General features: G+C 43.4%; 1 protein-coding gene across 3 annotated transcripts; it reads left to right on the forward strand.

The window, feature by feature from the left end:
* The first annotated feature begins 5,851 nt into the window (after nt 1–5,851).
* On the forward strand, nt 5,852–38,250 carry TGOLN2 (trans-golgi network protein 2). 3 transcript variants are annotated; one of them, XM_030201773.1, is made up of 6 exons: nt 5,852–5,976; nt 27,644–28,573; nt 29,688–29,741; nt 31,132–31,298; nt 32,566–32,649; nt 36,251–38,250. In XM_030201773.1, the coding sequence occupies exons 1-6, from the start codon at nt 5,892–5,894 to the stop codon at nt 36,254–36,256; spliced, it is 1,326 nt and encodes a 441-aa protein (XP_030057633.1). In that variant the 5' UTR covers nt 5,852–5,891; the 3' UTR covers nt 36,257–38,250. The 3 variants fall into 3 exon arrangements, with proteins under 3 accessions (XP_030057633.1, XP_030057634.1, XP_030057635.1); XM_030201774.1 differs by having other exon boundaries at nt 31,135–31,298; XM_030201775.1 differs by having other exon boundaries at nt 29,691–29,741.
* The last annotated feature ends 33,839 nt before the right edge of the window (nt 38,251–72,089 follow it).

A 72,089-nucleotide genomic window follows, 5' to 3' on the forward strand; every position in this document is an offset into this window, starting at 1 on the left:
CAATTCTTCTCATTGTATCTTAAAAAAGATATAGTAGAATTAGAAAAGGTTCATGAACAGCTACCAAATGGATTAAGGGGTTTGGAACTCATCTCATATGAGGAAAGGCTTAAGAGATTAGGACTCTTCAGCTTAGAAAAGAGACAGCTGAGAGGGGATATGCTAGGGGTCTACAAAATATTGAGTGGTGTAGAACAGGTAAATGTAAATCCAAGTTTCCAAGTTTTCCAAGTTTTATTTTTATTTCCTACCCGCCCATTGGGAGCCTTCAGGGCAGTTTACAATCTAAGTAACATAAATAGAAAACAGAGATTTTTCTTATAGACAATGACAGAACTAAACCATAGACGGAAAGAGTGAGAGAAATCCATTTGGGATAGTGCAGCGGGGGGGCGGGGATAGAATAAAATGGAGGGGCAAGTCATACAATGGGGAGGAAGCAAGAGATGCCAGGATGGGGGGGGGGGGGGTGGAAGAAAAAAGAGGGAGATATGCTGAACCTCCAGAGGGGACATGGAACAGGAGCAAGGGAAGCAAGTGGAACACTTGCACCCCTGGGAAGGGGGAACAGAAGGAAGAAAGAGAGGAAGAGATGGTGGCCTGGCAGTGGACAGGAGGAAGAGATGCTGGCATGTTGGGGGGGGGGGAGGCATAGGGATACATAAGAGTTACATTGGACAGGACAAAGAATAAGAACATAGAGGGGGGACATGCTCAACATGGTGACAAGAGAAGGTCAAGTGGTAATGCTGAGTACAGTGGATAGGGATACAGATAGTAGATGGATGGTGGACATGGAGAGAAAAGAAGTGCCAAATGGACAAGGAGACCCTGGCAAGACAGTTAAAAGAAGACAGAGGAAACCAGAAACCAGAGACTGGGACTAACATGATTAGAAAAGTAAAAATACCAAACAACAAAGGTAGAGAAAATTTTATTTTCTATTTATTGATTAGACTATCCAGCTTATTTTCGAAAGAGATCGCCGGCCATCTTCTGACACAAATCGGGAGATGGCTGGCCATCTCCTGAAGCTGGCCAAATCGGTATAATCGAAAGCCGATTTTAGCCGGCTCCAACTGCTTTCCATCGCCGGGACGGCCAAAGTTCCCGGGGGTGTGTCGGAGGGTAGCGAAGGTGGGGCAGGGGTGTGCCGTGGCGTGCTTAAGAGATGGGTACCCTCGGCCGATAATGGAAAAAAGAAGGGCGTCCCTGGTGAGAATTTGGTCCACTTTATTTGGTCCCTTTTTTTCAGGTCCAAGTCCCAAAACAGTGCCCGGACTGACCAGATGACCACTGGAGGGAATCGGGGATCAACTCCCCTGAGTCCCCCAGTGGTCACTAACCCCCTCCCACCCTCAAAAAAACAACTTTAAAAACTTTTTTTGCCAGCCTCAAATGTCATACTCAGGTCCATCACAGCAATATACAGGTCCCTGGAGCAGTTTTAGTGGGTGCATTTGACTTCAAGTAGGTGGACCCAGGCCCATACCCCCCCCCCCCCACCTGATACACTTATGGTGGAATATGGGAGCCCTTCAAAACCCATCCGAAACCCACTTTACCCACATGTAGGTGCCCCCCTTCACCCCTTAGGGCTATGGTAGTGGTGTATAGTTGTGGGGAGTGGGGTTTGGGGGGCTCAGCACCCAAGGCAAGGGAGCTATGCACCTGGCAGCTTTTTAAAAAAATATATTTAGAAGTGCCCCCTAGGGTGCCCGGTTGGTGTCCTGGCATGTCAGGGGACCAGTGCACTAGAAATGCTGGCTCCTCCCATGACCAAATCCCTTGGATTTGGCCGGGTTTAAGATCGCTGGCCTCGGTTTCCATCATCGGCGAAAACCGAGGCCGCCCATCTCAAACCAGGCCATCACTGACATTTGGCCTGCCCCAACCATATTATCGAAACGAAAGATGGACGCCCATCTCGTTCTAAAATATGGTCGGCCCCACCCCTTCGCGGCGCTGTCCTCGGAGATGGGCGCCCTTAGAGATGGGCGTCCTTGGTCGAAAATGCCCCTCCACGTCAGTTTTTGGAATTTACATATGCTAGAGCTGGTTTTAATCAACAAGAAACAGAACTCAAGTCCCTCACAAAGCACACGAGTAACAAAACACAATGAAGGCGACACCAAAAAAGGAATAGACTAGATAATGTATAAATCATGCAAAATTTTAATTTTCAGCATACAAAGACATGACACGAATCGTATTTCAGCCACAGCAGCCTGCCACAGGACTCTTTTACATGGATGTCCTCTAGTACTGTATTCCTCAACTATAACACGAGAAATTAATGCTCCTTCAAACAGCCAATCAAAACTACACAGGTAGCCGTCTTTACTTGTTCACCTGAAAGTTGAAAATTAAAATTTTGCATGATTTATACATCATCTAGTCTATTCCTTTTTTAGAGCTGGTTTTAAAACATGGCAGGGGCTCATTAAAATGTCATCTGCATGAAATGTTACTTTGTTAAACAGCACAGATAAAATAGAGTTGCCACATCATCCCAGGTCTAGCAAACAGACTGATCTAGGCAATATTGTTTTTCTAAATCTGATTGTCCCATTGACTGCTTTAAGAAAACCGTACCTACAAATTCATGCATGTAATAAGACAAAACCATAATTGGATCATCCTTTCTAGTTGGCATAGCTCAGATGGCAACCCTGGCTACAAGCTATATTTGTAGGGGGAGGTCAAGAATGAATGAATCAATCAAAAAATTATATATGTGTCAGAGCTCTCAGTAAGAAACTACAGCTTTCACCTTCAGGTAGTAAGAAGATGAGCACTAATACCCTGGCACTGCATAATGAACAAGTGCTCAGGACAGTCATTCATTCATTCAAGATTAAAAGACACCATTCTCCCACAATGAAAAGCTCTAACAACGTTTCTACTGTAAGCTGAAACGACAACCACTAAACATTGAGAGAAGATACTTTTAACCCAAGAGGTTAGATTGAAAACAGGAGACAGGACAAGGCTATCTAGCCCATTATCCCCCGAATTCTATATAGCACGCCTAGAGATCAGCACCGAAATCGGTGAACATTCTATAACAATGCGTGTAATTTAACAAGCTAATGAGTGCTGATAATAGCACTTAACAAGCAATAATGAGCACTAATTGGCACTGATTAGAATTTAGGTGCACAACTCGCTAAGCGTATTCTGTAATCTTGTGCGCCAAAATTCTAACATGCACAGGCAAAAAGGGGCGTGGTTATAGGCGAGGAAATAGACATTTCATGGATGTTCCAAAATTTACATGCCTAGTTATAGAATATGGTCCAGTGCACCTAAATCTACATCCTGGAATTATGCCACATTTTCGCTGGTGTAAATGGATGCGCATACATTTAAGCACTGAAATATCAACTAAGTGTATTCTATCATTGGCACCGATTATAGAATATGTTTAGTTTTTTTAGGCGCCATATATATAATCTCACCCTATATGAGTTGAAGTCAGTAGGGAAACTGAAATTATCCTAATTGGTTTCAACCTTTTGACGTTATGCCATCGCCTGTTTTTATTTTAATCTAGCCTCCTTGAGTACCAAGGAGGTTTGATTGAGAACAGGAGATGGCATGATGTCAAAAAGTTGAACAAACACAAAGGAGGTCCAAGTCTCCCGCAAAGCACACGTAAAACAACAAAAAGAGCAGAAGAAAAACCAAAACAGACTAGAAAAAAACATACAGAGTAAGAGCACCAAAGAAGTTTATTAGGACCCTACACGGTCTGTGTTTCGGCCAACCGGCCTTCTTCAGGGGTCTTCAAATTGACGTATACAGAGCGCCTCCTGGATTCACAAGGAGTGAAAAGCATAAACGCCGGTGCTGTCTGGAATCGAACATGAGCGCTCATAATTTTGCTAGCATACACGCTCATGTTCGATTCCAGACAGCACCGGCCTACTGCCAGCAAGCTATGCCTACTAGCTTCAACCCATATAATGTGCTAGATAGCCTCGTACTGTCTCCTGTTCTCAATCTAACCTCCTTGTTGGGTACAGTCAGGTATATGAGGCTTAACCTCCAAGGAAGTTTAATGACGGCCTCCTTGGGATGCTCCTGTCCAAGGAGGTTTGATTGAGAATAGGAGACAGCATGGCGACAAAATGTTGAAGCCACTTAGGTTAGTCTATGTTTCCCCTTCCCTGCGCAGCCGTTGCTCTGCATATACGCAAAACAAAGCAAACAAACCTATGAGCTGCTGCATCCATGTTGTCGTTCTTTATTGTTGGTAGCTTTTTTATTTAATCTCACTTATATTTTCAAACATGCCAGCTTGTGCAGCATACAGATGTACTCAGAGGAAGTTTAATAATGAAATAACTTTTCATAGGTAGAATAGTAATTTGTTATAAATTGTAATCAGTGTATCATTTGGAGGGGCTGATTATAGGGACATCGTAGCATGTGTTAAAATCATGCAGAGATTTTGTTTCTCCTGGTAAAGGAGAATCAGGTGCTCAACATTCAGAGTTTCTATCTATCTTTACTTATTTATTTATTTATGGCAGTTATGTCCCACATTAAACATGAATTAGGTTGAAACCTGGGAGCATTTAAAATCTTTTTTTTTCCCTGTGCCTAGATCAGAAAGAGAAAGATGGCCTGTGGGAGCTTGCTCCTTTTATCTTGTGGAATGCAGTGGTATATTATAAAAATGCACTTAATATTGTTTAAAAGAAAGATATTAAATAATGAGGGCTGAGCTACTTTCATACTGAAGTCCAGAGTCTAAATGTGCCACCATTTTCCAGTTCTGTGATATATATTTATTTCTTCTTCAAGTCAGTTTTCAACAGCATTTTCTGTTATTACCCAAATGCAAACATAATTATAATGTTAATTAATAAGTTTTGGATGTTATTGAATTCTATTATTCTGTCTCACTGTATTTTAAGTTTTGGCACAGTATAAATAATCACAAGGACAAAATGTAAAAAAAAAAATGGACAGCATTAGGGGCTTCTAGTCTATTTAGTTATGTTTCAACAAATGAGAGATCTGCATGAAAGAAAATATTTATTTTTATTATTTTGACTTATGAAAACCCCTGAAGCATGCTCAAAGACAGAGTAATCCATTTGTACAAAAGAGATTACGTGAACATGTGGTTCCATGTGCCCCAATGAAAGGCGAGTTTAATTTTACTTCCAATCTTTGCAACACCAGGCTTCCCAAGGCAAATTACAACAGTTAAGATGAACTCCTTAATAAACAGGAAATCCTTGCTGAAATTTGGCCATGCATTACTGTATTCTACTACATAGTAAAAGATTATTAGAAATAATAGACTTCTTAAATGTGGTCCATCTGTAAAAAGTCAAAAGCTGTTCCAATTGGAGATCGATTTTTCTAGAAAAATGAGCACAAAATACAGCCTTTATTAGTGTTGTTTCCACCAGCTACAATAATTTTTGAAGCTGTTTTTTAAATGATATTCAGTTTTGATTTCATGATATTTATATCTACATATGGGACGCTTTCAAATAAATTAAAAAGCTGTCAAATAAGTAAAAATAAAAAAATATTTTCGTCTCCATTTTTTAGGGCACTACCTATCCAATTGGAACAGCTTTTGACTTTTTACAGCTGGACCACGCATAAGCATTCCATTATTTCTAATAATCTTTTACTATTGCTTTCAGTAGCGTTTGCAATTGTTTTGGGTGTACTTGTGACTCCGCCTACTGCCAGCAAGCTACGCCTACTGACTTCAATTCATATAATGGGCTAGATAGCCTCGTACCGTCTCCTATTCTCAGTCTAACCTCCTAGATCCTGTCCCGCCCCCTTGGTAGCTATCGCCGAAGGCGGAAGCGGAAGTTGGTGGCACGTCAGTCTCCACGCTACTGGTGGCCGGAGAGATGGAGCTTCGAGTTATTATAGTAGTGTTGGCGATTTTTGCCACTGTGCTTCACACCAATAATGCAGAGTCGGGCTTGGTCAGTGGTAGGTGTCGCTCTTTTCCACACTTACCCCCTGATTATACAGGACCCTAACTATCCTTCTTTATGTTGCCTGTGTCGGTTCCACGTTTTACCGATCGCTGCCGCTTATCCGTTTCTGAGGAGGACCTTGCAGGCCGGGATAGCTCTGGTGCTCTCGCATAAATCGCAGAGCTGCCCCTAACTAGTGTCCGATATGGTCCCAATGTAGTCCGTCCTGCTCCCCTGGACATTAACTTATTTCAATGCAAGCTTCTGATGATTTTCGGTCTCGGACGAACCACTTCCTTCCTTATGCTTTCAGCAGCAATCAAAATCAGCAGAAACCGGCAGATTTTGAATAAGGCATCGTAAGAAATCCTCTCTTCCAACACCTTAATGCCTGCTGTGACCTGGTGTTATTTTTTGCAGCAATAAGGCAGTTTTGTTTTGGGTGCTCTTTTCTGAGCATTGGGGAGGAATACAAAATTATCTAATTTTCATGAGCTTGATTACATTAGCATGCCACTTGCTCTGTTTACATGCATGTTTGTTTCTGCACTTTGGCCCAAATGTGGGCACTAGTCCAGCGCTAATTACCAATAGCACTCTTGTTTACCTTTGAACTTCAGGGCTATAGAGAGGGAGAGGAATGGCTATTTGTATTCACTAGAGATTGGGTGGCAGAGCGGGTGGTGGGAGGCAGGGCTGGTGGTTGGGAGGTGGGGCTAGTGCTGGGCAGATTTCTACGGTCTGTGCCCTGAAGATGGCAGATGCAAATCAAGGTAAGGTATACACAAAAAGTAGCACATATGAGTTTATCTTGTTGGGCAGACTGGATGGACCATGCAGGTCTTTTTCTGCCGTCATCTACTATGTTACTATGTTCCTATTCCAAAAACAAAAAGTGCTTATTGATTACATAAGAAAAACATCACGTTCTGTAGTAGGCTTACGCTTCCCCTTTATCTGCTTTGGATCCTTTACTTTTTTTTTTTTTTGTGTGTGTGTGTCAGTGGCATAGCCAAACATGACATTTTGGGTGGGCCCAGAGCTAATATGGGTGGGCACCATGGGGTTAATGTTCAACTGCTGGCAGGCTGTGCAGTTAAAGCCTGCTGCCAGTGCAGAACCAGGAAATTCAATGTTGCGCCCTATCTGGCAATCGGCATTGAATTTCTGGTTTTATTTTTGGCTGCTGGAACTTAAAACGGTTAACAGATATTCAGCACTAAATGGTTAAGGTCCTATCTTTAGATGCAGTACTATTTAACTGCTTAACTCAGCACTGATCATCGGCACTAATTGGCTATAACGGGCGACATAGCTGGTTAGCCGCTATGTGCTAACCGCAGATATTAATTTTTTTTATTTTTGTTACATTTGTACCCCGCGCTTTCCCACTTATGGCAGGCTCAATGCGGCAGGCAATGGGAGGGTTAAGTGACTTGCCCAGAGTCACAAGGAGCTGCCTGTGCCGGGAATCGAACTCAGTTCCTCAGTTCCCCAGGACCAAAGTCCACCACCCTAACCACTAGGCCACTCCTCCACTCCACAGCGGAGATTACTGGCTATCTTCTGCTGAATATTTGCGGTTAGCCAGTTAAATGATATTTAAGTGGTCAGTGGATGTTTGCTGACTGGTGACTGAATATTGGGGGGGGGGGGGTATGTATATATAAATTGGGGGGGGGGTGGTATGTATATATAAATAATGCCTTAGAATGCTCTTGATGATGGATATCTAAGTAAATAGTCTGCCCAACAGCTGTCCTGCATCAACATAAATAGAGAACAACAACCAAGAAAGTGCCAACCAAGGGATATTTATCAAAAATATCAAAAACAGAGGTCAACTAAAATGATATACAGTTCATAGGATCTATTTTTTAAAAACAAGGTATCAAGACTCGATGCAGTCCTATGTTTTGGTGCATGGGGCATCTGCCTCAGGAGTCTCAACTTCAGTGGGACGTGTAAGTCCTTTGTACTGTTAAAGGACAGATATGAGCACAACACAATCAAACAGCCACCCACACTATTAGGCTGTGATGGCAAAATGACAACAGCTACAGCTGAGGACCTGACCTCTTGATACCATTTTTTAGATCCTTATAAACTGTATGTCGTTTTAGTTAACCTTTGTTTTTGATATTTTTAATAAAAATCCCTTGGGCTTATTATGTATTCTTTGACCCAGAAAAGTTGAAACAGTTTATAATAGCAAAGGAAACAGAAAGCAGTGGCGAATCTGCCTCGAGAGTAACCAAAGTTAGCTAAAACCGCTGGCAGAGATCCAGGTCTTATCCTCTCATTGTATTTTATTTTGAGTTTTTTCTCTTACTTTTACACAATCAATTTCCTTGTATCTTGATCAAACTTGTGGTCTAAGTAACAATGACATTACTATGTATCCTTGACTATGTACAGGATAGTGAAGGAATATGGTTGTTCCCCTTTTCGTTTTGTTGTTCTTCTCTATTTGGTTTTGCAAAGGGGTTATTGTTTTGTTTTTTCTGAATCAGCATAAACCACATACTGTTGTGAAGCACTGTGTACGACTGGTAGCGCTATAGAAATGATTTATAGTAGTAATAGTACTGTCACAATGTCAACAGCAAGATTTTTTTCCCACCTACTGTGGAATCTGTAGGATACAGAACATAGTACAGCTTTCCATAGAAAAAATTTATTCAAATCTGGTAGCACCTCAATAATTGCAGCACAAAATCCCTTCATTGCCAGATACTTTGGAGGTCTTTTACTAACAATTAGCTCGTGTTATTTGCCATAGAACTAATTTTATTCCTATGAGCCCTGCAGCAGAAAACATGAGCTATTAGTAAAAAATCTGCTTTGTGAAGTTACGCTAAATCCTGTGAAGAAGCTTCTCAGAGCCTATGCTGCAAACCTTAACACCATCCATTCTGAACACTCAATACCCAAAGCTTTATAAAGGAAGTAATGAATATATACATAACAGCAATATGCATTCCATTGGAAAAGCCAGATCATTCAGACTGATATAGATCCCCACACAAACCACATGCCAGAAGAATCTATGACCTTGGTAGCATGAAGAACACTGACAGTACTCGCCAGTTACAGAATAAATGACCAAAAATTAGAAATTGACCTGTAGCCTGGCATAAACAGTGGCCTTCCCTTTCCTACCTCACACCACTCCCTGTAGTCCAGCATCAGCCCTGCCCTTTCCAATCTCCCACCCCCAACCGGAAACACATCAGCATGAAATATAAAACTTTTTTTAACCTGGGGATTGCAGAGCCCAAGCCCACCAAAATGAAATTATAAAACTTTTTTTTTTTTAATCACCATTATACATACAACTGTTTTGTTTAACCTGACCAGTGCAGAGCCCTCCCCAACTAACCCCCCCCCCCCCCCCCCCCCCACCAGCAATCCAACTTTACACAGAAACTTTTTCTTTTTTAACCTGGGTAGCACTTTGCTGCAGAGTCTACTGCAGTACCCCCTGATAAGGCCCTGAAGCAGTGTGCTGAAGAGGAGGCCACGGGGGAGAGTAGGCTTGACTGGGGGGGGGGGGGCAATGCTGCACTTCTAGCGTCTGCTCCTGCCCCCACGCACCAGGTACGGCACTGCTGCTTCCACTGTGCAGTAAAATCGGCCCAGGAAGTTGTTTATTTGGAGCTCTGGCGCTGCTTGTTTTTAACTTAGCTTCTGCCCTCCTCCCCCCCCCCCAGTGCTGTGCCATGCTGCTGGAGAAATATGGACTCTCATCAGCCCCAGACACTGAACCCGGCGTCTGGGGCTGAGTGTCCAAATTTGTTCAGCAGCATAGCACAGCATGAGGAGAGGGGGGCGGCGGCTAAGTTTAAAAAAGCAGTGCCGGAGCTCCAAACAGATAACTTCCCCGGCCAATTTTGCTGCATTTCTTTTCTCCAGCGGCACAGCAGAGGAGTGAGCAGCAACTAAGTTTTAAAAAAAGCAGCGCCGGAGCTCCAAAACTTCCCACCCCGGGCTAATTTTGCTGTAGAGCAGGAGCAGTGCCTTACCCTTTACGGGGGTGTCTGGGGCTGATGAGTGCCCATATTTCTTCAGCGGCATGGCACAGCACAGGGAGGTGGGGGGGGGGGGGAGCTAAGTTTTAAAAAGCAGCACCAGAGCTCTGTTGCACAGGGGCAGGAGCAGAGGCTAGAAGTGCTGCGTGCAATAGAGCAGCAGCCTCCATGGGGAACTTTAAGCAGAGCAGATTTGGCATAGGTAAGTTTGTAGTGAAGGGTCCTCCCCTCCCGAATCCCAACTCGACTTCAGGGCAGCCCAAACAGCAACAAAAAAGTAGTTCTACAGCTGTGCGTGTGTGCAGGGTAACCAGTTTATAAAGCACCTGATTGGTGCAGAGGCTGAGACAGGGTGGGCCTGAGCTGAGATTGGGTGGGTCCAGGCCCACCCATAGCTACGCCCCTGGTGTGTGTGCCTTTTTCATTCTGGCGATGCCCCAGCAGTGCAGTTACTTGTATTTTGTTTGACCGGAAGAGGTACCCAACTGATTTGTTTTTCCTCCAAGGGCCTGTAGTTAATTTATAAATTTCAAATCTGAGTATTTATTTTCTAACACCTAAAACTTAAAATCCTAATGATATTCTATGTTCCTTTTGCCTATATGGGAGAATTTTTGGTTAAGCCCTACAGAAAACAATGGATGATGTATTTTTTTTTTCATTTAATCTAATTTCTACAAGGTAATATTTACACATTGGAAATCTGTGAGTGTTTTTCATTCTTGTGATCATTTGTTGAAGCTCCCTAGCCTTGCATTGTAATGCAAATATCATTTGTTATAACGAACGTGTGTAATGCACCCCATAACTTTAGAAATTCAGAGCCAATTATTCAAAGGGGTTTATGCTCTTAACTTGATTATTGTGTTAATCAAGTTACACGTTACACGTTCTTAACTTGATTATTGTGCTCCTAAACTGCCCTCTTTGAAAGTTTACTAGATCTGAGTGTCTTCATTTATAATTGCAATTCCATAAAACTCCGAAGTTTAGGAACATAGAGTCGGTGGCAACAGGGGCGGATTTAGGGTGGAAAAAAAATAACTGTGTTGATTTTCAGCACTAGGCTCATAAATCTGGGCAAACGAATTAGAGGCCAATTGAATTTCAGTTTCAGGTATGTTGCCGAAACTGGCCCCAAATCTTTTTTTCTGCCTGGTTTTGGCAGAAAATGATCGTGTGTTTTCGATGGAAGCTGGAAATTTGTGCTTTGTCCTCTTTGTCTCCTTCCTCTCCAAACAAGTTGCCTTTCCCCCTGCCTATCTTACAATCCCTGGCATTCTAAGGGTATAGTTAGAGCAGGAGTTATGCCCAGCCACTCCTGCCGGTGCTGGCTCTGCTCTCAGAATGGCTAGCTTGGCTTCTAGTGGCAATCTGGTGAAGCCAAAGAGGTTGGATGAAAACAGGAGAGAGGATGATGTCAAAAATTTGAACTCGGTTAGGTTAGCCTCTGTTTCCCATCCCTGTGCAGCCATAATCCTAGTACACTGAAAACAAAGCAAACAGACCTACGAGTTTCTGCATCCACATTGTTGTTTATTGTTGGTAGCATTTTTATTTAATCTCACTTATATTTTCATACATGCCAGCTTGTGCAGCATATGGATGTACACAGAAGAAGTACAATAATGGAATAACTTTTCATAGCTAGATTAGTAATTTGTTATAAATCGTAATCAGTGTGTCATTTGGAAGGGCTGGTTATAGGGACATCCTAGCACATGTTATATTTGTGCAGAGATTTTTTTCTCCTGGTAAAGGGCCAATAAAACGGGCATCGTGTTATGAGAATCAAATACTCAACATTTAGAATTTCTATTTATTTATTTATGAAATTTATATCCCACATCAAACATTAATTAGGTTAAAATCTGGGAGCATTTAAAATCTTTTTTTTCCTGTGCCTACATCAAAAGAAAATATGGCATGTAGTTACTTGTTCCTTTTGTTTTGTAGATTGCAGTGGTATATTATAAAAATGTACTTGATATTTTTTATTACTACTGTTTAAAAGAGATATTGAATAATCAGGGCAGAGCTACCTTTATGCAGAAGTCCAGAGTGTGTCTAAATGTGCCATCATTGTCCAGATCAGCACACTATTAGCTGCCAAGTTCATACAAAGTTAATTATGTTCAGAGGAAAATAAATCTGTTGGCTCAGGCAGCTTGCTGTGTGAATATTCCATCATGTTTCATTATTGCTACCAAGTATTACTTATTCAGAACATTTGCTTTACACTATGTTTTAATTCGTTTTTCCATATCATCAAGCTGATCAATCCATAGACTGGTGGGTTGTGTCCATCTACCAGCAGGTGGAGATAGAGAGCAAACTTTTGCCTCCCTATATGTGGTCATGTGCTGCCGGAAACTCCCCAGTATGTTCTCTATCTCAGCAGGTGGTGGTCACACACAGCAGCAGCTCTGGCTAGGCCTCCAAGCCTAATCCTTAGGTTTTGTTGAGGCCTGGGGTTGAGGGCTCTTTTGAGCAAGTGCAAACCTGGTGGTGCCAGGTCCCTCCTTTTCTCCCCCCTCCCGCTGGCTCCGTTAAAAAAAAAAAAAAAAAAATTTTAAACGTCCTTAAAGGCGTTTATTTCGACGTTTATTTAAACGTTCATTGCAGCTACTCACTGGGACACCAGTTCGTTACAGCTCGGAGCGGCAAGCAGGTAATTTTACCTTTTTATAGCGGGCAGGGGGTTCCCCGATTCTTCTCCTCGTGGCATATGGCGTCGGAGGGCGAGGGCGCAAAGGGTCGCTCCCCGGATCGCTTGAGCGCTTCTAGAGGGGATGCGGGGGTCTTACAGCCTGATTCGCCCTTGTTGGGTGACAGTTTCATGACCGAGGAATGTCCCGGTCCTTTCTCCGGCGTGGCGGTTTTTCCCGCCATAAACGCCCATCCCCCGCTCCTCGCCTCCGCCATCTTGGCCGGCCACGCGGCTCGGACGGCTTCTTCGTGGGCCGCCTTTGAGGTTGGAGACATTAATGCCATGAACGCCCTTAATTTGGGTGACGGCACAAAGCGGCTAAAGTTAAGCGCCGTTCTTCCCGCGCGGCTCCTTCGCGGAGTGTCGCGCCGGACGCCATTTTGGATGCGCAGCATGTCTCTCCCCCGCTCTTGCGAGCGCCGGTTGAGGGTGCGTCTAGGGCTGTTGCCCAGGCTGCGGAAGTGCACAGTCTGGGGGGTTTCTCCCCCGAGTTTGTTTTGCTGCTGCATCAGGCTTTCCTCATGCAAAACGCTGCCCCTGCTCCCTCTTCTGGTAAAGAGGTTGAGGTTCCCAGAGGTAAACGCCCTCTGGTTGATTTCCAGGCCTTGGAGGACTTTGTCTCCTCCGATGTAGATGAGGGCAGCGTGTCTGAGGTCTCCCAACGGTCCTTTGCGGATTCCTTGGAGGAGATGGATTCCCGCTCGGATGGAGCGGATGACCCCTCTGCAGCGCGGCTTTTTAGCTCAGAGGATTTGCCCAACCTGTTAGTGCAGGCCATGGGCATTTTGAAGATTTCCTCTCCGGAGGACGTCTCTCCCTCAGCCCCTGTTGGCTCTGCCATTATGCTGGGGACGAAGCGCCCGCCTAGAACCTTCCACGTGCATGATGCCATGCACACCTTAATTTCGGCTCAATGGGATGTCCCGGAAGCGAGCCTCAAAGTGGCTAGGGCTATGTCCCGCCTCTCTCCTTTACCTGAAAGTGAATGTGAGGCCTATCTGTGGCCTACCGTGGATTCTTTAATCACTGCGGTGACTAAGAAAACGGCTTTGCCGGTGGAAGGTGGCACAGCCCTAAAGGACGCCCAAGACAGAAGATTGGAGGCGGCCTTAAGGTCGTCCTTTGAGGCGACTGCTTTAAGTTTGCAGGCCTCGGTTTGCGGTGCCTATGTGGCCAGGGCGTGCCTGACTATGGTGCAGCGGGCTTCCCCCTCGGATCATTCCTTGAGGGCTGATTGGCCGGCCCTGGAATCGGGCTTAGCCTATTTGGCAGACTTGCTGTATGTTGTCTTGAGAGCCTCAGCTAAAGGCATGGCTCAGACAGTCTCTGCGCGGCGGTGGCTTTGGCTGCAACATTGGTCTGCTGACCACGCCTCTAAATCCCGCCTGGCTTGATTGCCTTTTAAAGGCAAGCTGCTCTTTGGGGTCGAGCTGGACAAAATCGTGACCGATCTCGGCACGTCTAAGGGCAAGAGGTTACCAGAGGTCAGGGCTCGGGCTAGTACCCGTCCCGGTCCCTCCAGAGGACGGTTTCAGGAAGCCCGTCGGTACCGCCCAGGCAGGCCGGGCTCCTCTGCTCCCTCTTCCTTCAAGAGGAATTTCTCCCCCAAGCAGCATTCCTTTCGCAGAGACCGCCGTCCCGGAGCTGCTCCCTCCGGTCCTCCCCCAGGGTCTCGTACCCAGTGACGGGGCCTTGGTCCACGCCCCAGTGCAGATTGGAGGACGGCTGTCCTCGTTTCGGGGTGAGCGGACCACAGTAACTTCACACGCTTGGGTGCTGGAAGTCATCAGAGACGGCTACAAGCTAGAGTTCTGCCGACCCTTAAGAGACGGGTTTGTACTCTCTCCCTGCAAGTCTCCGGTCAAAGCTGTGGCAGTGCAGCAGACCTTGGACAACCTGATCCGCCTGGGTGCGGTCGTTCCGGTGCCAAAAGATCAGATTGGCAAGGGACGTTACTCCATTTACTTTGTGGTACCAAAGAAAGGAGATTCTGTCCGGCCTATCCTCGACCTCAAAGGGGTCAATCGGGCCTTGAAAGTGCGGCACTTTCGCATGGAGACTCTCCGCTCTGTTATAGCGGCAGTGAAGGCAGGAGAGTTCTTGGCTTCCTTGGGCATCAAGGAAGCGTACCTGCATATTCCCATCTGGCCTCCTCTCCAACGCTTTCTGCGTTTTACAGTCCTGAGACGACACTTCCAGTTCAGAGCCCTCCCTTTCGGGTTGGCTACTGCTCCGCGGACCTTTTCCAAAGTAATGGGGGTCATAGCGGCCTTCCTGCTAAAGGAAGAAGTACAAGTCCATCCTTATCTGGACGACTGGTTGATCCGAGCCCCCTCTTATGCAGAGTGCGGCAAAGCTATGGACCGGGTAGTTGCTCTTTTGAGCTCCCTGGGATGGATCATTAACTGGAAGAAGAGCCAGCTGCGCCCGACTCAGTCCCGGGAGTATCTGGGAGTTCGATTCGACACCCAAGTGGGCAGAGTGTTCCTGCCAGACAATCGGATTGCCAAGCTTCAGGCTCAGGTGGACTAGTTCCTAGTAGCCTCTCCTATTCGGGCTTCGGACTACGTGCAGCTGTTGGGCTCTATGACGGCCACGATGGAAGTAGTGCCCTGGGCCAGGGCTCATATGAGACCACTACAGCTATCTCTGCTGTTGCGCTGGACTCCGATGTCGGAGGATTATGCTGTGCGCCTTCCCTTGGACCCAGCAGTGCGCAAGCCGCTGAGCTGGTGGACGCAGACAGACAAGTTGTCTGCAGGAATGCCTCTGGTGACCCCGGAGTGGATTGTCGTCACGACAGACGCCTCTTTGATGGGCTGGGGAGCCCAATGCTTGGGAAGGACAGCGCAGGGGCTCTGGTCTCCTGCAGAGGCAAGTGGTCTATCAACCTCCTGGAACTCAGAGCCATTCGGTTGGTGTTATTGGAGTTCATCCCGGTACTGGTGTTGAAGCCTGTACGGGTCCTGTCGGACAATGCCACGGCTGTGGCCTATATCAACCGCCAGGGAGGTACCAAGAGCGCCCCTCTAGCCAAGGAGGCTATGAATCTATGCCAGTGGGCGGCAGCGAACCTGGAGCAGCTTTCAGCGGCCCACATTGCCGGAGTCATGAATGTCAAGGCGGACTTTCTCAGTCGCCATACTTTGGAGCCCGGAGAGCGGCAGCTATCTGCTCAGGCGTTCTTGGACATCACGAAGCGCTGGGGCCAGCCGAGCCTAGATCTGATGGCGTCATCGGCCAATTGCCAAGTGCCGCGCTTTTTCAGCAGAGGACGGGACCCTCGATCCCTGGGAGTAGATGCTCTTCTCCAACAGTGGCCGACACAAGAGCTCCTCTATGTGTTCCCGCCCTGGCCCATGTTGGGCAGGGTGCTAGACCGGGTGGCAAAGCATCCCGGCAGGGTAATCCTGGTGGGCCCGGATTGGCCCAGACGTCCCTGGTATGCGGACTTGATCAGGCTCTCAGTCGACGATCCTCTGCGGCTGTCAGTGGAGCAGGGCCTGTTACATCAGGGTCCCGTGGTGATGGAGGATCCCTCCCCCTTTGGGCTTACGGCCTGGCTATTGAGCGGCAGCGTCTGAGGAAGAAGGGCTTCTCAGACAAGGTCATCGCCACTATGCTAAGAGCGAGGAAGCGCTCTACTTCTACTGCTTACGCCAGGGTTTGGCGTATATTTGCAGCGTGGTGTGAAGCAGGCTCACTTTCTCCCTTCACTGCTCCAATTTCTTCAGTGTTGGCGTTCCTGCAAGAAGGTCTGGAGAAAGGCCTGTCGCTCAGTTCCCTTAAAGTCCAGGTAGCGGCTCTGGCTTGCTTCAGGGGCCGCCTGATGGGTGCTTCCCTGGCTTCGCAGCCAGATGTGGTGCGCTTTCTCAAGGGAGTTAATCACCTGCGCCCTTCTCTGCACTCAGTGGTGCCTGCGTGGAATCTCAACCTGGTGCTAAGAGCATTGCAGAAGCCGCCTTTTGAACCCTTGTCAAGGGCATCTCTGAAAGACCTGACGTTGAAAGCAGTCTTTTTGGTGGCTATCACTTCAGCCAGAAGAGTTTCCGAGCTCCAGGCGCTCTCATGTCGAGAGCCTTTTCTGCAGTTCACTGAGGCAGGAGTGACTATTCGCACAGTGCCTTCCTTCCTGCCCAAGATTGTTTCTCGCTTCCATGTGAATCAGCAGCTCTGTCTCCCTTCCTTTCGTAGGGAGGTCTACCCAGAGGAGTACTCTGCTCTTAAATATCTGGATGTGAGGCGAGTCATCATCAGATACTTGGAAGTGACCAATGATTTCCGGAAATCGGATCATCTGTTTGTCCTGTGTGCAGGTCCTCGTAAGGGTCTGCAGGCTGCTAAGCCTACGGTGGCAAGATGGGTCAAGGAAGCCATTGCAGCGGCTTATGTGGCCGCAGGGAAGGTGCCGCCTATCCAGCTGAAGGCTCACTCCACGAGAGCTCAGGCGGCCTCGATGGCAGAGGTCGGATCCGTCTCCTTGGAAGAGATATGCAAGGCGGCAACTTGGGCTTCGGCTCATACATTCTCCAAGCATTACCGTTTGACGGTGGCTGCACGGGCGGAGGCCCGGTTTGGAGCTTCAGTGTTGAGGTCAGGGATGTCAATGTCCCGCCCTGGGTGAGTACTGCTTCGGTACATCCCACCAGTCTATGGATTGATCAGCTTGATGATATGGAAGGTAAAATTATGTATAATCATACCTGATAATTTTCTTTCCATTAATCATAGCTGATCAATCCATAGCCCCTCCCAGATATCTGTACTGTTTTATTCTGATTGCATTTCAGCTGCAAGTTTAGTCTTCAGTTACTTCAGAAAGACTTCGTGTTCAAGTTTTTTCACTTGGATTCTTCAAGAGTTGAGACGAGTTTGTGTTACAGTGAGCTGCTGCATTCCTCTCCCCCCCGTTTTACGGGGCTGGATTGAGACATAAATTCTGCCGGCACTCCCTCCCGCTTCGTGCGGCTGTAGGGCAGCTTTGTACCCCTCCCGCTTCGGCGGTGTTGGGGTCAGTCAGCTCCTCCCGCGGTTGCGGTTGCAGGATAAGCCAGATCCCCCCGCATCGGCGGGTGTGGTGTCCCTCCCCCGCTCCGCGGGGATGAGCTGGACGGATTCCCCTCCCCCACTTGTGTGGGGATGAGCTGGGTTAATTCCCCTCCCCCGTTTCGGCGGTGGTGAGCTGGGCAGAGTGTCCCTTCGTGGGTGTAATTCTCTAAGTGCTGAGTCCTGCGGATGGAGCTTTGATATCGACATACTGAGGAGTTTCCGGCAGCACATGACCACATATAGGGAGGCAAAAGTTTGCTCTCTATCTCCACCTGCTGGTAGATGGACACAACCCACCAGTCTATGGATTGATCAGCTATGATTAATGGAAAGAAAATTATCAGGTATGATTATACATAATTTTACCATCCAGTCCTTACATGCGGTTTTGCTTTTTAAACCCAAAGGTAAATCCTAAGAGTGGTGTAACAATTAAGTATAAACTGTGTTGTTTCTGACTTTACTTGTTTTAGATTGCTTATGGACCTGCTGATCTGTACATCTGCTGTCTAGAATTTTGGAAGATGGAAATGAGAAAATAAGTTTTGGATGTATTCTGTAGAAGTTGTTGTTTACTTTTGCAATGTGTGTATGCCTGTTCTGGTGTATGCATGTGATAATATTTGAATAATTGTCTTTACTTTTGGCTATGATTTCTGAACATGCGGCATCATTAAAGGACAGATTTTTAAATGCTCAGTTGGGTATATATGCTAATCTCAGCTTTGTCAAATGTTTTAGACACATCCATCTACTTGCTCCCATGATGTTACTGAATTCTATTATTCATCTCACTGTACTTTCAAATGTAAGTCATATTGAACCTGACTTTGCTTGGGATAATGTGTGATATAAATGAAAAAAAAAATCCTTTATCCTCCACCTTTTAAGACACTGCCTATCGAGCTGCTTGGTGATGGTACAAGGAAATCATGTTTAGTCCAATGAAGACTAACTCAAAATAACCTGTTCCTTAGCTGGGTCCTAGTATTACCATATTGAAAATGTGACCATTACCATGCCTCAATGGTTATGTTCCACTAATAAGTTAAATGATAACTGGCTTTCTTGAAAGGATTATATAGACTTCAGATGCATGACTAGAGAAACAAACATACCCTTATTTATTCAATATCACAATTCTTCATATGCAGCCACTAAACAACCTTTTAGGGTAGATAGCTTTCACAATGAGCTCCTTTTATTATCAACCAGATAGAGATAATAGTTTTCAGTTTTGGCACAGCATAAGTCATCACAAGAACAAAATATAAGAAAACTAATGGACCGCATTACGGGCTTATAGCTGTAGCAGGCTGCGTATTTTTGTTTGCTATTCACTAAACAACTTATGAAATTGTATAAAATAATATAGAAATAATTTACAGGAATTAGAGAGAATTAATTGTCTTTAATTACTCACCCACCGTCACAGCATCAGACAGTTGTAAAGTTATAACAAAACTTACAAAATCTAACATCAGTACTTCTGGTAATTATAAGTAATTAGACTAATTATATAAAGAAGAGAAAAAGAGTTTGTTCCTCATACAAAGGTCACAGAACAGAGAGAAAGCAGAGAATGAATGAATGAATGAAAGATTCTTAGATAAGAGAATTAGTTTCTACGAAGGGGGGGGGAGCAAACCCCTTCGGGAAAAACCATAGGCCATTGGACAGATCTGAAACTGTCCCGAAGCCTAGTTTTTCAGAGTTCCTTTGTCTGCAGCGTGGTTTTATAGGCTATGGTGAGCATCCACCTCTACTCTACCCTGGACCAATCATAGGTGCTGCATATGGGCTGGAGACTTGTAATTGGGATTTTCATATGTGCTGGAGGCTTGCAGTTGGTCCTTGCCATACCTTTTCTCAGTAAATTACTTTTGTAACAGGATATACCAGGTATCTGAGTTAGCTTAGCAACATGAGGCCCCATCAGAGCATGTGACCTGCCAGAAATTCCTTCTTGTGGCTGATAGGAAAAGAGAGATGGGGGATGGGAAATAGTGCAGTATACCTGAAGTAAAACCTTATAGCTTATAGCTAAAATTATAGACATAGCCCTCTTAGTTATGTTTAAACAAAATAAATCTGCATGAAACAAAATATTTATCTTTATTTTGACTTATAAAACCACTTGCCCCTGAAACATGTTCAAAAGAGAATAATCCATTTGTGTATCTAAAATGTAAATGTGTACAAAACAGATGAAGATGTGATTCCATGTGCCTCAGTGAAAGGAGAGGTTAATTTCAATATATTCATCTTTACAATGCCAGACTTCCCAAGGGCAGATTACAACAACTGTTAAGATGAACTCATCAGGAAACAGGATAACTAGGCTCACCCCGTCTCCTGTTTTCATCCAACCTCTTTGGGTGAGACTGCCACAAGTGGTCAGGGCAGCCATTTTGAGAGCAGCATTGGCCCCCCCCCCCCCCCAGCCAAGACCCCTTTTGGTGTTCTCCAGTTGTCATACTCCAGTTTCTGTCATCTTTATTAGCTTGACCTGCAGATCTCCTCTACTAAAGTTCATGATGGTGGTCTCTCCACCTACAATGTCTTCATAAACAAGGCTCCAGTTTCCCACTGTCCTCCTGTTTTCAGATTCATGGAGGACTTTCTCTTGTCAGACCACCAATACTGAGCCTCTTGTTCCACAAGACCTTAATGTTATTAAATCTCCTTATAAATCTACCAAATGAACTGATGGAGTCCTCATCTCTCAAACATCTAATCTGGAAGGTACTCTGTTCTGACCAAAGTAAAGGCTACCTAAAAATCAGTGAACTGCAACTTGGGTTATGTATGAACCTAATCCTCAATCCCATTATAATAAGGTAATCCTATATAATCGTCTCAAAATTTTGCTAAAGGTGGTTCATCTTAATTTTAAAAAATAACGCTTTCAATCTTGTATCTTAAACCACACAAGCACAACCCAAAAAAGCCCTCCATACTCTAGACCAGGGTTGTCCAACCTCAGTCCTAGAAAACCTGACTAGATTGTGTCCTTCAGGGTTTCCTCAATGGATATGCATGAGATCTATTTGCATGCACTTCCTCCATTGTATGCAAATAGATCTCTTGCTTATTCTTTGGGGAAATCCTGAAAACCCGACCTTGTGAGGGCCGAGGTTGGACACCACTGTTCTAAACTATAAATTGGTTCTCAGTTACTATCTTAAGAGAACTGAATCTATCCAAGTCAACATGGTTCATCTCCTTCAATCCCAATGCACTTGACATTCAAGTAGCAAAATGAAACTAGCTAATTGCTAGCATTCTGTATTCATTTCTGTTATGATCATACTTGTTATCAAGCCTCATCAAATATGAGTCACTGCTGCTTTGTCTAGTTCTTTTCACAGGCGCTTCACTGGAAAGCATTTGCAAAGCAGCTACGTGATACATTTACTTTACAATAGTAAAGATGGCACCTTTGTTCAAAAAGTATTGCGCAATTTGTCCTTCATAAGCCAGGTAACTCTCAATCATCTGATCGGGTTGCTCTTGACCTGCATAAGTAAAAGTAATCCGCAAATTATGGAAACGGTGAACTTGAGTCACCTATTTGTATGCCTGATTACATTCTGCTTGTTGACAGAAATAGCAAAGTTGCTTACTTGTAACAGAAGTTTTCCACAGAGAGCAGGATTAACCAGGCACCACCAGTCCCTCCCATCTCCCTGAGAGCTGTACCACTTCTAACCGAAGAGACTGCTGTTCACAAAAATGGCTATGCACATTCAGAACATTATACTAATTCCGAGCTCTGGGAGACAGCTACTTATGTGTCTGACTAGTCCTATTATCTATAGAAAAATCAAATTACAATCTTTTGATAAAAGTACATGCTAGTTCAAAATTTATCTCCCACCAGTCTTTGTGGTTTCATTTCTTTTTGTATCCAAGGTTTATAGGGCTGTCATCTGGTTTTGGACCTGGGTCATTCCATGCCAAGTGGTCTAAACCTTCCCACCATCATGTCTCCAATTTTGTTCAAATTTTATCTGTTGCGCGAGTCAAGTGTTAAACGAAGTTTCCCAACATTTGAGGTCTCTAACTGCAATGGTTGCAGATCTAGACCCCCTTTTCTGAAAGGTTGTCAGTCAATGAGCGCATGACATTTACCAAAATGCCATTTTTGGGGTCTAATAAAATCCAAACACATTTATAAGAGAGGCTAAAAAATTCAAATCCTGTACAGTTGTTGATGCTAATTCCGATGAAATACATTTGAACATTATGGATGCAAAATCCAGTCAAACAAGTTGACTCAAAGTGTGCATCAAAATTGGCCGCGACTCATCGGAACATATTTGGACCAATATTCAGACTGCAACAACTTCCATGCAGTAAATAGCTACTTAATGGTGGCATTGCAAAACAAAAACTGATCAGTGTTGTAGAGTACAATTTTCTCTTTCAGATGATACTGTTCACAAGCTGATTCAGGCAGACTCTTTTTGAATAATTGGCTTTGAACTTTGGTACATTTTACCATTTGCGCTGACAGTGCCAACTTTGGAGAGATCCTGCAGGGCGGTTATAGATGCTGGTTAGTTGCAAATCTGGTAGTATTATGTTCAGGCATAATGCTTGTTCAAAATTTCAAGTCCGTATCTTTGTTTGCATGGAAGTTGTTGCGGTCTGAATATTGGTCCAAATATGTTCCGATGAGTCACGACCAATTTTGATGCACACTTTGAGTCAACTTGTTTGACTGGATTTTGCATCCATAATGTTCAAATGTATTTCATCGGAATTAGCATCAAAAACTGTACAGGATTTGAATTTTTTAGCCATTCTTATAAATGTGTTTGGATTTTATTAGACCCCCAAAATGGCATTTTGGTAAATGTCGTGCGCTCATGGACTGACAGCCTTTCAGAAAAGGGGGTCTAGATCTGCAACTATTGCAGTTAGAGACATCAAATTTTGGGAAACTTTGTTTAACACCTGACTCGTGCAACAGATAAAATTTGAACAAAATTGGAGAACGTGATGGTGGGAACTTTTTTAATTTTAGACCACTTGGCATGGAATGACCTACCTTTTATATTGCTTGCTGAACTCTTGTAGCAGTTTGTGTGCAGAGGATGCTGGGAGTTTCAGAACACCCTAGAAGTGGACTCTAGGGTTTTCAGAAGTGCTTCATGTTACAGATGGTGGTGACCAAGTACCATCCAACAAGCCATGGGTATCTAGGAGACAAGATATTCAAGCAGGAACCTCACTAGTTTTGGGAGAACAGTTAAAATACCGATAGTTTGATAGCTCATGGTCTTGGAGCTAAAATATAGGGGGAAGAGCTAGATATTGGAAGTGTGGAAATTTGTATGATAACTTAGGATGGTAGAGAAGAAAAAAACTAATTTGGATAAGAAACTATCTTAAATGCACCAGGGTACATTTTTAGCAATATGAAGAAGAATAATTGGGCAGCCTGATTTGGTCAATTTGTTTTAATTTATCTTCCACTATTTACCACAGTTAGATTCAGACTTGACCGGTCAGAGTTATGTTTCTGCTGGGTGGCACTGGTTTTGCTTTACATTTGGAGCGGTGGGAAGAGAAGGCTGATATATAATTATGGCACCTGATCTGTGATTTCATGATCACAGGAAGGGTGGCAAAATCTGCCAGATGCCACAGAATTGTCATAATAGACAGGGGTCTGAGCTGAGCTGGCAGCTTTCCTTTGGTGTGTTCCGCTCCCTCTTACTGCCTTCACTGATTTTTGTGTGCAGAATCCTCCTAGGATTATGGGACAGCACAGGCAGTAGAAGTGTAAGCTTCCTAAACACAGCTCTGCTGGTTTGTCTCAATAATACCAATGATTACTCTTATATTATTCTTAGAAAAAATGTATACAAATATCTTTTATTAACAAACTGCAATAATCTTTCTTTTGTACAAAATATCTCTTCTTAGATTATAATATCCCATAACGTAAAGATCAATACAGATCATTAGCATATGTGTGAATGTGAGAATTTGATCGGTATATGTTATGGGATATTTATTTTATTTTTTTATTTGGATTTATTAACAGCCTTTATGAAGAGATTCACCCAAGGCGTTGTACAGCAGGTACAGTTTAATGTACTCTTACAATTTCGTTACAGCATAACAATAGTAAAATAGCCAAATACAATAAGTGAGGTAAATTTGGAAATGGCAAATTGAAACCTAATAACAGAACTAAGATAAAATAGTATCAGAAATATACAGAGTTATCAGCATTGCAGAACAATCATATAATAGAAATGTCAGTACAATACAAATAATACTATAAGAAGAGATTTTGTACAAAAGAAAGATTATTGCAGTTTGTTAATAAAAGATATTTGTATGTATACATTTTTTCTAAGAATAATATAAGAGTAATTATCGGTATATTGTTAGAGTGAATTCATATTATTCAGTACCAATTTTTGTATTTTAGCCCATTTAATTTTAAATTGAATCGCACAATGTAGAGATCACCTCTAGGGGTGAGAAAGTAATTTGTTTTCCGTACCTTTTCCATTTTTGTCTTCTTTGATGGGACTTGTATAGATAGATAAATGCCTGTGTTTACTATGGTGCGCTATGGGCATGTTAGCATTTTTAACACGCGTAAATAGTTTGTGCATTGTGTTCATAGAAATGTATAGGCGCGTTAGCGTTTAATGCACCTTAAATTTAAGGGTGCATTAGAAACGCCAACGCACCTTATTTATTTATTTACGGTTCATTTCTACCCCACATTTTCCCACAAATGCAGACACAATGTGGCTTCCATGAATTACAAAAGTGAAGAGATACAGCACATGAGTTTAGCAGTAGAGTAAGGATAAAACGTTAACAGCAATTAGGATGACTAAACAGCAGAGTCACTAATGGAATACAGTTGTTCAAAAAGGTACGTTTTCAGCAGCTTCTTGAAAAGAGGGTGGTCAGCTTGCGATTTTAGGTACAGGGGAAGAGCGTTCCAGGTCTTCGGGCTGGAGTAGTGGAAAGTGGAAGCAAAAAGAAGCTTGTATTTAACACCCCGGCAAGATGGATAATGGAGTTGTAAAAAGGTGCGTGCTGTAGTGATGGCATTTCTAGGTGGGAGATCTATTAGAGGAATCATATATTCCGGAGCTAAGCCATAGATTATTTTATGTGTCAAAGTACAGATCTTGAATGCAATTCGTTCTCTCACAGGTAGCCAGTGTAGGTTGAAACGTAGGGGCTGCGCAGAAACCCAGCGCGGCTTGCCCAAGATGAGTCTTGCAGCAGTATTCTGGGCAGTCTGGAATTTCCTCAGTAGATGCTCCTGGCAGCCTGCATAAATCCCACTGCAGTAGTCCAGGTGAGACAGAACTAGCCAGTGAACGAGAGTGCGGAAGAGCTCTCTGGTGAGACAAAACCTAACACGCCGCAGCCTCCACATAGCATAGAACATCCGTTTGGTGACCACTCGCACTTGCGGATCCAGGTGCAAGTGAGGGTCCAGCTCAACACCCAGAAGTTTAAGGCTCTGTGAAATAGGGAGGGTCTGGTCTTTAATGACAAGGGAGCTGGTGGAAAATCTGGCATGGACGGACGAAAGCACAAGACACTGAGTTTTGTCTTTGTTGATCTTAAACCAGAATACCTCGGCCCAACGTTCCAAGACAGAAAAACTCACTTTGATCAGATCTGTGATTTCATCTAATGAGGTATGGAAGGGGAAGGGGATGGAGATGGTTATGTCATCTGCGTAGATAAATGGTTTCAGGCCTAGGTTTGCTAGTGCGGTGGCAAGGGGAAACAGCATGATATTGAATAGCATTGGAGAAAGGGGCGAACCTTGGGGAACCCCACAAGAAGCTTTCCAAGGTGCAGAATGATCTGGAGTGCCTTTGACTTGGTAAGTTCTTGTTGACAGAAAACCCTTAAACCAGTGTAACACGCACCCTCCGATGCCTAGTGTGTCTAGTAGATGTAGTAAGATGGTGTGGTCCACCATATCAAACGCGCTGGACATGTCGAACTGCAACAGTAAAATTTTCATACCAACAGAAATGTCCCGTTTAAAATCCGACAGGGCTGTGACCAGAACCGTTTCAGTGCTAAACTGAGCACGGAAACCAGACTGAGAGTAGTGCAGAATGTCAAAGGTTTCAAGGAATTGATTTAACTGAGTATTCACCAAGCTGTCCATAACTTTGACAATCAGCGGTATGGACGCCACTGGCCGATAATTTGATGTGACGGTGGCTCTTATCTTTGGATTCTTTGGGATGGGTGTGAGAAGAATTCTGCCATGCTCAGGGGGGAAGATGCCATGGTTCAACATGTAATTAAGATAGGAAGTCAGGTCGACGGTGAAGCGCTTCGGGGCCGCTTTTAGAAGGTGACTGGGGCAAGCATCCAAACCACAATACTTGTTTGAGAACTTCCGGAGAACTTTAGAAACGTGGTCTACAGGAACGCTTTCAAAGGCAGTCCAAGTGTGATCGGCTGGACAGTAAGCAGAGCACGGATCCAGTGAATCTAAGAAGTCATCCACATCTGCTGGGGAACTAGTAAGCGTTGACCTGAGAACTTCTATTTTGTCCTTGAAATAAGTAGCAAGCAGGTCCGCCGAAGGTGGGTCGTCCCCAGAGGTCTCCAGCTTATTTGTGGCGAGAAACGAGTTCAAGAGCTGGTTTAGCTTTTTGTAATCTTTACCTGCAGTTTTTAGTTTCATGGAAAAGTACAAGCGCTTGGCTTTCTTGATGGCATACTTATATTTGCGGTGGCAAACTTTCCAGGCTTCTAGCGCTAGACCTGTCACGCCAACGCACCTTAGTAAACATACCCCAAAGTGTCTGTCTTCGATTGTGTAGGTATCAATGATGATAAAAGCAAATTGAATTTGGGCTGGAGACTTGATGGTTACTGACTTTTGGAATTGGACCAGAACTTTTTCTATGCGGATATTGCAGTACATGCATTGAATCTGTGAATGTATTGTGGAAACCTATGTGACCCCCCTGATGAAAGTTTTTCCAAAACTTGGCCAGGCTGGGTCCTGTTTACATTAACGTTGATATTTGTATAAACTCTTCCTTGGATCACTGCTGCTGTTTAGTTGTCAGTATTGGCGCATGGCCATTAATTTTTAAAAAATAGAAAATCGGACATGTTTTCTGCTGTGGTAAAAATGGCCTTAGTGTGCAGGCAAAATCCATGCAAGGGTGCACTAAGACCACTTTTTACTTCAACTTAGAAAAAAAGACCCCTAAATGTACTCGGCCTGAATTTGTCCCTCTCCTTATAGAGATGGTTGTAGCAGATCTGATTTGATATATAAAACACAAGAAGTCGAATGCAGCAACAAAAGATTATTATCCTCCAAGGAACATCGTGTTTGTGACATTTCAGAAAAATATATTCTATAACACTAGATATTTTACACTTTGGTGAAAGGAACGTTCCAAATGTAATAAAGTATTTATTTGTCCATGAAAAGAAGTTCATGGGAACTGCTGACTTAATTCATCTAGGATTTGAATTAGGTGATCTTGGAGTCACTGTATAAGTAGGAAGTTTGACTACGATCTTCCATAACCTGCATTAATTGAGCAGAGTTGCAGCTGTCTGATAGGCTCCATGTGAAGTAGTGTGATTAGAGACCTACAAATTAAAGAGATCTCTGGGCAATTTTTTTTTTTTTTTTTTTTTTTTTGGGGGGGGGGGGGGGGGGGAGTCTACAGAGAAACCAGTAAGCCAAAAACTTGGTGCTAGTCAAGTGATGATGTTCAAATATTAGTATGCTAAAATTTTATTTTTTTTAGGTTATTGTGTGGTTTGTCAACATTTGGACATATCTCTTCTTTTGATCCTTTTTTTATTTATTCTTTATAACTTTTTTGATCCCACAAACACAGGAAACAGCAATTCAGGTGCAGGCAACACAAAGCAAGACTTGAAGATAGGCACGGTTGTGGAAGCCAAAGGGAAAGTCTTGGAAAAGAGAGACACCACACAGAAAGAGCAGAAGCAGGGAGAAGCAGCTGCGGGCGCCACACCGAAAGAGCAGAAGCAGGGAGAAGCAGCTGCGGGCGCCACACAGAAAGAGCAGAAGCAGGGAGAAGCAGCTGCGGGCGCCACACAGAAAGAGCAGAAGCAGGGAGAAGCAGCTGCGGGCGCCACACAGAAAGAGCAGAAGCAGGGAGAAGCAGCTACAGGAGCCGCACAGAAAGAGCAGAAGCAGGGAGAAGCAGCTGCAGGAGCCGCACAGGAAGAGCAGAAGCAGGGAGAAGCAGCTGCGGACACCGCACAGAAAGAGCAGAAGCAGGGAGAAGCAGCTGCGGACACCGCACAGAAAGAGCAGAAGCAGGGAGAAGCAGCTGCGGACACCGCACAGAAAGAGCAGAAGCAGGGAGAAGCAGCTGCGGACGCCGCACAGAAAGAGCAGAAGCAGGGAGAAGCAGCTGCGGGCGCCGCACAGAAAGAACAGAAGCAGGGAGAAGCAGCTGCGGGCGCCGCACAGAAAGAGCAGAAGCAGGGAGAAGCAGCTGCGGGCGCCGCACAGAAAGAGCAGAAGCAGGGAGAAGCAGCTGCGGGCGCCGCACAGAAAGAGCAGAAGCAGGGAGAAGCAGCTGCGGACGCCGCACAGAAAGAGCAGAAGCAGGGAGAAGCAGCTGCGGGCGCCACACAGAAAGAGCAGAAGCAGGGAGAAGCAGCTGCGGGCGCCACACAGAAAGAGCAGAAGCAGGGAGAAGCAGCTGTGGACACCGCAGAGAAAGAGCAGAAGCAGGAAGAAGCAGCTGTGGACGCCGCAGGGGAAGACTCAAAACTGAATGTTGATAAAGGTGGTAAGTAGTTTTTTGTTAAAATAAGTAGGTAATAACTAAGAATATAACCTGTGACATCTTCTCTTTATATCCAAAATTATCCTTACCTGCTCCAATGTCGAGTGTAAGGACAACAAAGCATATCAGTAGAAGAAAACCATAAATTTATTGAACAAAAAACAGTTTTTTCACTGATTTTTGTATTGAGTATATATACATGATATATTTTCATTTATATGCTTTCTGACTTTTGGATTCTTTTTTAAATTATGAATGTATACATTTTTTATATTTAAAGTTTTATATGTTGTGTCATTTATCTTGTAGCCCCTGATGCAGCCCTGCTGGGCGAAACACGGCCTGTGTCGGGCTGATTTGAATATTTGTTTTTTGTTCAATAAATTAATGGTTTTCTTTTACTGATCTGCTTTGTTGTCCTTCCATCTTGGAGTTTGCAGATCATCTGCCTTGTTGTTTTCTTGGACCCTCCCAATGTCGAGTGTTACAAGATGTGCATTGTTCCTGGTTTAAGCTTCATTACTGACTGTATGATGGCTTCTGTCCACAAATGATCATCGCTCATGTAAATTGATGTGGTGGAGATGAGGTGAGAGTGGTCCATGAATATTCAACAGGAGATAACCGGCTATCTCCTGCTGAATATGGTTATGTGCTATTTAACTGGTCAGGACCCTTTCCTGGCTAGTTAAATCTTTAGGAATAGTATTGATTTCTCTACTTTTCTCGATGTACCATAATTCAGTAGAAGTTCAGAAACCAAAAATCATTGTTGTGTATGGTGCCATCAGTATATGTGGTAATGTACAAGATGTGAATGCATCATATTGTTAAAATATCTGTGCCCCAGGGGGCGCTTAGATTAAATTTTAGCACAGGAAAGTTAAGCTATTTCCTCAGGGTCACACACTGACTAGCTGATAGATGAATGGAAAGTAAGGTTGTAGTTCTGTTCTCCACAACTACCCCCTGTTCCCCATGTTACCCTGCTAGCCTATGCACAATGTTATGTAATAGAATCATTGCACTTTTCAGTAAATTTCCCCTCCAAATAAAGTACCTTTAGATAAATGGAGGTGGCAGTAGGTTGTAAACATGTGTTTGTGTTTTCACATAGTAGATGGTGAGGGTGAGGATGACGATGAACCAGAGGGTGGAGATGGTGAAACAGGTGAGCTGTGATGATCTGTCCTAGAATCTGGATTTCTGCAGATTGGTTTCTTTCCTCTGTAGCTGCATATACTTGACCTTTAATTTCTCATTCCCCATGCTTTACCAGTAATCTGCCAATTGGATAGAGAAGACTTTCACATTTTGTTCAGTGGTAGAAGCAGTGAAGGAAAAGGAGTGGGGCCCCCTTTTGGTTTATGGCTCCTGAGAAAATAAATTTAAATGCAAAGTGATTTGTGTCTTCCCATTGATGACCTTGGATTTTACAGGTTCATGCTTCACTGTACAGTTTCTGTTGTGTACCTGCAGTACTTTTTTTTTTCTTTCTTTTTTTTTAAATCAAAGGTGCCCTATTTAAGACTTGTGGTATCTTCAGGGATAGTCTTGGTACTGCTTGCAAACAACTCATACTGCTTAGAAATTTACTGGACAGGGGCCAATCAGCATAATGGTGGCACTTCAGTCACCTCACAAATGTAAAGGTACCCTTTCAGCATGAGCTGCTAATTCTATAATGTCTCCTATATGCTACAAAATCCCATGGTTTGGAGATGTGATCTTGACTTTGGTCGAACTATATTATGCTTTGTTGTGTTTTTGGAAGGAACTAGATGATGGATAAAAACTGTTAATCCACTTATTGGATATCTAATCTGTTTTATAGTGAAATATTTATGGACCGGATGCCCAAACAAGATTAGTTTGTAAGGCATTCACAGTTTGAGGGGAAGAGGGGTGAGAAGGAAGACGAGGAGAGGTTTGTCAATCGAGGTTGTCAATTTTGAAGGAAAACAAATTGTATTTTGTAATTTGTATTGTGTACTAAAATATCAATAAATATAATCATTTTTTAAAGAAAAAGCAAAGTCTGAGTTCTGTAAACAAAAACCTGGATAATTAATTCCTCTCTGGGCTGAGGTCCTGTCCTGTGCTGTTAATCTTATAATTCTAGTATGGAAACACGTGTCCTGGCACGATGACGAAGATGGCTGCCTTGGTGGGCAAGTCATTGTGCCTTGGTATGGGAAAGAAATCAAATTGCACAGACACAGTACAAGAGAATCCTATAATGTAATAGATTGGGTTTAGAGGTGATTGCAGGATGGAAATTTAGGTAGTGTACAATTTGATGATTGGTAGCCCTTTTACCGGCAGTGCCCAAAGCTATAGTTTGGTACATAAACCAGCACAATTCTGGGCTATATTCACATAACAGGATCCAAGAGAGATGTTATGTAATTTAGTGTGATTCTGGCAGGTTTTGTTGTATCATCATATACCATTCTATTACCAGCACATTGTATATATATATATATATATGTGGGTAGAGATATTGGGTGCAAAAAGGGTAGCTGACCAGCCATCACAACTAAAACGATCTGTTTCTACAGCAGAAAAAGATGTGGATGACACCAGTAACAAGAATGTAAACAATGCACAAGGAAATCAAAACAAGGCAGCCAAGGTGGAGCAGGAGAGCAGCCACTTCTTTGCCTACTTGGTAACCACTGCTCTTATTGTTGCTGCCCTATATGTTGCCTATCACAATAAAAGAAAGGTGGGTGATGAGTTTTGCATGCTGCTCATTTAGTGGTCTGGCAGCTTCAACTGTGTCAAATTAATTCTGCTTCGTTCCTGTGAGGCTTTTTACTCCAAGAGAAGTGAACTTGCTCCATTGAAAATAAAAGCTAAAAGGCTCATGCCACAGGCATTGTGCAGAGATGTATTTTGCCTTTTTCACCGTGAGGCCCCCAGTTCCAAAAGCTCAGTGCTGTTGGTAGAAATTTGCAACAGCCATGACAATACTCACCCTTCTCTTCCAACTCTGAGGACTGTGGAGAGAGCAGGTTTGCAGACTCCCACTTCTTCCACTGTACAGTAGTAGCAGTGGCATGGACTTCAGCTTCTTCTTCTCCTCCCACTGTGGCCCTGGACCTCCATACACAGTTGCATGGCACATTCAGACATATAGAGCAATAGACAGGTGCATTCAGTGTTGCAAAATATGGCTAAAAATGTTCATTAAAAAATTACGTGTACAAAGTTATGGAACAGAAGCAGAGAGAAAATATGTCTTCTAATGCCAGTAGGACTCCAATTAGGTTGATCTAAAGCTTTGTAAGGTTAATAGATTTTAAAAGCAAATTCAAGATTTGAGAATTGAAAAATAAGGGATAAATCCCTTACTTTCAGTGTGCACTGCATACAGAACCTGTGTTAGCGGAATTTAAGGGACCGTTGAAAACTTACTTTTTTTTTTTTTTTTACAAATGTTTTTGGGGGAATGGGGATTTGAAGATGCTGGAGTGGCATTTATCTGCACTTTCTTTTAGTACTCTGTTTAAATTGTGTTTTGTATTGTATGAATGCTGAGTTTGCTTCTATCCTATTTTTACTGGGCTTCTGTTTTCTGTATGAGTTTTTATATATATTTTTTAAAATTTGTAAACCACTGTGACCTGCAAAGGCAGTATAAAAAATTATTTAATAAACAAACACATGGGAGCTAGCAGAGGTTAACCTTCTCCCTTCTTTGAATGACTGCTTTGCTGTCTTGTTCTGAGACGTCATCTCAGCTCTAGAAGCCATTCAAAGTCTTTTGTGTCTGTTCAGACTGCAGGAGTGTCTGTTTTAGTACATCACTTTGTTCACACACAAAGCTTTGGGTTATGTTTTTCTGACTTCTCAAAAAACACTCACCAGAGGATTCTATGGAAAATGCAGCTATTCCCACAAATGCATTTTAGGATTGAAGTCAGGTTAAAACTGACCAAACAATGCTTAAGACTTCCCAGTTGCTAAATGTCTCTCTTCTTTTCTGAAAGATCATTGCTTTTGTCCTGGAAGGAAAGAAATTGAAGGGTGGTCGTCGACCAAATTCTGGGGACTATCAGCGCCTGGATCATAAGGTAAATGCTATTATAGACCTGCCTCTGACCTCCCTCCTGCTTCATTTCTCCCAGTTGTACATTCTGTGTTGTGTTGCATTTTTTTTGGAACGAATGCACATCTCATTTTGACTCTCTTAGTCTTTCCAACCCAATGAAAGTTGAAAAAATTATACAAAAGGGGTTGGGAATATCTGTCTTTCTGGGGGCGAAATAACCTTCCAAAAAGTAAATGGACTAGGATAAAACTTGGCTTCTGGGCAAAACCAGTAAGAAGGCACTTGATTTTGAAAATGAATCAGATCAAACTGGGGGTTCCAGAGAAACTGCTCCACAGTTCAATGTATTTCTGTGGGTTCCAGCTTTTAGAGCATGCAGAAACTATCAGAATGGGATGAAACTTTGACTTGTGGGAAAAAAAAAACAGTAAAAAGATACGTTTAGTTCAAAAATGAGCAAAATTGGACAGGGGGTTCCACAGAAATAAGCGCCCCAAAAATGTCCCAAAGCATTTTCTATGGGGAAGGAGTTTCAGAAACAGAGTGAAATGTAGCATTAGAGAACAGGCAAAATAGTTTAAAAAGTGAGCTCCCCTGCAACTGGCCCATCACTCTGCATACTGCCTCTGCACCCAAAAACTATCCCCCTGCAATTGTCACACCCACCCCACAAACTGCCACACATATTAAAAATATCTTCTGCAACTGCCATACCACCCAATATGCTGCCTCCATACAGAAAAAATATCTTCTGCAACTGCCACTCCTTTCCCAAACTGCCTCATCTCCTAGAATTCCCCCCCTGCTAAGTGCCCCATTCTAAAAATTACCCCCAGCTGCCTGACCCTACAGAAATAATTCACTACACTGCACACTCCCCCCACCCCCAGAAACTAACTCCCTGCAACTGCACAATCATCTACAAAATACCTCACATTCCAAATCTACCTTACCTCACAACTGACCCAACATCCCACAAATTGCCGCACCCCAAAACGTATTCTTCTGCATGTACCCCCACATGCTTCAGGGGATGTAAATAATTCCCTATCCCTTTATATCACTATTTGTTGTTCTTCCTACTCAAAAAACTGTAGTTTTTCTTACTCATTTATCGTTTATTAATTGGATATACCCTCTCTTTCGAGCACGAGTTGAGGCAGTTTATATACAGTTGTACAGGTACTTGCTATTGGTTGCTATCTGTAATTCTTTTAGGGGTCCTTTTACTAAGTCACATAAGCATCTACGTGCACCCAACGCATGCAAAAATGGAGTTACCGCCCAGCTACCACATGGCTGTTGCGGTAATTTCATTTTTGGTGCGCCTCCGATATGCACGTCCGAAAAATCATTTTTATTTTCGGACGCACGCCAAGTCGCATTTGATGCGCATAACCACCCAGTTACCTTGTGAGACTAGGTCGATGGCTGGCGGTAAGGTCTCCAACCGAAAATGGACGGCAATTTTGATTTTGCTGCATATCCTTTTTCAGCAGAAAAATGGATCGAGGCGCCCCCAAAACCTGCGCCTAAACTACCACAAGCCATTTTTCAGCACGTCTTTGTAAAAGGACAGTGTCTTCCCTTCCTAATGAGTGGGCCTGCTCTACCTGTGTCCTGGCAGCAGAGACTGTAGGTAGGATCAGTGGGGGTGGAGGACTGGAAGGCAGCTCTAGTCACAGGAAAGGAGGAGATGATCTGGATGGAAGGTTCTGTGCTGTAGAAGTGAAATTTCTGCATGTGGTTGCATGTGGTTGGGGAGGGGTGGAGAAGAGAAATTAACCCCCATCCAAAAATTACTACATAACATTTCTATGGGAGAAGCAGTTCCGATAGCTATAGTATACATACACTTATTCATTGTAGTGCAGTGTTTAAGGAATTGCATCTTTCAAACTGCTTTCCCCTCTCATTTTCCCTCCTGATTATAGATATGCTTGCAAACATACACATACCCCAGCACTCGGATGTGCGTGCACAGACCCACAAAATCACATATACACATACCTACCAAACCTCTCAATCATGTCTCACACTGTTATACTTGGTTGCTATTGTGAGGTCTTCTGCATAAACCTCACATGCAGAAGAAGCCATGTGTATTTATAGGGTACGAATTCGTACCCAAATGTTGAATTAACGTGCTACTGCTCACAAGTTTCCAACTTGTGCAAGTCTGTGTTTATGCCTTTCTTAAGAAGATTTTGTTTTGTAGATTGCCTTCAAGGCTATGTACTTGGATGTCCATGTTAGCCCCTTTCAGTGTGGTCATACAGTTTCTGAACTGTTTTTATAAGTTCTTATTTTATGATTTCCAATTCAGAATAATGAACTTTAATCATTCAAGAGTTAAGCTGAAATGAGGAAGTAATGAATCTGGTTAATATGTGATTCATTTTTTTAGCTTGTTTCTGTATACCTGGACACACACCAGCAACCAGTCTTCTGTTAATATGTAACATAATTTGATTTAGTTGTATTTTAAATTCAATAACAAAAAGAAATGGTTGTGTATAGGTTGCCAAAGTGTAGGCAAAATGGAAGGCACTAAGCAGTACTCTCTAATGGCATCTGAGCGGCCAGATTAATTTATAGAATACTGGTGTAAGTCCACATTTGCATGCCAGCATTGAGGCACGACCCTTACGCCTGGTCTATGGGAGGTAGAAATGTGCACAGCCCCATAATTGTGCAGTTACGCACCATGGCATTAGAATAGTGCCTTGGTACAGTCATGCAAATATAGACGCCATGTGCTGTGAAATTGCATCCAACGCACTTAATTGTATGTCAGTTGGGTGGCCAATTTTGCACGACAGATTATAGAATTAGGGGGTTAATGTATACTGCATACTGTCTGGGATTGCAGTGTATAAATCCAACCGGTCAGTAGCAAATAATTCTGTAAGTGGGTGCCTCAATGCCAGGTGGGGAGCACCTGTGCTATAATGGCAGCCAGGCGCCCTATCTATCTACTTAACATTTCTATAGCGCTACAAGGCATACGCAGAGCTGTACACTATACACAGAAGACAGTCCCTGCTCAAAGAGCTTACAATCTAGATAAGACAGGTAAACAGCCCTGATTCCATTGTAGAATTACTAGCATAAACCTGCATTGGTACCGCTAAACATAAGTGTGTCCAGTTACCAGGTCGGTGGCAGCACCTCTCATGCTCTGTCCACATGTGCGCCCCCTCACAGTATAGCACTTGTGCACTATTGTAGAATAACACATACTGCATTAACGCGTGTAAATGGCACTTCTGTGCACTTAACATGTGCAAAGCATGCATAAATGCATGCACTCGGGAAAAGAATTGCCTTTCACATCTTTTTATCAACAGAAATGCAACATTGCGTAAAGACATTTCAAATTGCCAATATTTTGTTTTTCGAGGCTTCATAGACTGCTGTGCCTTGTATTCCAGTAGCTTTGTGCATTTGAACCTTCAAGACACCTGAAAGTGGGATAACTCATATACCACATCCTTTTGATTAAAGGTTACATTGGGTCTATAGAAGGTGTTCTGGCTCACAGAGAATTTGATGTGTTGGTATAGTTAATAGAACATTGCTAAGTTTGATCAAATGGTTGATATGTGTTGTCTCTCTTTCAGATCTGAAACTTGCCCAGGGGAATACCTGGGCCCCAGTGTATGATATTGGTGGTGAGGATAAACTTAGAGACCTGTGAAAACTGCATGACACACCGAAGGTTGAACAAGAAGCCAAGCAGCATCACGTTCTTCCGCTAACTTGTTAGTGAAGAGATGGACAAGTGATTTATCTTGTTGATTTTGCACTACGATATTTGCAGTGCCATGAAAATCATTCTTAAAGGTTTTTCTTCCCAGATTCTTAAAAATAATTTGATATTTGTTTTGTGGTTTTTGTTTTTGTTTGTTTTGGCTTGGTTTTGCAGCACCTGTAGTTTCTTTAGAAATTGAGCTCAGATACTCATGTCTGCTTAGCAGTGTGCATGCACTGTACTGTAGACAGTATAGTGCAATGACAAGCACTTGTGCTGTCCTAGTTCCTGCTTAAATTCTATTTATTCTCTGTTATGGGAAAGCTAAGTGGTGTTTGGACAGAAATGAGGGCTGGTTATATCTAATGAAAACAGGAAGTAGAATTCTTTCCAATTGTATAAGAAAAGGTGTTGTTCCCCTAACTCCTCCTCTTCCTCCTTGGCATCTTGCTTTTCACAGATCATATGATTTGAGAGAAAAACTCTGTCTTTATCTCATTTTCAGTTGAGAGTTGCTTGAAATTTTCAGCTTCTAAGGTTGTCATAACTGTGTTGCGAGGATAGGGTTGTGATTGTTTTATAATGAGGGAAGGTGTTGTTATATGGTGTAATTAAGCTAGGAATCAAGGGCCAGTACAGTTCTGAAAACAGATTAAATCAGTAGATGGCTATCCAAATGCCATCCTGTTGCTTTTATTTTTCATACAGTTCTGCCTGGCACACAGGAATAGCACCTCTCACCTTGCAATTTCCTTGTGCAGTGTAATGCTGTTATCCTTTCTGTAGCTTTTTAAGGAATATCTCAGCACTTCAGTGATAGACGTGTGTTTTCAAGTTACTTATCGGGTCAGTCACTAATTTGCGTCTAATACAGTGATTCTTAAACTGGATTCCTCAAACTCTTTTCAGGGATTCCTCAAGAAATTAGATGATAGAATCTGTTTGTATGAGCATATATATGTTTACATAAATTGAAGGTTCCTCAGTGTATGAAAAATATTTTAGGAGTTCTGCCATAGTAAAAAGTTTGGGAATCACTGGTCTAATAGTTTCAAATTTAGGGCCCTCTGTCCAATAAAAAAAATCACACACCTATAAGATTTTGTGCCTTCAAATTAGGACTCCTAGAAGTGTCCACTGGATCGGGGGTTTAAGCTAATTAGCTTTAGTGATTATAGCTACTGCAGAGGGTTTGCAAGGAAAACTGAGAACAATGAGCAAAGAAACATCAGGCTGTGCCAAGCCTTCCTTGTAAAAATGCTTTGTGATCCTCTATCCCCACCCCACCTTCCCCATCATCGTATTTGTGCTTCTTTACAAGTATTAGAGGCTCAGGTTAAGGTGGACAGTGTTTACTTAAAGAATGACAGCTTTGGTCTGAAAAGTATTTAGCGGCCGACTTGGAAACAAGCTACGTGAGATGAAGAAATGTGCATTCCCGGAACCAGTTCATTTGAAACAAACGAGACACCTTGAGTTGATCTTGTGTAAACAGGGTTTGTAAGTTACTGTGCATTTTCAGTTCATCACTCCAGCTTCTCATCCTTTTCTCTGATCAGTGGGAAGGAGAGCGGGTTGGTCGGTTGATCATAGCAGAATAGCTGTCCCACAGTGTTTAAGAATGAGGTGGAAAAGAGTACCTTTTCACAGCTGAGGACAGGTAGAAGCAGAAGGTCACCTTCTGGAGCAGAAAATGTATGGTCTCTGTTTTTTTTAAACTTAAGCGATCTTTGCTGGCAGAGCCCTCAAAGTGGCTATGTATATGGCTAGGTCTCCTATAGCTGTCTTACCTCCGTGTTTACTAAGCCATGCAGCAGTGCCGACACAGCCCATTCAAAGTGAATGGGCTGTGTCGGCATTAGCACACTGCAGCCGCTAGCACGCTTAGGGATCCTTTTACAAAGGCGCGCTGAAAATGGCTTGCGGTAGCGTAGGCGCGGGTTTTGGGTGGGCGCCAATCCATTTTTTAGCACGCCTGTAAAAAAAAATGGGCGTGGGTCAAAATGAAAATTGCCGCGCATCCATTTTGGGTCAGAGACCTTACCGCCAGCCATTGACTTAGCGGTAAAGACTCGCGCGGTAACCGGGTGGTAAAGACCTATGCGCGCCAAATGCCACTTGGCACACATCCATTACGCGCGCCCGAAAATAAAAAATACTTTTCAAACGCATGTATCGGACATGCGCCAAAAATGAAATTACCACAAGAGCCATTTGGTAGTTGGGCGGTAACTCCATTTTGGCGTGCGTTGGGTGCGTGTAGACGCTTACGCAGCTTAGTAAAAATGCCCCTTAGTAAACAAGGGGGTTAGTTTCTCTTCCTAATCATGCCCTTCTACAGCCACCTGGATAGGTCTTTAAGCCCTTATTGTAATGCTGCTGGCTGGAACCTTTAGTGGAAATATATTACCAGGAGGCAATATATTGGCAATGAGACACTTTCTCTTATTCCCTGAAAGATAAAGTATGTCTGCTAAGGGACTTGTGTATACCTTGTATTGAAGAATTGGGAATTGTCTGTTAGTAGCTGTAATGCAGAATTCAGTCTTTTATAATTTCTGTTGGAAAATTGAATGACTTCTCACATCTTTTACCTTTTCTGCAGGTTTCCTTTGGTTGGTTGGATTTGAAATTTCAGATTAGCAAAGACTGGCTGTACATATTCTTGATTTTTATTTTTCCCCCACCAACTGTTTAAGAGTACTACGGTTTGCTTTTCAGAGCAAACAAAAATTGTGCACGCAATGCTGGCCTCAGAAAACAGTTAGACATTGGAATTAAGAGGCTTGCATTTACGGAGTGCCTTGTGTGTAAGCGCCAGTTGCCATAGGGAAGAGTTCATGTGTTTGCACTACTTGCACTCGTCACTTCTGAGAGGGTGCGTGGTTCTATTAACTTGGAGCATTCCTATTCGAGAGTTAGGGAAACCCCTCTCCTAACATGTCGCTGAGAATAAAAGCTTTATTCACTGAACATCTATGTAATAGGAAGGGATAGCCAGTGCTCTTTAAGGTACATGGGCCGAGTCCCCAGTGGTTTAATGAATGTATATATGTAGTAGTAGAAAAATAACATGAAGACAAAGTTTATTCAGATTTATTTTTATTTGATTTTAATTTTTTTCCTGTGGATTTGTAACTGCCTATTCTGATGAGAAATGTCTTACTTTCTTGGACCTTTTGTGTAGGGCAATGGGAAGATGTACATGGAAATTGTTTTCGAACAGATTGTTTTATTGTTGCTAAATGTCTTGTAATATTTAATTCTTATAATGGCTTGGTTTGCACTTTTGTTGACCAGGAGGAAGGAGCCCTTGTGATTGACTCCTTTCTCTGCTTGTAAGAGGATGTGGGTTTGGGGTAGGCATGGGGCGTGGGACTTGTGTCACTGCAGAACTGTCAGACTTATTCTGTGAGCTGCACATAACACAATAAAAGGAAATTCCTGTTCACCATCCAGAAGACCAGCTGCACTACCTACATGGTCTCTGAAACGGTTGGCAGTCTTGCACCTGGCAAACCCGTGCTCATATGTGTCACAAATTATAACACACTTACCTCTGTCTGATTGGTCTGTACAGGGTGCCTACTGTAGATTGTTCGCTGTGTCCCTGGGTCCATCTTGCATAGTGGCATCAAGGGAGATGCATTAAGACTTTCCCATAAATTAACATAACACAATCATTTTTTTTTTAATGGATGGTTGCTACTTGCCTCTGAGGCTTTAGAAATATTGTCCATCGCATGGAGGGAGGGTAGCTCTGAGTGTGCATGAAACTTCCATAGTTAAAAAAAAAAGGTTTGGATGGCTTCCTAAAAGAAAAGTCCATCGACCATTATTAAAATGGACTTGAGGAAAATCCACTGCTTATTTCTAGAATAAGCAGCGTAACATGTATTGTACTGTTTTGGGATCTTGCCATGTACTTGTGACCTGGATTGGCCACTGTTAGAAACAGGATGCTGGGCATGATGGACCTTCGGTCTGTCCCAGTATGGCAATACTTATGTACAATTGAGTGGAGGAGTGGCCTAATGGTTAGGGTGGTGGACTTTGGTCCTGGGGAACTGAGTTCGATTCCCACTTCAGGCACAGGCAGCTCCTTGTGACTCTGGGCAAGTCACTTAACCCTCCATAGCCCCGTGTAAGCCGCATTGAGCCTGCCATGAGTGGGAAAGCGCGGGGTACAAATATAACAAAAATAAAAAAAATTCATGTAAATTTCAGCCTTAACAAGCATGGAAAAATGAGCTGGGCACTAGTCATAGACCCACCTCTCCGTTTCCTCCCCTGCAACACATTCATACAGTTCAGAACCTGCAGAGTGGACTTTGAGATCTTTATAAGGGGATATATGCCATTATTGGCTATCAAAAAGATGTCGGTGTGGAATGCTTATGCGTATTGAATTATGTATTTATAAAGATATTCTGTTTAATGTGATAACTGCCCACTATAAGTATTGGTTCAGTATCTTTTCTCTGTTTGTTTATTTGGGAACAACACCCTCAGTACCTGTTGTCAGCAGGTGCAGAAGCCACAACAAAAGCTTACACATATTAATAAAGTTGAACATTGTCAGAACGTTCACAATATAAATGAAATTGACAAGTTTTTGTGACAAGTAAAAATTATTTGATTTCCTGTCCATAAAACGTCCAAAAAAGGGGAAGATCCATTTACTTAGTTTTCTGAAATGCACCCATCCCAGAATTCTCCACAGCACTTTATCCCCAACGTTTTTATGGACTTTTATTTTTACTTTCTACCAAGAGAATCATAAAGAATTGCTTCAGGTTCATAGAGCCCCTAATTAGCAGCCACATAAAAGATGGAGATGGAAGTTAACCATGCTGTGCCAAGCACAGAATCTGGGTTCAAATCTCTCTCCTTGGTTTGTCCTTTTCCACTAGAGGCTGGTACAAGGAGGGTGGTGTATGCCAACTTTGGAAAGGAAGGGGAACAGCCATGGCTAATGTGGCAGCCTTTCCTGATCATAAATGGCGAACGCCTTTACGGTACTATGTAAGCCACATTGAGCCTGCAAATAGCTGGGAAAATGTGGGATACAAATGTAACAAATAAATAAATCAAGACGGGAGGGATGAATCTTTGGGTCAGAAAGACTTCCCTGTGCTGCCCAGATGTGCCATCTTGGATGGAGGGTGAACGATAAACTGGGAGAGAGTGTTTGGGAATTATTAGTGTTTGTCTCGCTGTCCCCTGCTACCACTGCTTACCATATACAGGTTGACCAACCTTTATCCAAAATGCTTGGGACCAGAGAATTTTTGGATTTCAGAATTTTTCAGTTTTTGGAACGATGTTATAGTACAACTCCTTAAACATCCTGTGGTGGTGTAATAATACGTCCAACATTTCTTCCTCTCTCTCTTCCGTCCCACCCTTCTCTGCCCCTGGTCTCAACATACCTACATCTGCCCCCTTTATGAGGGTCCACAACACCCCCACTTTCTGAACCCCGTGTTCCTCACCAGGTATTTCCCAGGCATCGCGGGTAGTTACGATTCATATTCGCTGCCTGCTGTGACCCACAGGCTTCTGTTTGCCATATCCTACCTTCGCTGATATCACTTCCCGTTTCTTCACCAGCTGGACACAGCAGAGAGAATAATGGTCACAAACAGAAGAAGAACCAGTCTCCACACAACGAAACTGTAGTATCATACAATAGAGGTGACCAGCAGCAATAAATGATGTAAAGCTAGATTTATTGGATGTTTTCTAAAAAGACTTGACACGGTCTGTGTTTCGGCTTGTATGGCCTGCCTCATAACAATAAGCAAAACAATTATCAAAAAAATTAAAACAAAGATATAACATTAAAAACAATGAAACCCCATGATTATAAAGGTAAACAATAAAAATCATACAAGATCTCTGAAAACAAACAACAAATTTTAAAGCACCACAGTGCTGCTGATTTTAAAAAAATCTTACAAAACGTGGTTCCCACAGTGCCCTTTCTTTTTGTCATTAGGGTCCTAACTATTTTAAATGTGTTTCTAAACACTATGGATTTTTTTTTTTTTTAATGTTTTGGATCACTCTCGGCACACATTCAGTATTTTCTTTCAATTGTCTGTTCAGAATTGGTAGACTTATGACATCTATGTGTGATGTCACTGTGATTGTTAAAAGGTGTGTGCGTCCGTGGCATTTTAAAAAATATATCACTGCACACAGCTGTGTTTTGAGTAAGATTTTTTTTTTTAATCAGCGGCACTGTGTTGCTTTAAGATTTGTTTTCAGAGACCTTGTGTTGTTGGCACTTTAAGCATTTACTTGTTTTTTACTTTACAGCATTGCGTGCCTTCCTTTGGGATCTTTGAAGGACACATTTGTGTTTACATGATTAATGTAAATGATTTTCACAATGTGGTACTGCTTTCCAGTTTTTTGTGTGGAGGCATTTAAGCATAGTTTTCTTTCTTTTGGCTTCTGTATCACTTATTTGGTGCAGTTATTTATGGGTCCTTTTACAAAGGCGCATCTAGCATTTTTAGCACGCGCTAAAAATAAGCACACGTTAAACATTAGAGACTCCGATATATTTCGATGGGCATCTCTAGTGTTTAGCATGCGCTAATCATTGGCATGCACTAAAATCGCTAACACTCCTTTGTAAGAGACCCCCTTAGTATTTGTCAGCTTTTTTTGTTTTACTTGTTGAGAGTCTTCCAGTGTTTCATGTTGTCTCCTTCTGTGTTCTGATATATTCTTTTCTCTGTGTCAGTTTTGTAATGCATTGTTATTTTTGTTTGTATATTTTTTCATAATACTGTAGGGTAGGTTTTGGACCTGTCAAGCTCTTAAGGTGTATTTGTATGCTGTAAATATATAAATATATATATATGCAGGTATGTACTACAATTATTGCTTATTGGTATTAGTACATTTTACATGTTTTAATATGCCCTTTTTGATTTCGCATCAGTGATGTGCTCATTTATTATTGTTGCACTATGTTGTGTGACTAAGTTGTTATAGTCACCATTTTATATTATTTTGCTTTTAATTGGTCGTAATTGTTTTGTATGATTTTTATTGTTTACCTTTATAATCATGGGTTTCATTGTTGAATTGTTTTTAATGTTATGATATCTTTGCTAATTTTTTTCCTTATTGTTATGTATTTAACAGACTCCTGAGGCAGTTTTTTAGAAAACATCTAATAAATCCAGCATTACACTATTTGTTGCTTCTGGTCATCTCTCTCTGATACCACAGGAGAGAGAAGCCTGCGGGGCCGCATCAGGCAGGGAATTTGAATTGCCACTGGTGTGAGGTAAAAATATGAGGTGTGATTAATAATTGAACTAATATCAGCGTAGAGTGAATTCTTTAAGGTGACTTTGGGGCAAGGTTTCACTTTTTGATGTCAGTGCACATTTTTGTACAGATTAGTAATGCATCAACATTACCAAAAAATTTTTGTTGTTTTTATTTTGAGCTTTATAATTTTTAGAATTTTGGATAAAAGGTAGTCAACTGTAGCAATTTTCTATGAAATATGACATGTAATTCCTGCTGACTCGGCTAATTTGGGTTTCCCATGTATAACTATCCAGTGGAATTTGCTGATGAATTTTATCACTGTGTGAAAGTTTGCTTTAAAAGTCATGTGTTTAGCTTCAGCAGCAGGTAGAGCAACCTTTTGTACCTTTTTAGTGTAACTGTTTTCTTTCTGCTGCAATCAATAAAATGAAGAAAATCATTAAAACAAAAGCTGCTGGTGATTCTTTTATCCTTCACGTAAATGTAACATTAGGGCTCCTTTTAGTAAACTGCAATAAAAAGTGGCCTGTAGCGCGCCCTTATGTGGGTCTTTCCTGCATGCTAATTCTATTTTTAGTGCAGCCAGAAAATGGTTGATTTTTCAAGTTACTGAGGAGATGATCCACCAAGGTGGATGAACACTAACTCTCACGAGAAAACAACAGTTAGAGGGAAGTGGGAAGTTAGAGGGAAGTGACCAGCGTGTAAACTGCTAGTCAGTTGTAGACAAAGCAGCTATACGCTATTTTGTCTACAACAGACCAGCAGTTTACATGCTGTTCTTTTTCCATAGACTACAGAGAGACGTATCATTAACGGGTTATAAATCTTAAAAGGGTCTTTCTAAAGACCATTTAACCTTCAGACTGATCGATTCCTAGTACCAGAATAATTTAAGACTCCTGATGCAGGCCTGTGGCCGAAACACAGTACTGTGTCGAGTCTGTGAATAAAGTGGTACTTTGTACATCAGTATCCCGTCTCCCTGGAGTCATTGGTCCACTTTCCACTTCCCTCTAACTGTTATTTTCAAGTTACTGGCCATGTGTTAATGTTGCCGTTAGCAAGTGGCCATTGACAAATATTAGCTTGTGAGCCATTACCACCACCTATTTTATAGACTGTAAGCGCTCACGTGTTTATCATCTAGCATGCCGTAATGCAGATGTTCTGACTAGCAGAGAAACGCCCATTCCCTGCCCCAGACACGCTCCCTTTACAAAAAAAATTTTAATTATTTTTTAGTGCACAGTTTGCACACAGATTACAAAATTACCATGGGACGCCTCAGTGTGTCCCGCATTAAGCCATTTTAAGCTGCAGTAGTAAAATGACCCCTAGGATTCTGATCATTTTAATTCCAAGTTCTGGTATGAAGTCTCTGGATTACCTTGCAATAATGGGATTAACCACTGGTGGCATCAGTACTGGACACTATATCCTGAACTTTCTAGTTTACAGCGGGAGGTCCAATAATTTTGAATCTCCTGTGGGGTATCAGGAATTCAGTATCCGGTGGCTGGCAAGGGGGAAATAAATGCCCTGGCGAGTGGTATAACACAGCAAGGTGAAACCTGGCATCTCAATAGCATTGACCCGTTTTGCTCTAAGATGCTGAATTCAAAATTGCAACGAGTACAAAATGCTGCAGTGCGAGTAATATTTGCTGTTGATAAGTATGAACATATTATGCCTCATCTCAATTGCACTGGTTGCCTTTATAAGCAAGATTTCAGTTTAAGATAGCTGTTCTAGCTTTTAAGGCATTGCCTGGAGAACTCACAGCTTATTTGATGTTTTTATTTTCTCTTTTTTAAATCAAAACTAGAAATTAAAACCTGTTAAGCTTCCCTTCAGTTCAAGGAGTTAAAAGTAAGAGAATATTGCAAGTTTCTTTTACATAGAAGTATAGAAACATGACAGCAGATAAGGGCCAAATGACCCATCCAGTCTGTTCTTCCTCAGTAACTGCTAACTCTTCCTTTTCCTAAGGGATCCCACATGCCTTTCCTTTGCTTTCTTGAATTCAGACACAGTCCTTGTCTCCACAACCTCCACCGTGAGGCCATTCCACGCATCCACCATCCTTTCCATAAAGGAGTATTTTCTCAGATTCCTCCTAGGCCTTCAAATTCCAGAGTTTTTCTTCATTTGAAAAAGGTTCACTTTCTGTACATTGACACTACTGAGGTTTTTAAATGTCTCTATCATATCTCCTCTCTTCCAGTGTATACATGTTAAGGTTGATGAGCTTGTCTCTTTATATTTTATGACCGAGACCACTTGTTTATCGTGTGGCATCACGCTGGTATTCCCCTTTTTACTAGAAGGACAGAGGATTATCAGCAGTTTAGAGAACTATTTTTAGGGTTGAGAGTTATGATTAACTTGTTTATCTGATGCATTTTGATATTGGTAATTTCCTAAAGTATGCTTCAGTTTTTGTTTTTTTTTTAGTTAATGTTAACCTGTATTGAACTTCTTTGCAGGTTACAAGACCCTAGTGTAATTACATAATATTTTAGCAGCTTTAAGGTGGAGAAAGTTAACCTAAATTTAGGGGTAAAAAATGTTAAGTGTGTTAAGAACTTGAGTATGTTCAGATCCCATGACATTATAGGGATATTGATGGTGTGGCAGAAGTGAGGCTTTAGCTTAAAAAAAAACTGCCTGCTGTAATCTGACAGGCTGATTCTTACACAGGTTATGCAAATACCTCATCATGAAACTGCTTACTGAGAAACTTGCTCAAACCCTACTTTAGTGACTGGGTTTCTCCAGTAAGCAGGGCATTTGCCCTGGGGCCCCATGCCACAGGGGGCTGCAAGCCTGCCTGCCTGAAGCTGAAAGAGGCATAGCTTGCAGGTGAGCTCTGGGGCCCCCTTCCCAGTATCTGCCCATAAGCCCTGCTTATCTAACACCAGCCCTGCCAGCAAGTTAATCTGGATCACCATCTTCTATCTAAGAAGAACTTAATCAGAGATGGAGAGATTCTGGAAACAATTTTTGTTCCTCAAAGCAGATCTGATATTCATGCTTTCATTAGCGTTTTATTCTTTCTAACCCATCGAGATATTGGGAAGAAATTATACCTGAGGAGGAAAACAAATCTGTCTGTTGGCAAAGTAATTTTCTAAAAATGTAACAATGGGATCAAATTTAGCATGGTGAGAAAAAAAATAGGTGAAAAGATGCATCAAATTTTTAAATGGACCAGAACGGATTAGGTATACCAGAAAAATAGTCCCATAAAAAGGCCCTATACATTTCCATGGGAAAGGGAGTCTGCCCAGTTGTAGGATAAACACTGATTAGTTGTCAGGTAGTTGCCCCATTCAAATTGTGTCTTGCCTCATGTCTCCTGTATATAGTATGTAAACCGCTTTGATTGTAGCCACGCAAAGGCAGTATATCAAATCCCATCCCCTTTCCTTTTCCCTTAAAGAAACATCTTCGTTTTCCATTTTCATCACTGGTGCAATGAAAGTTTATATTTTAGGTGCCTTATTCTTCTTCAGTTACATTCCTGAGTGGTGCAGAAAAGTGGAGGAGTTTTTAATCTTTGATATTGAACAGCTCTTCACTTTGAAATGAAAATCATAAGTTCCTTTTGTTACACAGAGCTTTTAGGATGGTCCAGGAATTTCTGCAGCTGTATTGTCTCTAGCACTCAAGGGGGAATGTTATGATCTCAGAGAACAGAGTGGTAAAGTATTAGTGAGTTATTTCATCGCCTGTGCTCATAGGAATCCAAGAGGAATGGGCTTTTCTTATGGGAATTTTTAGACCATATTTGGCCAGAGGTGTTTTATAATGTCATTTCTTCCCCCAGGGCCCCTCCCGCCCTCCCCTCCCCCAAAAAACAAGACTAAGTAAGGTCAGCTGTATGTAGTATACTGCTGTGTAATTTATTTTTGATTGGCAAGGTGATAAATTGCCAGAGTTCTTATTCATCTGGAGGAGATACTATTTCTCTCTCATTTAGTGGCCCCCTTGTGTGTCAGGTCTGAGAGTTACTCCGGAGGTGAGTAAATAATAAATGATGTCTATGGCCAAATTCACACTCCTGTTCTCCTGTGTGTTGGTCTCACAGGACTCAAACTATAAAGGGTCCTCCCTTTAGATAGTTAGAACTAGCAGGCGTACTGATAGAAGCAGGCAAAAAGAAAACTGCAAGCAATCTCTGGCTTTAAAATATAAACTACCCTTAATTGGCACTCCAGTAGTGAACAAGTATTACAAAAGAACGATGGAAAAAATGAGATGAATTGTCCATAAAAGCAATATATAATAGTTACAAACATGATCAAAACAACTTAATTGGATTAACAGTTTTAGGTCTGCTTTGAACAGTACTTTCCCCTTTCAACTCCAACAACATGCTTTCTGGCTCACAGAGGAGCTGATACAGAAAGCTACTATGGGGGGGGGGGGGGGGGGGGGGGGAGTGGCTAGAGCACCCGTCTTGCAATCCAGAGGTGACCGGTTCAAATCCCTCTGCTGCTCCTTGTGATCTTGGGCAAGTCACCTAACCCTCCATTGCCTCAGGTACAAAGTTAGATTGTGAGCCCTCCTGGGACAGAGAAATATCCAGTGTACCTGATTGTAACTCACCTTGAGCTACTACTGAAAAAGGTGTGAGCAAAATCTAAATAAAATAAATACTATGGGCAGAAGTACACAGTTAACGAGCATTCTGTGCACATGTTACTGGCCACACAGCAGAAAGGGGTTCATCGTGGCAGTTAACTCACAAGGTACATGTGGACGCACAGTGTATTAAAATCAGGGCCGCCGAGAGGGGAGGACAGGGGGGACAAAATTCCCCGGGCCCGGACCTCCAGGGGGGCCCGACGCCACACCGACTCCGTGGGTGGTACGGGCAGACGCGCCCTCCCTCCCAGGGCACGGGCCCCTCCCACCGTCCCTCCCTCCGAATTTCAAAGGCTATCTCCTACCTCGTCCTCGTTGGGGCAGGACCAGAGCTGAGAGACAGACAAGGGAAGGCTGAAGCGCGAGCCTGCACGCTTTTCACTGCATGCAGGCAGCTGTCGCCGTAACCAACCCCAACGAGGACGAGGTAGGAGATAGCCTTTGAAATTCGGAGGGAGGGATGGCGGGCAGGCCCTGGGAGGGAGGGGGGCCTTGGAATTCGGACGGAGGGAATGAGGGGGGCCTTGGAATTCAGACGGAGGGGAGGGGTGGAGGGGGGGCGCAGTGACCTCGGGGGGGGGGGGGGGGGGGGGGGGGGGGCAGGGGCGGCCTTGTCCCGGGCCCGGCCCAGTCTCTCAGCGGCCCTGATTAAAATGAAAGATATTGAGGCCATTAGGTATTCCTCTGCTATTCACAGAAGTAAATGGGAGATTTTAACGCACACATTTGAAAAATTCACTAGAGGCTTGCAGACCGTTTCCATTGATTTGTATAATCCTACCAATGAAGAATGTAGTCACCTAGATACCATTATTGATATGGGAGGGAGGGTTGTTCTCACTATGGGTAGCACTAAAGAGCCACAGTCAGGCTTATTTTCAAAAGAGAAGGACGCCCATCTTTCGACACAAATCGCAAGATGGGCATCCTCACAGGGTCACCCAAATCGGCATAATCGAAAGTCGATTTTGGGCGTCTTCAACTGCTTTCCATCGTGGAGACGGCCAACTTGGATCTCCCCCTATATAAAAAGTTTTTCAATTTTTTTTTCATTTTTTCTGTCGCCATATATACTGGCAACTTCAAAAGACAGAATGGGAGGTAACAGCAGCTCCACTGTGTGTGTGTCTGAAGAAAACAAAAGTACCAGCTTTTAACTCCTAAACCTAAACCTTCAACTGTCCCCTATCCCTGATGTGTCCCGTCTGCCCTAACCGTTATCCCTTACTTGTCCTGTCTGTCTGTCATAATTAGGTTGTAAGCTCTATTGAGCAGGGACTCTCCATGTTCAAGTGTGAAGCGCTGCGTACGTCCAGTAGCGCTATAGAAATGATAAATAGTAGTAGTATCTGTACATGTTCTGCCCATAAGCACTAGTCGCATAAAACTGTTATGTGCAAGAAATTTTTGTGATAATATTTATGCACAGAACAACATTCCAGGTCCGTCCACAGATGTGTGCTGGCGCTTTCATTTTCTTCAGACATGCACACAGTGAAGCTGCCCTCACCATAGAACCTTTGTGCACCCGTGTCTAGCAGGCTTTCCCTAATTAATGTGCAAGTTGTGCACACATTGGAATTGCATCTCATTAGTTTACTGCATCGCTGCAGAATATTTTCTTGGTAATCTTGTGATAGAAGCTGCATGCTGCGCTATTGGTATGAGCCTCTACTGCGTGTTTTTCTGCATAGACCTAAGAATATATAACTGTAAAAGGCTCCTTCCTCTTTGGTGTCAACAGGATTTCTGTGTTCTTTTCCCTTCAACTCTCTGATGTTCCTCTGAGTTCCCTGAATGCTTTAAGATTTGTCATTCCTACTGTGTATTTCTCAGACCAGGAGCTCAATTTCCCCCTCAGTGAAATTGTCCTTTCTGCTGGGTACCTGCTTCCTGGCTGCCATTATAATGATGGCTTGAGGTTTGAAAATCCCAAGATTGACGTTTAAATATGCCCCCAAAAATGTCTTGAGCGAGGCACACCTACACATTTTGGAGATGGACAATTTTCTCATGATTATGGGCCACACCTGGAAACTTATCCAGGAGCTATACGTTTGTTTGTTTTTTTGATCGATTAAGGCCCACATCTAAAGATGTCTCCAGAAGATAGACGTTTGGCTTTGGTTACAGGGACAGGTATAAACATTTTGGGGAGATTTGAATTTTTCTGAGGTAGATCTGTTTCTGAGCTGATCTCCCCCTTTTAACGATTACAAAGTGGGAGGTGGCTTTTCATCTGCTCTGAGCTTTCCATACCTGACTCTTTGCCTCTCTAGGACCATCCAGCTGCACCTTGGAGGCCTTAGCTAGATGAACTCCACCTTTGCCATAGTCTGCAGGTAAGCACACACCTCTCATCCATCCCTTCCCCTTCTTCTAGGAAGCTAACCTGAGACACGCTCTGCCCTATGTATTTGCTAAGCTTGGACTTGTTGCATTTAGCAGGACAACATAAAGCACTGGGTCTGGTCACCAGGAACACAAGGGACAGCAGCGAACTGTGATACTGATACAAACTTACCAGCCTATGTACAAATGTCTCGTTCTCAATCGCATATACCCAGTTGTGGCAGCCTGGGGGGGGGGGGGGGGGGGGGGGGGGGAGAGGTCCTGGAAATGGATCTGTGCACCACCATCTCCACTGGTCTCGGGGTCAAGGGATCCCCATCTTGTGTCTGTTATCAAAATTTACATCTCACATCTCCCTTCACAGACGTCCACAGCTGGTGGCTTTGATCTTCATGTCTCTCCAGTAGTCTCCATCCCTATTTGTGTGGTGAACTCCATCCCCCTTTTCTCAGGTGCCCAGCCATTCCCAGGGTTCAGGTGTGGGGGGACCATTGTATGTATTGATTGTCATTTACAGAGTAATGAACATATGCCTACAATCCTCCATAGTAGTGCACATTTGAACCTTCTCTCCAGTTCTGTAAATCATTCCCAATTGGCACAGAAGTGGGGCCCCTCACAGACCCACCAGCATATGCCGGGGGGGGGGAGGGGGAGGGCATCCAGTAGCAGTTCTTGCTCTTCATCACATGCAGATGGCTCCTGCCTGGTGCCTACACTATTCCCCTGGCCTATGCCCTGCTGATCCCTGATTGAGGCGAATTATTCCTATGGTCAAGCTCCCTTGCTGTTCACTACCTGACAGCTATTGTGATAAAATAAACATGTGTCTGTTTCTTTGCCTCCTGACTCATGTATATATCCCCCACAATTGTACAGGATTGCTTTCATTTTCCTCCTCATCCATGTATAACGTTGCTGTAAGAATGTTCATGTGTACATATTCTGCTGCTGTTGGCATGTCTTTTCTTCCCCGCAACCATGTTGCTTATGGGTAAGGAAGCATGCAGAACAGAAAATAACCTATAGTCTAGGCACTGCCTATGCATATCTGCTGGTTGGTACTAAGATTGCTAATGCGAGACAACATACCTTCATTTTGGGCTACTCTATGCTGTGTGTCCATGGGCTCTGTGGGGCTCCAGGTTCAGGGGGGTTAATGGGGCTGGTCTATTGATAGAAGCTGTAAGGTACAGACAGGAAAATGCTTTGAGTAGGCTAATTGTGAGTCTTATCAGTAACATAGTAACATAGTAGATGACGGCAGAAAAAGACCTCCACAGTCCATCCAGTCTGCCCAACAACAAACATATGTGTATACCTTACCTTGATTTGTACCTGCCTTATTCAGGGCACAGACCGTACAAGTCTGCCCAGCAGTACTTCCCGCCTCCCAACCACCAGTCCCGCCTCCCATCACCGGCTCTGGCACAGACCGTATAAGTCTGCCCTCCACTATCCTCACCTCCCAACTACCAACCCCTCTTCCCCCCCACCTGTTCCGCCACCCAATTTCGGCTAAGCTTCTGAGGATCCATTCCTTCTGCACAGGATTCCTTTATGCATATCCCACGCATGTTTGAATTCCGTTACCATTTTCATCTCCACCACCTCCCGCGGGAGGGCATTCCAAGCATCCACCACCCTCTCTGTGAAAAATATACTAATTAATAAAATTTGGTTTTAGCTTTACTGTGATCCAGTCTCTGGGACTCCTGGTTTTGTGCCCACTTTTTTGTTTGTTTTAAAAAATACTTCCTGACATCTTTCCTGAGGCTGCCCCCCTTCAACCTCATTTCATGTCCTCTCGTTCTACCGCCTTCCCATCTCCGGAAAAGATTTGTTTGCGGATTAATACCTTTCAAATATTTGAACGTCTGTATCATATCACCCCTGTTCCTCCTTTCCTCCAGGGTATACATGTTCAGGTCAGCAAGTCTCTCTTCATATGTCTTGGAACACAAATCCCGTACCATTCTCGTAGCTTTTCTTTGCACCGCTTCCATTTTTTTAACATCCTTTGCAAGGTACGGCCTCCAAAACTGAACACAATACTCCAGGTGGGGCCTCACCAACGACTTGTACAGGGGCATCAACACTTCCTTTCTTCTGCTGATCACACCTCTCTCTATACAGCCTAGCAACCTTCTCGCTACGGCCACCGCCTTGTCACACTGTTTCGTTGCCTTCAGATCCTCGGATACTATCACCCCAAGATCCCTCTCCCCCTCAGTACCTATCAGACTCTCACCGCCTAACACATAAGTCTCTCTTGGGTTTCTACTCCCTAAGTGCATCACTTTGCATTTCTTCGCATTGAATTTTAATTGCCAAACCTTAGACCATTCTTCTAGCTTCCTCAGATCCTTTTTCATGCTTTTCACTCCCTCTCGGGTGTCCACTCTGTTGCAAATCTTAGTATCATCTGCAAATAGGCAAACTTTACCTTCTAACCCTACAGCAATGTCACTCACAAATATATTGAACAGAATCGGCCCCAGCACTGATCCCTGAGGCACTCCACTACTCACCTTTGCCTCCTCCGAGCGAACTCCATTTACCACCACCCTCTGTCGTCTGTCCGTCAACCTGTTCCTAATCCAGTTCACCACTTCGGGACCTATCTTCAGCCCATCGAGTTTATTTAAGAGCCTCCTGTGGGGAACCGTGTCAAAAGCTTTGCTAAAATCTAAGTAGATTACGTCTATAGCATGTCGATGATTCAATTCTCCAGTTACCCAATCAAAGAATTCAATGAGATTTGTTTGGCACGATTTCTACGTGGCCACAGCAGAACACTGATATAACTAGGATGTTTGCCAGGGGACACCTGTGAGGCCACCCAGATTGCAGCCTCCAGCACAGAGCTGGACTTGGGTATCCATATGCCAGGAGGCCCCCAAAGCTTCTGTCACAGACCATGCAGCCCCATCAAACTCATCATTTGCTGACTTCACATATCTGGTTGTAACATAGGTATTGTAGCAAAAGTAGATTTCTCCACCCTGGGGCACAGATAGCTACAGAGTTCTATGATGAGGTAGGTGGTCAGTCTGCCCCATACTGTGACCTGCTTTGTATTATGTCCAGTTCACTGTAACAACAGTAAAGGTTCATCTGCTTTAAAACTTCAACACTGCAGACCTTCCTTGTATCCCCAGGGTGACACTGCCTGAGCTGATGGGTGTAGGCTATCTGGTGGTGGAGCACTTCCCCAGCAGAGTAAAGAAGCCAGGTATTGACTTGCTCCACCCCCCCCCCCCCCCCCCCCCCACCCCCACACACACACACACCCGTTTGTGATGAACTGGGCCAGGGATCTTTCTTGGAGACACGTACATTCAACAGCCACATTCCTTACACATGTCTCACTGACAGGTGTCTTGCCCAGCTCCTTGCCAATGGAAGGGTGGCCCTGCCCCAGGACCTGGCAGGCCAATATGTGGCCTACAGATTCTGCTCAGCAAAGGCCCCACTCTGTGATGGCCTACAGCCACATCCTTGTAAAATGGAGTGTTAAGAGACTACAGGTCTGTGCCCCCCCCCCCCCCCCCCCCCCCCCCCCCAGTTATGCAGTCTTTCTTTCCCCAGGCTTGTGTAGTTGTATTGGCTCCATAGCACCCATCAGCCTTGCATATCAGGGTATCCACACATATGATAATTAAAAAAAAAAAGATCCTCTAACCAAATGAAAATGTAAAACAAGGACATACCCAAGGGGTGTATACAAGCCACTTCACCTCCTTGGTAAAAAGCTAAAAAAAAAAAAAAAAGGAGAAAGCATATACTATGGACTCACAATCACAACAGCCAAGAGGTAACACTCTCACATAGGAATAGAGCAAAATTATACAGCAAAAAGAAGAAAGAAAAAAAGCTCATAACAGTCTGTGCCAAAAGATGGCAGCCTCATAACAGTGTTTCAGTAATGCAACTAGCAAAATAATGGTATGAACACATTAAAAATGGTCCCTTAAGAGTTGTGTGAGGCTGCCATCTTTTGGCACAGACAGGTAAGAGCTTTTTTTCTTCTTTTTTCTGTGTAACTTTGCTGTATTGCTATGTGAGACTACCACCTCTTGGCTGTTGTGATTGAGAATTAATAGCCTATTATATATGGTGCTTTCTCCTTTTTATTAGCTTTTTGCCAAGGCGGTGAAGTGGCTTGTTTGCTTGGGTAGGTGTCCTTGTTTTACATTTTCATTTGTTCAGAGGATATCTCTATGTGTGTTTTATTAGTGTGTATTCATTTATCAATTTCATATTCATTTATTTGGCTTGATGTTATGGTATTTTAGAATTTGTATTTTTGTTCTTATTTATATTAATGGTTGTTTATTTAATACTATTTATCAATGTTAGTATGTTTTGTTTTATTTGTTGCTATTGTGCTTTGGATTGTGTTTGTGCTTTGAACCCTCTCTGTGCTGGTTTTGTTTTATTTGTTTTCATTTATTTTAGCCCCTGATATAGCCCGTGCATGGGCAAAACACAGCCAGTATTGGGCTTTTTTATAGACTTCACATGAATAAAGTAGTTCTCAAAGGACCTTGAGGGGGTGAACAAACATGTGGACAATGGGGAGCCAGTGGATATTGTGTATCTGGATTTTCAAAAGGCATTTGACAAAGTGCCTCATGAAAGACTCCAGAGGAAACTGGAGAATCATGGGATCGGAGGTAGGGTATTACTATGGATTAAGAACTGGTTGAAAGATAGGAAGCAGAGAGTAGGATTGAATGGTCAGTATTCTCAATGGAGAAGGGTAGTTAGTGGGGTCCCGCAGGGGTCTGTGCTGGGACCGCTGCTTTTTAACATATTTATAAATGACCTAGAGATGGAAGTAACTAGCGAGGTAATTAAATTCGCAGATGACACAAAATTATTCAGGGTCGTCAAGTCGCAGGAGGAGTGATACACAATATCCACTGGCTCCCCATTGTCCACATGTTTGTTCACCCCCTCAAAAAAATGCAGTAGATTGGTGAGGCAAGACTTCCCTTCACTAAATCCGTGCTTTTGTATGTGCTCTGTAATTTTATTCTTAATAATAGCCTCTACCATTTTGCCCGGTACCGATGTCAAACTCACCAGTCTTTACTTTCCCTGATCTCCTCTGGAACCTTTTTAAAAAATCGGCATAACATTGGCTACCCTCCAGTCTTCCGGTACCACACCTGATTTTAGGGATAGATTGCATATTACTAACAGTAGTTCTACAAGTTCATTTTTCAGTTCTATTAATACTCTGGGATGAATACCATTTGGTCCTGGTGCTTTACTACTCTTCAGTTTGTAGAACTGACCCATTACATCGTCCAAGTTTACAGAGAATTTGTTTAGGTTCTCTGACTCGCCTGCATCAAATACCCTTTCCGGCAATGGTGTCCCACCCAAATCCGGGAGGGAGTGGAAAACATGAAAAAGGATCTGAGGAAGCTAGAAGAATGGTCTAAGGTTTGGTAATTAAAATTCAATGCGAAGAAATGCAAAGTGATGCACTTAGGGAATAGAAATCCACGGGAGACGTATGTGTTAGGCGGGGAGAGTCTGATAGGTATGGGCGGAGAGAGGGATCTTGGGGTGATAGTATCTGAGGAATTGAAGGCGACGAAACAGTGTGACAAGGCGGTGGCCGTAGCTAGAAGGTTGTTAGGCTGTATAGAGAGAGGTGTGACCAGCAGAAGAAAGGGGGTGTTGATGCCCCTGTATAAGTCGTTGGTGAGGCCCCACCTGGAGTATTGTGTTCAGTTTTGGAGGCTGTACCTTGCAAAGGATGTAAAAAGAATTGAAGCAGTGCAAAGAAAAGCTACGAGAATGGTATGGGATTTGCGTTACAAGACATATGAGGAGAGACTTGCTGAACTAAACATGTATACTCTGGAGGAAAGGAGAAACAGGGGTGATATGATACAGACGTTCAAATATTTGAAAGGTGTTAATCCGCAAACGAACCTTTTCCGGAGATGGGAAGATGGTAGAATGAGAGGACATGAAATGAGATTGAAGGGGGACAGACTCAAGAAAAATGTCAGGAAGTATTTTTTTCACGGAGAGAGTAGTGGATGCTTGGAATGCCCTCCCGCGGGAGGTGGTGGAAATGAAAACGGTAACGGAATTCAAACATGCGTGGGATAAGCATAAAGGAATCCTGTGCCGAAGGAATGGATCCTCAGGAGCTTAGTCAAGATCGGGAGGCGGGGCTGGTGGTTGGGAGGCGGGGATAGTGCTGGGCAGACTTATACGGTCTGTGCCAGAGCCGGTGGTGGGAAGCGGGACTGGTGGTTGGGAGGCAGGGATAGTACTGGGCAGACTTGTACGGTCTGTGCCAGAGCCGGTGGTTGGGAGGCGGGGATAGTGCTGGGCAGACTTGTACGGTCTGTGCCAGAGCCGGTGGTTGGGAGGCAGGGCTGGTGGTTGGGAGGCGAGGATAGTGCTGGGCAGACTTATACGGTCTGTGCCAGAGCCGGTGGTTGGGAGGTGGGGATAGTGCTGGGCAGACTTATACGGTCTGTGCCCTGAAGAGCACAGGTACAAATCAAAGTAGGGTATAAACAAAAAGTAGCAAATATGAGTTACCTTGTTGGGCAGACTGGATGGACCGTGCAGGTCTTTTTCTGCCGTCATCTACTATGTTACTATGTTAGTATGAAAGATTACAGGAGGACCTCGCGAGACTGGGGGATTGGGCGTCCAAGTGGCAGATGAAGTTCAATGTTGACAAGTGCAAAGTGATGCATGTGGGCAAGAGGAACCCGAATTACGGCTATTTCATGCAAGGTTCCGCGTTTGGAGTCACAGACCTAGAAAGGGATCTTGGAGTCATCGTTGATAAGACATTAAAAACTTTTGCTCAGTGTGCTGCGGCGGCTAAGAAAGCGCACAGAATGTTGGGTATTATTAGGAAAGGGATGGAAAACAAACACGAGGATGTTATAATGCCGTTGTATCGTTCCATGGTGCGACCGCACCTCGAATATTGTGTCCAATTCTGGTCACCCCTTCTCAAAAAAGATATAAAGGAATTGGAGAAGGTGCAGAGAAGGGCGACGAAAATGATGAAAGGAACGACTTCCCTATGAGAGGCTGAGAAGGTTAGGTCTCTTCAGCTTGGAGAAAAGGTGGCTGAGGGGTAATATGATAGAAGTCTACAAGATAATGAGCGGAGTAGAGCGGACAGATGTGAAGCGTTTACACTTTCAAAAAACAATAGAACCAGGGGACACAAGATGAAGCTAGAATATGGTAGATTTAAAACAAATAGAAGAAAGTTTTTCTGTACTCAGCCTGTAGTTGGACTCTGGAACTCGTTGCCGGAAAATGTAGGGACAGCAGCTGGCCTTACGGAATTTAAAGGGGGTTTGGACAGATTCCTGAGGGAAAAGTCCATTGAACATTATTAAAAATTAAAAAAAATTTTAATGGGTTTTGCCGGGTTCTTGAAGCCTGGATTGGCCACTGTCTGAGATGGGATGCTGGGCTTGATGGACCTTTGGTCTTTTCCCAGTATGGTGGTGCTTATACTTATGTGCCTCGAGATCTAGTGTCTGGTTATATGCAAGATGATAAAATCTTGAGATTTTATGTGTTTTTAAGATAGTACGATTGGGGAGTGATTGTGCTTTCCTATTTTATATTAGATTTCTTTTCCTTTTTAAACTCAGTTTATTTGTTTGATGTAAACTGCTGTGATCTTTGTGTGGCAAGGTGATATATAAAGTGGAATAAACTGTAAACAACTATCCCATCAAGGTACATTTTTAATTTCTTCTGGAAAAATAATCTGTTGTCTGCCTTGCCTCCAGAAGACTATTCTACAACAGAAGACTAATAACAGAAGACATCCTCAGTTGTTTATGCATCCCTCAGTTGTTTATGCATCCCTCTTATATCTGGTATTACAAGTAAATCTTTCTGAGATGATCTCAATTCTCTCATGGGCTTTATATTCTGTGAGTTTATCAAAAGACAGGCCAGAGCCATATCACAGAACTTTAAATATCAGGATCTGAAGTTGGACTCAGAACTCTACTGGCAGCTAGTAGAGTTAATATGGCTGCAGTTATTTAATTTAGACATTATCATTTTTTTAGATATATTAAAAGCAGGAAGCCGGTAAAAGAATCGGATGGACCGCTAGATGACCAAGGGGTAAAAGAGGCAACAAGGAAGACAAAGCCATAGCAGAGAGATTAAATGAATTCTTTGCTTCAGTGTTCACAAAGGAAGATTTTGCAGAGATTCCGGTGCCAGAAATGGTATTCAAAGCTGATGAGTCGGAGAAACTGAATTAAATCTCTATAAACCTGGAAGATGTAATGGGGCAATTTGACAAACTGAAGAGAAGCAAATCTCCTGGACCAGATGATATTCATCCTATAGTACTGATAGAATTGAAAAATGAACTTGCGGAACTATTGTTAGTAATATGTAATTTATTTTTTAAATCGAGCGTGGTACCGGAAGATTGGAGGGTGGCCAATGTAATGCCGATTTTTTAATAAAAGTTCCAGAGGAGATCCAGGAAATTATAGACCGGTGAGCCTGACGTCGGTGCCAGGCAAAGTGGTATAGACTATTATAAAGAACGAAATTACAGAGCATATTCAAAAGCATTGATTAATGAGACAAAGCCAACATGGATTTAGTGAAGGGAAATCATGCCTCACCAATCTATTACATTTCTTTGAAGGGGTAAACAAATGTGGATAAAGGTGAGCCGGTTGGTATTGTGTATCTGGCTTTTCAAAAAGCGTTTGACAAAGTACCTCATGAAAGACTCCAGAGGAAAATGGAGAGTCATGGGATAGGAGGTAGTGTCCTATTGTGGATTAAATACTGGTTAAAAAATAGAAAACAGAGAGTAGGGTTAATATTCTCAATGGAGAAGGTAGTTAGTGGGGTTCCCCAGGGGTCTGTGCTAGGACCGCTGCTTTTTAACATATTTATAAATGATCTAGAGATGGGAGTAACTAGTGAGGTAATTAAATTTGCTGATGACACAAAGTTATTCAAAGTTGTTAAATCGCAAGAGGATTGTGAAAAATTACAAGAGGACCATACAAGACTGGGAGACTAGGCTTCTAAATGATAGATGATGTTTAATGTGAGCAAATGCAAAGTGATGCATGTAGGAAAAAGGAACCCGAATTATAGCTACGTAATGTAAGGTTCCACGTTAGGAGTCACCAACCAAGAAAGGGATCTAGGTGTCATTGATGATACGTTGAAACCTTCTGCTCAGAGTGCTGTGGCAGCCAACAAAGCAAATAGAATGTTATGAATTATTAGGAAAGGAATGGAAAACAAAGATGAGGACATTATAATGTCTTTGTATCGCTCCATGGTGTGACCACATCTCGAATATTGTGTTCAATTCTGTCGCCACATCTCAAAAAGATATAGTGCAGAGAAGGGCGACGAAAATGATAAAGGGGATGGGATGACTTCCCTATGAGGAAAGGTTGAAGTGGCTAGGGCTCTTCAGCTTGGAGAAAAGATGACTGAGGGGAGATATGATAGAGGTCTATAAAATAATGAGTGGAGTGGAGTGGAATGGGTAGATGTGAAGCGTCTGTTTTCAAAAACACTAGGACTAGGGGGCATGCAATGAAGCTACAAAGTAATAAATTTAAAACAAATTGGAGAAAATGTTTCTTCACTCAACATGTAATTAAACTCTGGAATTCGTTGCCAGAGAATGTGGTAAAGATGGTTAGCTTAGCAGGGTTTAAAAAAGGTTTGGACCGTTTCCTAAAGGACAAGTCCATAGACCATTATTAAAATGGACTAGGGGAAAATCCACTGCTTATTTCTGGGATAAGCAGCATAAAATATATTGAACATTTTGGGGTTCTTGACAGGTATTTGTGACCTGGATTGGCTACTGTTGGAAACAGGATGCTAGGCTTGATGGACCTTTGGTCTGTCCCAGTATGGCAATATTTATGTACTTATATATTGCCTGCACAGCGGTTTTCAAATATTCTGAAGTGAAAACAAAACAAGTTTTCAAAAGGTTATAACAGGAACTTGTGGTTCAAGTTCACAATTATTGCTTTACTTTATTTCATGGGATTTGATTATATGCTTCACCATGTTTGCGTAAAGCAAGTTACAGTATACATTGTATTAGTATCAGGTACTCACCACCTTCTTTTCTGGCAAATCTTGTCTCTTGAAGCACAACTGAAGCATGCCATCTCATTCCCCTAAACCATCCAACATTCAATTTCAATCTGCTTCTTGGCATCATTCCAGTAAATGACATTTAATCAATGCCCTATATCTCCTTGTTTTTTGAGTCTCCTTTTTAACGTGGAAAACATCAATTGCAAATTAATCAAACAAACCTAAAATTGAACATTCTTCTTCTCCAAACAATGGCACAGGAGAGTGAGCTAAATATTTAAGAGGAAACGGGAAAGGATAAAGCCCTGCAGCACATCACAAGACATAAACGGCAGAAATAAATGATCCTAACAGCACTGCTTGTATCAACTATTCCAATACTCTCCCTTCAATCTCAATCACCTCCACCTCATTACCTAATAGATACCCCATGGTCAACAGTGTCAAATGAGATTGTCAAGTCAAGAAACACCACCAGTACATTTCTTCATCTACCCATTCCTATATACATCATTGAGTAATGCCTCTTAAGCCCAGTGTCTCAGTACTATCAAAATGATTAGTGGCTTCCCATTGACTTGATAGTGGACTTTCCTTAAATAGATGTATCTCAATAGCAGTCTAAATTCACATTGTCTGCAAGATATTTCATCAATTCTACCACACTGGGAAGGCATTGTTCGTTAATATCCCTTATCTGTCAGATTTGCTGCTTGCATTTCAACCTCCTGATTTCCCAGTCTTCTTGATCATGGATTCTTAAACTTAGCCATCAGGAGGATAAGCCTTGGATTCCTCTAGGTCCTCTCTATCCGCTCTGCCATTGCCAGAACTGTGCAGGCACATAATACATATCAGGAAGCTTTGGAATTCTGTTCTAGTCCTTGTTTTGTTTTGTTTTTATTTCTTTTACTGTTCAATACAAAACTGACACCTTCCTAAACAACTTCACTTTTATAGATTTCATTGGCATCGTCACCATCTTAAGTACCAGGCCATATCCTAAACGTGAACAAGACGCAAAAGTTTCACTCTTAAGTAACTTGCCACGTTGCAGAGGTTCCATTCCCCTTTGAAAATATATCCAACAGCTTACCTTACAGAAATACCACCGTTTCTAAAACAATATTTAGGTTAGGTGCTCACATCCTTACAGGAAAGAAGCATAGTTTTGCCATAGACCATGTACTAAAACCCACCACCCTGTTATACATTTTGGTTCTTATATCAAGCTCATTGACAGGGTTGTCTCAAGGCACAAGCCAGGTGAGGCACTGGTTGAGGGCACCAAAGCTCAAGGGTGCCAAAAGCTGACTCACCAACTCAGCCTTCACAGTGGTGAGATTGTTTTGCTCTCAAAACTTTACACTCTGCATGACCACTGGCATCACTGCAGGGTTAAATACGAAAACAGATACTTCCTGTTCTTGTATTTAAACCTGAAGCAGTGCTGGTGCATTATGGAGGAGAGTAGAACAATGCTTTTGCCACTGTTAAAAGTACAGCTGATGCTGGTGGGGTGGAGCAGGACAATGCTGATGCAGAAGAGAGTGCCAAAGCAACAGTTGACTCAGGGCAGGTGCTAGGTGGGGCCACGGGGGCATGGCCCCCACAGATTTAGCCCTGGCCCCCTCTACTTTCGACCCTCCCTTGCCACTTTCAATCCCCCCTCCCGTCGCCGCCACTGCCTGGTACCTTTACTGGCGGGGGTCCCCAACCCCCGCCAGCCGAAGTCTTCTTCAGCACCGGTCTCCAGCACCTTCGCCGATCTGTTTCTGTGAGTCCTGACTCCTGGCGGCTGGGGGAGGCGGTCTAAACTGTGCCCCCCCACCTCGGGCTCTGGACCGCCCCTCCCGCCGAGGTCTGGCTACGCCCCTGGCTCAGGGTGCTACAATTTCTTGAGCCAGCACTTCTTATTAAGGATCCTGAAAACCCTAATTATACAGGACCACCATCTACATTCATTTCCCTATTGTTTTTGTTTGTTAATCTCTCACTTCCCCATGTCCTCAATGCCTTTCCTACACAGAGAACATCTACAATATTTGCTTTTGAGGAGCAGCAATATCTCAGTGCCAGCTATTTTCTGTAAAGCATGAGAAATGGCATATGGCAAGTGAGAAGAAATCACCTGACTTATTATACCTATAAACCCATGATGGGAAGAAAGTACAGTAAACACAGATACAGCGTGTTCAGCTGACTTGGTTCCAGTTTTATGACACACAAAGCACATGGTCTTTTTATCAACCAGCAGAACTGATACAAAGTTGTGTCCTGTTGAATATTATTTTCTGAAATGCTGTATGACCCTGTTTTTACAAATACAATGAGATATCAGGGGCTCATCTCTGGTACCAGAATTATATAACTAAATGCTAGGACTGGCTTGATGGCTCTGGCATGTGGGAAATCTGGATTGGATTTCAGGACCTGGCTTTTGCTGTTTGAGTTTGCAGCAGTTTTGGGAATGCTGCGGAAGCAGTGTTCACAGCCCCCAAGGAGAGGGAGTCCCAGCTGCTCCACAATAGTCATAGCCACTGGCCAACTTAGGATGCATATGTAAGGATGGTCCTTACCATGTCTGGAGAAAAATGAATAAGGAACGAGCCACAGAGAGCACAGTAAATATCGCAGAACAAATTTGTTGAATGACTAATAAATTAATATTGATTACTGCAGTGGGATTTATGCGGGCTGCAAACTCTCTCTCGTAAAAAAGTTCCAGACAGTCCAGAACACAGCTGCGAGACTGATTTTGGGTGAGAATCGATTTGCACATGCGCAGCATCTGCACTACAACCTTCACTGGCTACCTTTACAGGAACGTATCACCTTTAAAATTTGTGCTTTGACCCATAAAATTATCTATGGGCTTGCCACAGACTACAGACTGCTGAGCTTGATTGATCTTCCACCCAGGAATTCTGTGCCTGCTGCCCGGTCATATCTTCAACTCCACTATCCAAGCCGCAGGGGCATCAAATACAAGAAGATTTTTTCCTCGTCCTTCCGATATTGCTGCCCAAAACTGTAGAATGCTCTGCCGAGGCATCTCAAAATGCAAACGGACCACACCCTCTTCAAGAAATTACTGAAGACCTACTTCTTTGTTGCAACCTACTCCACTAGTTCCCCTGCTGATTAATATTCCCTTACGTTCCCCCTCCCTGCTTAGTTTTCCACTGTTAGTCAATGCCCCCTTGTTTTATCTTTTTTCGCTTATCTGTATCTTCATAATTTGTAATTCCTCCTATTTTTCTGTAAGCCACATTGTGCCTGCATGTGTGGGAAAATGTGGGATATAAATGAGCCATAAATAAATAAATATTTGCTACACTGAACAGTGCCAGAAAAATACCGCCAGATCAGCATGGCAAAGGAACTCCCTAATGCTCAAGGCTAATCAGATGCAAATGTAGGTGTGTTCATAGCGTTGAGCATTAGGGAATTTGGAGGGAGGGTTGTGCCTGGCGCATGCTTTCAAGAGTTGTGCTTCAAACACAGATCTTGAGCACATGCCCAGTCAAACTGGGGAGATTACGTCTCGTTAGCCAGCAGCTCATCAGCCATTGACTTCGCTGACACCCCGGTTCTGAAATCCTCTGAAGACTGAGCCACACTATCGCAACAAATTTCCAATTATTATAGCTGTCTGCTGAGGACTTTTCTTAAGCTAACACAAAGTTCATGTTGCATTATGAGGCGAAGCAAAATGAATCAGAAACTTGCACTAATGGAAACTTGGGTTATGATCCATTTGAGGAATATATGGGTAAGTGTTGACATTTTCTATTCTTCTGGTCTATAGTTTCCAACTTCACAGAGACCCACTCTTTCATTGCAGAGCTGCCACGTTTAGCATGTTTTGAAAACAAAAAACCCTATGACAACAGCGCATGAGAGGGATGGGAAAATTAGCTTTTCCTGCCTCATGTTGGGAAAACGAGCTTCTCCGCCTCTCAGACACCCTAATGCCAGCCCTGAGCTGGTGTAGATTTTTTAGCGGGAGGAGCACCCTTGTTTGAAACGCTGTCCTAATGGCAAATCACCTCATCAGCCTACATTTGCATGCTCATTGCGCTCGCAGTTGGTGAGCTCATTGGTTTATTCACTCATCAGTTCTGAGCATTTGGCACTAGGAAATGTGGATGCTAGTCTAGTGCTAATGGTCTCTAGTGCCCGCATTTGTTTCTGAGCATTGAAACCTTTGTGGTTTGTCATTTGGGCTGTGGCTAGCTCCTTGGTTTTGTTTATGTGCATCATCTCTTGGGGTTTGTCCCTCCCTGCTGCTGACGCTACCCTGCTTCGAACAAAAGAAAGCAAAGAAGAGGGACAAACCTCCATACCTCAGAGCACAGCAAGAAAACAGTGGAGACTACCAAAAAAAGACCAAACTGCAGCCAAGGATGTCTTCAAACAAATGGTTCTTTTATTGGCATCTGCTCACATCAGTATCATAAACAAATGCAAATCCACTTGGTGGACTCGACACAGGCTGTGTTTTGGCCACAATGCCTGCATCAGGAATCATCTCAAAAGCAGCTTCTTGAAATTCCATCTTTTAGGCAGGTTCATTTAGAAGAGTATAGATCTTCTATATTTTATATCAAAGGTCCTAAATTATAGAACAGCTTGCCATTGAAATTCAGTCCTTGGAGAGTAGTGCTCAGTTTGAGAGAACTAAAAAACCCACATGTTCATTCAAGCATATGAACTACTATTACTTTAATACTGTGTTATATATTTTTAAGCTGTAATTAGTTTTATATTATGTATTTTTTGTCTTGTATTATGATTTTTTTGCTTTCTTTGTAATTTTTGTTCTCCGCTTAGAATGATTCAGATACAGCAGGTTAGAAGTAAAATGTTATTATTATTTGTTTAAGAACAAATAAATACAATAATAATAGCATAAAGCGCAAAAGATTAACAAGCATGTATATGAGACACATAAAAGAAATTTAAATATAAAACATGTTAAAAACCCATGAAGAATATTTATATAGATAATAGATAGATATAGATATAAAAAAATATTACTACTACTACTACTACTACTATTTAGCATTTCTATAGCGCTACAAGGCATACGCAGCGCTGTACAAACATAGAAGAAAGACAGTCCCTGCTCAAAGAGCTTACAATCTAATAGACAAAAAATAAATAAAGTAAGCAAATCAAATCAATTAATGTGAACGGGAAGGAAGAGAGGAGGGTAGGTGGAGGCGAGTGGTTACAAGTGGTTACGAGACAAAAGCAATGTTAAAGAGGTGGGTTTTCAGTCTAGATTTAAAGGTGGCCAAGGATGGGGCAAGACGTAGGGGCTCAGGAAGTTTATTCCAGGCGTAGGGTGCAGCGAGACAGAAGGCGCGAAGTCTGGAGTTGGCAGTAGTGGAGAAGGGAACAGATAAGTAGGATTTATCCATGGAGCGGAGTGCACGGGAAGGGGTGTAGGGAAGGACGAGTGTGGAGAGATACTGGGGAGCAGCAGAGTGAATACATTTATAGGTTAGTAGAAGAAGTTTGAACAGGATGCGAAAACGGATAGGGAGCCAGTGAAGGGTCTTGAGGAGAGGGGTAGTATGAGTAAAGCGACCCTGGCGGAAGATGAGACGGCCAGCAGAGTTTTGAACCGACTGGAGAGGGGAGAGGTAACTAAGTGGGAGGCCAGCAAGAAGCAGATTGCAGTAGTCTAAACGAGAGGTGACAAGGGTGTGGATGAGGGTTTTGGTAGAGTGCTCGGAAGGAAAGGGGCGGATTTTACGGATGTTGTAAAGAAAGAAACGACAGGTCTTGGCGGTCTGCTGGATATGAGCAGAGAAGGAGAGAGAAGAGTCAAAGATGACCCCAAGGTTTCGAGCTGAGGAGACAGGGAGAATGAGAGAGCCATCAACAGAAATAGAAAACGGGGGGAGCGGGGAGGTGGGTTTGGGGGGGGAAAATGAGAAGCTCGGTTTTGGTCATATTTAATTTCAGGTGGCGTTGAGACATCCAGGCAGCAATGTCAGACAAGCACGCTGAAACTTTGGTTTGGATGCAAGGTGAGATATCAGGGGTAGAAAGGTAGATTTGGGAGTCATCAGCATAGAGATGGTAGGAAAAGCCATGGGATGAGATTAATGAACCAAGGGAAGAAGTGTAGATAGAAAAGAGGAGGGGACCAAGAACAGAACCCTGAGGTACGCCGACAGGCAGAGGAATAGAAGTAGAAGAGGATCCACCAGAGTGAACACTAAAGGTGCGGAGGGAGAGGTAGGAAGAGAACCAGGAAAGGACAGAGCCCTGGAATCCAAGTGAGGACAGGGTATCGAGAAGTATGTTGTGATCGACAGTGTCAAAAGCAGCGGAAAGATCAAGAAGAATGAGGATGGAATATTGACCTCTGGATTTAGCCAGTAATAGGTCATTGGAGACTTTAGTAAGCGCAGTTTCGGTTGAGTGGAGAGGGCGAAAACCAGATTGTAATGGGTCAAGAATAGCATGTGAGGAGAGAAAATCAAGGCAGCGGCGGTGAACAGCACGCTCAAGTAATTTGGAGAGAAAAGGAAGGAGGGAGATGGGTCGGTAATTAGAGGGACAAGTAGGGTCAAGTGAAGGCTTCTTAAGGAGAGGTGTGACCACAGCATGTTTAAAGGCAGCAGGGACAGTCGCAGTGGAAAGTGAGAGATTGAGAATGTGACAGATAAAAGGAATAAGAGTAGGAGAGATGGCATTAAGAAGGTGGGTGGGAATGGGATCAGAGGAACAGGTGGTACATTTTGAGGAAGAAAGGAGAAGTGTAGTTTCCTCAATAGTAACTTCAGGAAAGGAGGAAAGGGAATGAGGGGAAGGAGAGAGAGGGGAACGGACTAGTGGAGGGAGAGCTGGTGAGGTAGAGAAAGCAAGGTTTATCTTTTGAACCTTGTTGTGAAAGAATTCAGCAAGGGTCTGAGGAGATAATGAAGGGGGAGTTGGGGGAGGGGGCACCTTGAGGAGAGAGTTCAATGTGGTGAAGAGAAGTCGAGGATTAGAGCCAAGAGAGTTGGTCAGTTGGATATAATAATCCTGTTTGGCATGTAAAAGAGCAGATTGGAAGGAGGTCAGCATGAACTTAAAGTGTAAGAAATCAGCAAGGGCCCGAGATTTCCGCCAGAGGCGTTCGGCGGAGCGGGTACAGGAACGTAGGTAGCGGATATTAGAATTCAGCCAAGGTTGGGGTTTTGTACGCCTTACAGGGCGGGTCATCAAAGGTGCAACAGTGTCTAAGGCAGAGAATAGAGTATTGTTGTAAGAAGAAACAGCCTCGTTGACAGACGTGGATGGTGCCACAGTAGAGAGGAGGTTTGAAACATGGGAGGATAGAGATGAAGGGTCAATATCGTGAAGATTCCTAGATAAATTAGATAGGATAGGACGGGACTGGGAGGGAGGAGATTTAAGTGTGAAAGTTATAAGATGGTGATCAGAGAGGGGAAGATCAGAGGCAAGGAAACTAGAGGGTGAACAGTTGGAGGAGAAGATGAGATCAAGACAGTGACCATTTTGATGAGTGGGGGAGGTGGAGCATAGTTGGAGATTAAAGGACGACGTTAAAGCGAGTAACTTGGAAATATAGGAGTTGGAAGGATCATTAGCAGGAATATTAAAGTCACCAAGGATGAGAGAGGGGGAGGAAGGATCATGGAAGAAGGCAAGCCAGGCGTCAAAGTCACTGAGAAAGGATGAAAGGGACTTATCAGGGGGACGATAAATGACCGCTATTCGAAGAGGCAGAGGAGAGAAAAGGCGGATAGAGTGGACTTCAAAGGAGGAAAAACAGTGAGATTGAGGTGGAAGAAGGGGTTGAAATCTGGAGGAGGGAGAGAGAAGTAGTCCAACACCGCCCCCACGGCCAGCAGGGCGAGGAGTATGTGAAAATAGATAACCGCCATGGCACAGGGCTGCGACTGAAGCAGAGTCATCAGGGCAGAGCCAGGTTTCTGTTATGGCGAGCAGATGGAGGTGACGCGAGATAAAGAGGTCCTGTATATAGGGGAGTTTGTTACAGATAGAGCGGGCATTCCATAGGGCGCAAGAGAAGGGCAGAGAAGAGGAGGGGAGTAGAGGAATAGAGATGAGGTTAGAGAGGTCACGGTGAGATCTGTAGAGTTTGGATAATAGTTGGTGAGGAGGGCCAGGATTGGGATTGATGTCACCAGCTGAGAGTAAGAGAAGGAGTAAAAGAGAGCGGAGGAGAGTAGGAGAGGTGTGGCCACGAAGGCGTCGAAGGCGAGAGGTATTTAGGTGGAATGGGGAAGGCAAAATGGAGGGAAGAAAGAGACGGAGATTAAAAGCCAAGAGGGAGGAAGAGGGTAGGAGAGAAGGTGAGGTGATGAAGTCAATGGATGGGAAGTGAGTTCCTGTAGCGGAGAGAGGTAGGGGGTGAGGGAAAAGATTAGGAAGGGACAGAGCTAGGAAGAGAATGTGAAAAGGGGCCATAACGATTAAGGTATTTTAGCAACTGGAAAAAGATTAGATACAAAGAGAAAAATGCCCCGCGCGCCATTAGGCGCGCGGCACCTAGAGCGGAGGCCCTGAGTGGATCGGGGTGGACCTGGGTGTCACCCCGGAGAAGGCTGTAAGGATATGCAGATGAGCTGCAAGTCCTCCACAGCACCTGAAAGGCAGCCGGTGGTAGAGGTGGGCACCTCTCAGCTGAGGAAAGGCTTACCAGGGGTTAGGCCGAAGCCAGCATTCCTCCCCCTGAGGGTCGCCTGATCCTAGCCAAAAAGCACCTGGAAACTCTGTGCACTTGGAGAGAAGGCCCTGGGAAGATCGGGGTGGAACTGGAGTCACCCCGGATACAGCTGTGAGGAAATGCAGAAGGGCTGCAAGTCCTCCACAGCACCTGGTGGGAGCGCTGGGCACCTAGAGCGGAGGCCCTGAGTGGATCGGGGTGGACCTGGGTGTCACCCCGGAGAAGGCTGTAAGGATATGCAGATGAGCTGCAAGTCCTCCACAGCACCTGAAAGGCAGCCGGTGGTAGAGGTGGGCACCTCTCAGCTGAGGAAAGGCTTACCAGGGGTTAGGCCGAAGCCAGCATTCCTCCCCCTCTATACATGGAGCTAGAGCTAAAAAAAATCATAAAGTTAACACCAATTAGAAAAAATGGATGAGTGACTAAAGTTGCAAAAAAAAAAAAAGATTGAACTGGGCTAAAAGCAATAAACAAAACTTAATAAAATAAAATAGAAACAAAGAATGACATACCCAAGGGTGCATATATAAGGTTTATACAATGTATAACCTCCTCAAAAACACTGTTGAAAATCTGAAAAGGGGATGATACAAATAAAACAGAAATGCACGATGTGTAATGCTAAAATCATAATACAGTAATATGAACAATGTGTAAATGAGACCCCCCCCCCCAAAAAAAAAAAGGGTAATGTAAATTTATAGAGGAGCAAGGATCAGTGGCGTAGCCACAGGTGGGCCTGGGTGGGCCAGGGTCCACCCACTTAGGGCTCAGGCCCACCCAACAGTAGCACATGTTTAGATGTAGCTGGTGGAGACCCCAATCTCTGTCAGCTGAAGACTTTCCCCTGATAGTAACAAAATTCTACTCGCCACAATACTGGCACCTGCGCATGCTCAGTTTTTAGCGCATGCCTGCTGCAGACTGCCAAGGTGGAAAGAAGCATTTTCCTGCCAGCTGAGATATTTTTTGGTTGGTGGGGGGGGGGGGGGAGAACATTTGGTGCCCACCCACTTCTTATCTAGGCCCACCCAAATCTGTTGTCTGGCTACGCCCCTGGCAAGGATACATCCAATCTAGCAGAACCAAGGGATTGTCCCAACTGTAAAGGTCTAAGAAATGATGTCATACTGTGGACCAGTAAAGTGCACAATGAGTAAAAATGGCTGAATTAAGGGGAGGAACTCCAGTGAAATCTGTGGTGCCGGTAGATTTTCATTAAAGCAACCAGGTATTATAATATCTACAAGCTAAGAAAATATGTCAATAGTGATATGCAAACAAGCCAAATGGATTTCAAAGGACACATACCCATGAGAGACTTACACTATGTCTATCCCTAGTGATGTGGAAACAATCCAAAACCCCATGTGGAATTAGAAATGGAAGAAAAAAATGTTAAGGAAAGCAAATTTTTGTGTGGGGAAATATCAATATTGAAAAGAAAGCTGACAGTGTGGTAAGGTAGTCACAGACACTGTATTGGACAGTTGCAGTAGCAGCACTTTCACCTTTGCGTTGCCATAAGAGAATCTATTGAACATTGTTTGCTGCTAATTGCTGAAAGTCTATTTGTTGAGGAAATATTTGCTTAAGTAATTTAACTTTTACAGTTGCTGTCTGCTGGCTGTATACATTACTACTACTACTACTACTATTTAGCATTTCTATAGCGCTACAAAGCATACGCAGCGCTGCACAAACATAGAAGAAAGACAGTCCCTGCTCAAAGAGCTTACAATCTAATAGACAAAAAATAAATAAAGTAAGCAAATCAAATCAATTAATGTGAACGGGAAGGAAGAGAGGAGGGTAGGTGGAGGCGAGTGGTTACAAGTGGTTACGAGTCAAAAGCAATGTTAAAGAGGTGGGCTTTCAGTCTAGATTTAAAGGTGGCCAAGGATGGGGCAAGACGTAGGGGCTCAGGAAGTTTATTCCAGGCGTAGGGTGCAGCGAGACAAAAGGCGCGAAGTCTGGAGTTGGCAGTATTGGAGAAGGGAACAGATAAGAAGGATTTATCCATGGAGCGGAGTGCACGGGAAGGGGTGTAGGAATGGACGAGTGTGGAGAGATACTGGGGAGCAGCAGAGTGAGTACATTTATAGGTTAGTAGAAGAAGTTTGAACAGGATGCGAAAACGGATAGGGAGCCAGTGAAGGATCTTGAGGAGAGGGGTAGTATGAGTAAAGCGACCCTGGCGGAAGATGAGACGGCCAGCAGAGTTTTGAACCGACTGGAGAGGGGAGAGGTGACTAAGTGGGAGGCCAGCAAGAAGCAGATTGCAGTAGTCTAAACGAGAGGTGACAAGGGTGTGGATGAGGGTTTTGGTAGAGTGCTCGGAAAGAAAGGGGCGGATTTTACGGATGTTGTAAAGAAAGAAACGACAGGTCTTGGCAATCTGCTGGATATGAGCAGAGAAGGAGAGAGAAGAGTCAAAGATGACCCCAAGGTTTCGAGCTGAGGAGACAGGGAGAATGAGAGAGCCATCAACAGAAATAGAAAACGGGGGGAGCGGGGAGGTGGGTTTGTGGGTTTGATCTGTTATTCCCAGTCA

The sequence above is a fragment of the Microcaecilia unicolor genome, chromosome 4 (genome assembly GCF_901765095.1).
Source record: "Microcaecilia unicolor chromosome 4, aMicUni1.1, whole genome shotgun sequence".
NCBI lineage: Eukaryota > Metazoa > Chordata > Amphibia > Gymnophiona > Siphonopidae > Microcaecilia > Microcaecilia unicolor.

Bases quoted from the DNA above. Each gene is read 5' to 3' on its own strand.
- TGOLN2 (XM_030201773.1), top strand. From the start codon at position 5,892: ATGGAGCTTCGAGTTATTATAGTAGTGTTGGCGATTTTTGCCACTGTG. The intron at 28,574-29,687 runs GTAAGTAGTTTT...GTTTTCACATAG, and splicing joins ACTGAATGTTGATAAAGGTG to TAGATGGTGAGGGTGAGGAT. The intron at 29,742-31,131 runs GTGAGCTGTGAT...CTGTTTCTACAG, and splicing joins GGGTGGAGATGGTGAAACAG to CAGAAAAAGATGTGGATGAC.